The 64,066-nt window shown below is 52.9% G+C and overlaps 4 protein-coding genes and 1 pseudogene across 6 annotated transcripts; 4 read left to right on the top strand and 1 right to left on the bottom strand.

Annotated features, from left to right (window-relative positions):
- Window positions 1–8,556: 8,556 nt before the first annotated feature.
- LOC148051722 (olfactory receptor 14A16-like) lies at window positions 8,557–9,558 on the top strand. The gene has a single exon (XM_087735401.1). The coding sequence runs from the start codon at window positions 8,629–8,631 to the stop codon at window positions 9,556–9,558; it is 930 nt and encodes a 309-aa protein (XP_087591527.1). The 5' UTR covers window positions 8,557–8,628.
- A 9,879-nt stretch (window positions 9,559–19,437) lies between these two features.
- LOC148051721 (olfactory receptor 14J1-like) lies at window positions 19,438–20,372 on the top strand (annotated as a pseudogene).
- A 3,964-nt stretch (window positions 20,373–24,336) lies between these two features.
- Window positions 24,337–34,736, bottom strand: LOC148051720 (olfactory receptor 14A16-like). 3 transcript variants are annotated; one of them, XM_087735392.1, is made up of 2 exons: window positions 33,650–34,736; window positions 24,337–24,381 (listed from the first exon to the last, which is right to left on the bottom strand). In XM_087735392.1, the coding sequence occupies exons 1-2, from the start codon at window positions 34,625–34,627 to the stop codon at window positions 24,337–24,339; spliced, it is 1,023 nt and encodes a 340-aa protein (XP_087591518.1). In that variant the 5' UTR covers window positions 34,628–34,736. The 3 variants fall into 3 exon arrangements, with proteins under 3 accessions (XP_087591518.1, XP_087591520.1, XP_087591519.1); XM_087735394.1 differs by having other exon boundaries at window positions 24,337–24,826; window positions 34,092–34,540; XM_087735393.1 differs by having other exon boundaries at window positions 24,337–24,839; window positions 34,096–34,540.
- Window positions 34,737–48,895: 14,159 nt separating this feature from the next.
- LOC148051719 (olfactory receptor 14C36-like) lies at window positions 48,896–50,047 on the top strand. Its single transcript, XM_087735396.1, has one exon. The coding sequence runs from the start codon at window positions 49,091–49,093 to the stop codon at window positions 50,045–50,047; it is 957 nt and encodes a 318-aa protein (XP_087591522.1). The 5' UTR covers window positions 48,896–49,090.
- Window positions 50,048–58,652: 8,605 nt separating this feature from the next.
- Window positions 58,653–59,441, top strand: LOC148051718 (olfactory receptor 14C36-like). Its single transcript, XM_087735411.1, has one exon. It carries the CDS (start codon window positions 58,653–58,655, stop codon window positions 59,439–59,441), a length of 789 nt encoding a protein of 262 aa, XP_087591537.1.
- Window positions 59,442–64,066: the final 4,625 nt, after the last annotated feature.

Here is a 64,066-nt window from a genome sequence, read left to right as displayed (position 1 = left end):
ACACAACCCCCGCTCACACTGACCCTAGGCAGAGTCCTGAGCAAGGCATGAAGGACCTCCTTTACCAGGTCCTGGGGGGCAGGGCTTGGCCACTCTGATCATAAACAAACACCAAGGGCTTACATGGCATCAGAGCCACCAGCACACGGCCTTTGCCACCTGCAACCAGTGGCTCCCAGTTTCTGCTTGATGAGCCCCCAGGGACCGACACGCTGACTGCTCATTGCCTTCATGGCCTTGTCAGCACTGGCCCTCAGTGGGGCCCCCAACGCCCTCAGAAACTTGGTGCTTGCTTGTGCCTTGCACTTCTTTAGAGGCTTGTTCATTCTTTCAGTCTTTGCAGTTCAGGAACTTGGCACCAGAGAGCTCATTAACATGCAAAACACCCTAACAAGCCATGTCTCTCTGCATCATTTTCCCGAATTCTTCAAGCCTTCTGTGGCTACTTTGAAAACTTTCAGGAGAGTAGCCAAGGAGAGAAGATTTAAATAAGAAGGCACAATAAATCAGTTTTTCTTCTTTTTTCCAGTTTTCTTTATTTTTCTGTTTACAGAACAAGTGAGACCAGCCTTCTCCAATTCAGATTGACCCAGAGCATCTCCTGATGAAGCCTGCAGATGTAGGAAAGTTAAGATCATTTCTGTCAGACACTGTACAGCCCATCTTTGTCCTGTGTCCCATCGTCATCCTTGGTCCCCCTGCCCCCTCCCCCACCGGTCATTTCTCTCAGTGGCCACCTGGGACTTGCATCAGGGTTTCTCACCTCTAAGCTCTTTCCACTAAAGACTGTAGCTCAATGCTTCAGCTCATTTGCAGATATTCTCACCTGCTTTCTTTGGAGAATCAGCTGTACACAGTCACAGAAGAATGTTTCTTACCTCCCAATTTTAAAAAAAAAAAAAAAAGAAAAAAGAAAAAAGAAAAAGAAAAGAATAGCTCAGTAAAAAATAATAGATGTAGTCCAAGATTCCTCCACTGAAGTCCACTTCCCACTGTTGGTAACCTTAGCAGAACACTTTCAGTGAGATACATGGGAAAACAGGTAGAAACACAAGTGAGGAGATGGCTCAAGGGACCATCAGGCAGCCTGCTGAAAGACAAGGCAAGCTTCAAACTGCCTGAAGCTCAGGGCAGCACCTGGGGAGCTGAGAGGTGTGGGAATGGGTAGAGAGCAATGGGAGGAGGAAAGCTGGATGGACACTGGGAAATGCGTACGCCCAGGCAGCCTGCTGAAAAGATGCCTTGAGAAGTGGTCAGTTCAAGCAGGGCGTGTGGAAAGATGTGAAAGAGTGCTGAGAGTCAATACACAGTGCACTGGGCAGAGCGGGGTCAGGGGTGTAACAGGGGAGATGAGTGTTTCTTCTCCCAGGCATAGTTGTGGTTTAACCCCAGCCAGCAACTATGAACCACACAGCCGCTCACTCACTCCCCCCCAGTGGGGTGGGGGAGAGAATTGGAAGGGTGAAAGTCAGACAACTCCTGGTTGAGATAAGAACAGTTTAATAACTGAAGTAAAATAAAATAGAATTATAGTAGTAGTAGTAATAATAATAATAATATAATACAATAATAATGTACAAAGCAAGTGATACACGACACAATTGCTCACCACCCCCTGACTGATGCCCAGCCTGTTCCCGAGCAGCAATCCCTTCCCCCCTGGCCAACTCGCCCCAGTTATATACTGAGCATGACGTCATACGGTGTGGAATAGCCCTGTGGCCAGTCTGGGTCAGCCCCCCTGGCTGTGCCCCCTCCCAGCTTCTTGTGCGCCAGGCAGAGCATGGGAAGCTGAAAAGTCCTTGACTGGTGTAAGCACTACTTAGCAACAACTAAAACATCAGTTTGTTATCAACATTATTCTCATACTAAATGCAAAACACAGCACTATACCAGCTACTAAGAAGAAAATTAACTCTATCCCAGCTGAAACCAGGATAGTGGGCTGGAAACGTCCATGTTGGCATCACGGGAAAGCATTGTCTATGGATGAAAACTGTTCAGTGCATTTCCGCTGTTGGAAAATGTGCTCATAGTTTCTTCAAATGTTGATGATCATTCCATCATCTTTTCAGGCAGTGGTGCTCAGAGGGTGCTCTGCAATACAAATATTGGCACCAAAGGAGCTCCACCTTGAGCCTTGCACAAGCCTATGGACCTCAAGGACAGATGTGCCTCAGGGAGGTCTTCCTCTCAACAAAATGCGCTTTCCCAACTGGTAGGTAGGGGTCCATGAATGTTGGAGGGACATGGTCATTTCTGGAAAGGGAAATGGAAAGCCCTGCTGAGAAACCTGGCTGCTGTGTGGTGCAGGTCCAGAGAATGAGCTGCCAGGGAAGATGTCCGAACCGCGTACCTTACCCCCAGAGCATGGGGTAGCTGTCACCCAGACCCAGCCTTCCTTTTGGCTCTTTCCAGCAAGCTCTTGATTCAAAACTTTGGCTTTCCTCATTGCTCTCCAGTACTGTTTAATTTTCTTCATTGACAGCACCAGCCAGCCCTCCAGCTGCTTCATTTAGGTGGCCTTACTCATCCTGTGTCGTGTGGATCTATGACATCCATAGCAGCATGCAGGTGCCTCAGTCTCCTTATGTTGATTTGAGGGTTTGCACTCCTTAGTTAATAATCTTCATAAGTAAAATTCAGCTCTGCTCCACAGATGTCTGTAGGACAGCTGTTTATGTTGGATGATGCCTTTCTAGACTCTCTGTCCCTTAAGAGAAGCACACGGTATCTGAACACTTTCAAAAAATCCTGCTTGGTAGCAACATTAACCTGAACTAAACCTTTGATAGTAGGACAAAATTCAGCTCTGTGTGTGGACTGCAAACGCAGTGATGAACCCTCTCCTTTCTTCCTTTCTCCCCATCACTTGCTCAGGACTTGGGAGGAGAAGAAATGAATAAAGACTTTCCTGGCTCTCAATGATTGAATTCTGCTCCCATGAGTGCCTGACGTCGAGACCCTCAGCTTCAGCTGAATCTCTTCTCTTTGGGAACACTGCAAGGCAGTGGCTCCGATGTCATGGTATGTCTGCAGATGCCCGACACTCTGACAAGATAACACCGTGAGCAATTGCAGGACACTACAGGTAATATGTAAGGGGTGACCTGTTTCATGGATTTGCTGCCCAAGGTAGAAAGTGGCACAGCAACCATCTCAGAAACACCACAGGAGGATGTAAAAGAAGACAAGCATGGCCAATGTGGAAAGGATTAACAAGTGTGGTGGGTTGACCCCAGCCAGTAACTAATGAGCCACCCAGTCACATGCTCACTCCCCCAACAGCAGCTTGGGGAAGAGAATTGGAAAGGTAAAAGTGAGAAAAGCTCTTGGGTTGGAATTAAGAATGATTCATAAGTGAAGCAAAGCTGCATTCACAAGCAAAGTGAAAACGAATTCTTTCCCTCCATGCCATTGGCAGGGAAATGTTCATCCATTTCCAGGCAAGCTTCCAGGCCTTCATCACGACTAACAGTGACTTGGGAAGGCAATAGTCATAACCACAAATGTCCCCCCTTCCTGTTCCTTTTCCTGGGCATTTATTCCTGAGCGTGATACCCTCTGGAATGGAATATCCCTTTGGTCATTTGGGGTCAGCTGTCCTGGCTGCATCCCCTCCCAACTTCTTGCCCAACACCAGGCCACTCATTGGAAGGGCAGTGTGAGAGACAGAGAAGGCTTTCCTGTTGTTTAAGCACTGTTCAGCAATAGCTAAAAGAGTTTTGTTCACAAATCCGAAACATGGAACCCTACGGGCTGCTATGAAGACAATGCACTCCACCCCAGCCAGCCAGGGCAGGCTGGCCTTTTTGGAAGGTGTGAGAATGAGAACAGTGAAGAATTTGAGAGGGGGAAAAGGGAAGCAGTAACTTAAAGATGAGGCCAGGGATGGCATCGGGACTGTTTGGCGTGCCTGTGCTGCTGCCTTGTACCTGATGTGAATTATTTCCACAGTCAGAGGGAACGTGAGGGCTTTCCCTCATGTTGAGGACATGGAGAGGTGAGGAATGAGAGTGTCATTCAGGCTGGAAGGGACCTGGCTAGATATCTGTAGAAAACATCCTGCTCAAAGCAGGATCACACAAGGTTGCTCATGGTTTTATCCAGATGAGTGTGAGAAACTTCCAGGGATGGAGGCAGCGCACACGCTCTGGTAAATGGCTTCGCATGTCTGGCTGTCCTCACCTTGCAAAAGTTTCTCCCTATCTTGAGCCTGACCCCCTCGTGTTCCAGCTCATTGCCTCCTGTGCTCCTGCCTTGCACCACAGTGTCTTCTTGGGAACCTCACCGTAGGCAATGCAAGTCTCTTCCATCCTCCCCGCAAAGCCCTCCCTTCTCCAGGGTGAACAAGCCCAGCTCCCTCAGCCTCTCCTAACAGGACCAGTGCTCCAACCTTGACCATCTCTGTGGCCCTCCACTGAAATTTGCGGATCCTCCAGCTTGCCAATATCTCTCTGGCATTGCGGGGAACCAAAACCTGGGCAAGTATTCTGGATGTGGTGTCACAAGTGCTGAGCAGAGGGAGAGAATCACTTGCCCTGGCTGTGCTCCTGCTCACACAGCCCAGGCTGTTGTTGGCCATCTTTGCTGGTGGCTCCTCTTTTGCCTAATGGAACCCAAAGACCAGCAGACCCTTTCCTGTGGAGCTGCTACCCGCCTAGGCAGTCCCTGTCCTAGGACATTTCAGAGCCATCATCCACTTTAAGAGCAGGACTTTGGTGGAATCTTTACTGGATATCCTGAGGTTTCTATGTCCTTTGGGATGGCAGCCCTGCCCTCCAGCCCTGCCCTGCTCTCCCCAATGGGATATCTTCTACAAATGTATATGAAAAAGTACTGTCTCCTATCCTCCAGGTCATTGAAAAGATGTGAAACAGGGCAGGTTGCAACCTAGACCCCTGCAGGACCCTACTAGCTAGATGCCTCCAGACAGAGCACCATGCATGTACCACACTCCTCCAAGCCCAGCTGCTTTCCAGCAGGTTTTTTACTCAACGACTTATCCACCCGTGCAGCCCATACTGTCCTAATATGGACACAAGAAATTTCTGGAGGGATGATGCTGAAAGCCTTGATGACTTCCAGGTAAAAGACCATCTCTGCTCTCCCTGCATCCAGCAATCCTGTCCTTTCATCACAGAAAGCAAAGAGGATGGTGAGAGACAAGCTCCCCTGGGTAAACCTAGTTGCCTTCTCTTTCAGACACCCAGAAATGGGATTCAAGTGGACACGCTCTGGGGCACAGCCTTTCATTCCCCTGCTCATCATTGGGGCATTCTGGAAAGGTGTATGCATTGTAGAGGTGCTGCCAGTGATCAGCTAGTCCCCAGAGTCTCCGTGACGTTTGAAAGATGATGGAGAGTGGCCTTGCTGTGCCATTGGCCTGCTCACTCAGCTCCCTGGGATGCTGCCCCTCCTGTCCCATAGACTGGTAAAAGATGGTTTGCTCAAGTGATCCCTGACTTGGTCCCCATCCACCGCTGGCTTTTTACCTCCAGAGTCCTACCTTGAGGCACAAAGGCCTGGGAGACCTTGCTGGGGAAGACTGAGGCAAAGAGGACACACACAATCTCTCATCTATCTACACCTGCTCTTACTTCAGCAGTGGCCACACAGGATCTTTGTTTCTTCTTTAACTGTTCCTGAAGCAGTAAACCCTCCTTATGGTGCCCTTCAACTGCCTTTCAAGTTTAGACTGAGTTTCAGTCAAGTTTCCCCCTTGCGGAGCTTGGAGGATGCTGTCCTTGAAGAGCAGCTGTCCTGAGCTCTGCCACCATGTCACAGCTCTGTCTGCTCAGGAACAGCTCCAGCTCCTCCTGCCTGTGCCCCTGGCTGAGGGCACTGCTGCACATTTGGGCTGAAGCACTGGAGCTGTGCAACCAAGCAAGCTCTGACTTGCTGTAAGGTACCCTGGTACCAAGTGTCCAAGACCCCGTGGGTGCAAAAGCAGAGACATAGTATGGGCAAAAGGGAGCTACATGTCTTCCTAGGCCCAGGTCTAAAGACCCAGCATGAAATGCCTATTTCATTGAACTGAGGATAAGTCCCCATCTTGAAGAAATTAGATCTTTCTTTGTCACCTTCCTGGGTGTCCTGCCTAATGATGGGACCAAAAAAGGGGATTCTCATGCCCAAGTCCTTTCCTGATAGGAGAAATGACATTGCTGGAAGTTAAGTGTCTCTCTCCCCAGGTGAGGGAGGGAACATCAGTGATGCCTTCAGCCTGTTTCCCAGCAGGTTCCCCTGCAGCCCCAGGGACACCTGGAGGGAGCCCAGAGGGGCAGGGAAAACACTGCCTTGGGCTGGGCCTCTGCTGCTGAGCTGGGCTGGGCTCCTGGCATGGAGGGAGCTGCTGGCAAGTGGGCAGCACTGCAGAGAGACAGCTCTGCCCAGGAGCAGCTCCTCTGCAAAACGCAGCAGGGCCGAGGGCACTGCCTGCAAGTGCTGAGAGGGGAGGAGTGAGGCAGAGACACTGTAAAGGCAGTGTGGAGTGGGAGGATGCTGAGAGCTCACTGCATGGGACAGATTTTCACAGCCCTCCACATAGTAAGTCCCTGATTGCAGGACAATGTAACTGCTGTTCCTGGAGGGATATCCAAAAGCTGCTACATCCCACAGCCTATGGGATTTTCGGGAGGACTTTCACAGTTTCTGTAATGTAGAGTAGGAGGATGTGCTGCAGAGGAGGACTTCCCTGCTGCACGTTCAGAAGGAAAAGGCAATACAGCTACCACCTTCTGGGGTTTTGAAGATCGGTGTGCACCTGTGGGTGCCCAGGGCTGTCCTTCAGAGCTGGGTCACTGCACCTCAGTGGGCTGTGCACCAGGGCATGGAGTTTGCCGTCTGCCCGGGTCAGCACTCAGCCTGCCTAGGGAGCACCCTTCAAAGCTGTGGGGAGAACCTGTGGGTGGACGCAGGGCAGGATCCCTCTGCTGTCCAGAGGGTGCAGCAAGGGTCAGGGCTGCTCAGACTTCTACATCACTCAGAGGACATTTGCAGAGGGTCGTTTTAAAGATAGATGTCAAGGTAGGGGATTACCTGAAAACACAGAGATCTGTGCTTTGAGTTTTTCCACTCTTGGTTGGCTGAGTGGGCAGTGGGAGATGGGAATTTATTTCTCTGCTCTGGAGTAGGCAATGAGACCCCAGTTCTCATCAGGACTTGCCTGAGCTGCTCCTTAGCCCCTGCACACCCAGAGATGTCCCTGGGCAGTGCCCTGCTGCCAGGAGGTGCCTGCAGGGCAGAGCTGAGCACGCAGCAGGTGGGATGGGCTCTGTGAGCATGGAGAGGGCAGAGATGTGGGGATCAGGCATCTTCCTGCCATCCCCTGCAGGGCAGATACTTTCCCTGGAGCAACCCCTGGTCTCCTCACTCACACAGCAGAGTCTCAGCCCTTAATGGCATGGAGACTTGGCCATGAGTTGCCTTCCCAAGCACCCTGACCACCAAAGAGAGTTAAAACTCAAGGGTCTCTCACTGTCTCCCTCTCCTGCCTCCCTTGGCAGGGCTCCTTTGGCGTGTTCTCCTCTTCTCCCTACTGCCCTTCTTCTCACTGTTACACTCACTGGTATGGGGGGTGAGGATTTAAGTACAGCTCAGACACCAATGCTGCGTGTGCTGTCATGCACATATGGCCATGGAGGAAAAGCATCCAGCTCGCACCCTGTTCACCTGTGGGGCTCTGGGTACTGCAGTGTGTGCGGCTGGCACTGATCTCACCCTCCCTTCAGGACATAACAAATGCAGGACAGTTGACTCTGTCCTTGGGAGGTCCTGCTGGGCTGCAGGCTGCCATCCCATAGGGCACAGCTCTCCCAGGGCATCTCTGTGTTTTGCAGGAGCCCCATGGAGAAGACACCTCGGTGCTAAGGCCATTGAAATGCTGCTGGGTGGCTGCATGTGGGCAGCTGTCATGAGCCCTCTGTGTCCCTGGTTGGGAGGACAGAGCTGAGACCCTCCTCAGGTACGATGAGATGGGGTGAGGGGTTTGGAGATCTGCACTGGGAAACTGGATTCCTCTGCTCCCAGCACTGGCCTCTTTCTTTTGGGGGGAACACCCGAGTGCGATAGTCCTCCAGCTGGAAGAGCTGCCAGCCCAGGGCAGCTGAGAGCAGGGCTGATGGACAGAGCGGCTGTCCTCACTCTGCACTACGGGACAGTCCCTGTGCCCACTCTCAGCACTCACAAGGTTTCCCTTGCAGTGCAGCAGAAATGCCAGGCATTGCTGCATTCCAACCACTCCTCAGCTGTGCTGGGGCAACTAGAGCAGAAGGCACAACCCAAACTGCCCACAGCTCCGCTCTGCAGTCAGGTGAATTGGGAGTGACAATGCTGAAAAGCTCTTTGATATCAGGACTGGATTTAATCTAAGATCACCCCGAGTTCCTAATTACCTACTGGTGTAGGGCAGGACTGACCCCTGCAGAGCCCCCATCAGAGCCTGCTGCTCCCTGGGGCACCCTCAGCCAGCACCAACCAGAGCTCACCAAAGCTCTTCCCGAAATGTGAAAGGCAGTTTGGAGGGGCTTCATATAAGAATGTGAATAGATTTTTCTCAAAGCAGTCAGCCCTAACTTCTCCCTTCCTTTACCTCCTTGAACAGATCCCTATTCTCAGAGGGACACAATGTCCAACAGCAGCTCCATCACCCACTTCCTCCTCCTGGCCTTTGCAGACACACGGGAGCTGCAGCTCTTGCACTTCTGGCTCTTCCTGGGCATCTACCTGGCTGCCCTCCTGGGCAACGGCCTCATCATTACCGCTGTAGCCTGCGACTACCGCCTCCACACTCCCATGTACTTCTTCCTCCTCAACCTCTCCCTCCTCGACCTGGGATCCGTCTCCACCACTCTCCCCAAATCCATGGACAATTCCCTCCGGGACACCAGGCACATCTCCTATATGGGATGTGCTGTCCAGATCTTTCTGTTTGTCTTTTTCATTTCAGCAGAGTATTGGCTTCTCACCGTCATGGCCTATGACCGCTGCGTTGCCATCTGCAAACCCCTGCACTACGGGACCCTCCTGGGCAGCAGAGCTTGTGTCCACATAGCAGCAGCTGCCTGGGGCACTGGGTTCCTCTATGCTCTCCTGCACACTGCCAATACATTTTCACTCCCCCTCTGCCGAGGCAATGCTGTGGACCAGTTCTTCTGTGAAATCCCCCACATCCTCAAGCTCTCCTGTTCACAGTACTACCTCAGGGAGGTTGGGCTTATTGTGGTTGGTGTCTTTGCGGACTTCGGGTGTTTTGTGTTCATTGTGCTGTCCTATGTGCAGATCTTCAGGGCTGTGCTGAGGATCCCCTCTGAGCAGGGACGCCACAAAGCCTTTTCCACGTGCCTCCCTCACCTGGCCGTGGTTTCCCTTTTTCTCAGCACTGCCATGTTTGCCTACCTAAAGCCCCCCTCCATCTCCTCCCCATCCCTGGACCTGGTGGTGGCAGTGCTGTACTCGGTGGTGCCTCCAGCAGTGAATCCCCTCATCTACAGCATGAGGAACCAGGAAATCAAGGATGCCTTATGGAAACTGATCCAATGGGTGCTGTTTCACTGAGAATAACCCTCCTCCCCTCCTCTGCATGTTTCCCAGAGTTTATCTTATGCCACAATTCTGCTTTTTTCTCTCGTGATAATTCTACTTAGAGATAATTTGCTGGGTTTGTATTCCTGCTGTGGGGGTTTGATCCTGTTGTGTCTGCCCCTTGCACAACACTGTGTTACATGTGTCCCATCACATTTTAGCTCTTCAATAAAAGGGGGGCTCCTGGCTTCAGTGCCTGAAGGCAAGGCTCTTCTTCCAAAGTTGCTTCCAAGAAAATGTCCAAGGAACTGGTCTTCTGAAGTTTCCGGTCTCCTTGTGTTCTGAGTGGTTTTGGGGTTAAGCGCATGGTAACCTTGGGTTCCACTGGACCAAGTGTTCTGGTTTTAAAGGCTCTCTTCTTGGTGTCTAATGGCAGTGGAGATGGTCGATCAGCTCCCCATTCTTTCCCCAGGTTGCTTCTTGTATGATAGGATGCATGGCATGTACCAGACTCTCTAGCAAATACTTTGGAGAATTCAGGAGAGGAGAGGATGGGGACTCCCCACGTGCCCTGGGGTTGGAATAAGCGGAGACTCAGAAGCTGAAACATCCTCAAAGATGAAGTACCCCAGAAGTAAAGCACTGAATTGACATATCCACGAAGAACGACTCTGCAGTGCCATGGGAGTCAGTGGGAACTCAGCAGGCACAGGGAAGGGAGAGTGGAGAGCTGCAGGAGCTGCAGAGCTGCCTGAGGACCCCCAGGGCCAGGACTCTGGTGCTGTCCTGGGGAGTGGGGCTGGTGGCAGCAGAGGAGGGGGAAAATTCAGTCAGGGTTGGGGTTCACCTACAAGATGAATTCAGAAGAGCCAGAGAGTGCCTAGCCTCTGTTTCCTCATGGCCTTGTGGCCAGCACCAGCCGTGGGGCTGATGGGGAGCCTGAACCCCGCTGTCGGCCCCCCAGCAGCTGCTGTGGCCTTCAGAGGGGCTGGGGCTGTGGGGTGAGTGCCCGGAGCTCTGTAGCAGCCTGTGCTGGGCAGTGCCATGGAGCCAGCCCAGGCTGCTCTGCTCTGCTGGGCTGGGCTGGGGAGAGGGCAGGGGAGGTGGGGAGAGGTGGGGAGGGTCTGGGCTGGGCTGGAAAGAGCCCGGGAGAGAAAACCACTAGTGCAGAGCTCAGGTGTGTGAGTGTGCAGGGTAGGGGCAGCCAGCACTCGAAGTGCAGAGCCAGGTGTCATGGTGAAGGAAGCAAGGCATCCAAGGTGCAGAAGAGAGGGGCCTGGTCTGTGCCATGTTTCCAGGACACCCTGGGGAAACTGCCCCAGGAAATATTTCCGAGACCAGTCCCACCCACTGGCCATACACCCCAGGCCTGAGGAGGGACCTTTGCTGCATGGTCACCCCCATCCTCCTCTGGGGCTCAGTCATACTCAACTCCACTGCCATTATTAATCAAAAGGGAACCAGTTTCCTACTGGCAGCCATTACACACCAAATCCCACAGCTCTTGCCACAGCTGGACTCTCAGCCAAGCCTCTTCTCAGACATCTCCAGCTCAGTCAGGTGCTTGTCTCGACAAATTCTGAAAATCTCCATTGACTGAGATCTCCCCTGCCGGCCTGGGTCCTTGCTCTGGTGTTTGGCTCTGAGGGACTTCTTATAAACCCAGCTCTCTCAGCCTCTCCTTGTCCATTATCTGCTCCAGGCCCCAACCATCCTTCTGACCTCTGCAGGACTTGCTTCAGTCTGTCAGGATCTTCCTTGTGCTGCTGAGCCCCAGGCTGGACACAGCAGTCCTGCTGTGGTGGTCCTGTAGTGGGTTCGCCTTGGCCAGCAGCCAGACACCCACCCAGCTGCTCATGTGCACCCCCAGCTCAAAAGGACAAAGGGAGAAAATAAGGTGGACTAGCTCATGCGTCAAGATAAAGACAGGGAGATCACTTACTCATTACTGTTATGGGCAAAGAAGAGTTGACTTGGGGAAGATCAATTGAATTTACTGCCAGTTAAAAGACATTCATATAAAGCATAGCAAAAATATTCAAGAACATTTCCCACCCCACTCCTTCTTCCAAGGCTCAACATTTCCCACCCCAACCCCAAGAGGAGCTGCGGGGATGGTGAATGGGGCTTATGGTCAGCACAGAACATCTCTGCCACTCCTTCCTCCTCACACTTCTCCCCTGCTCCAGCATGGGCCCTCTCCAGAGGATCCCACTGTGTTTGCCATCAAGGCTGTGTGTTGTTCATTTCTTTCTGTCTTACTTTTCTCCTTCACACTCACAGAATGACAGAGATGTTGAGATTGGAAGGGACCTCTGGAGTTCATCAAGTGCAACTCCCCAGCTGAGACACGGTCAGCTAGAGCAGGTTGCTCGGGACCTTGTCTAGGTGGGTCTGGAATACCTCCATGGATGGAGGCTCCTCAGCCTCTCTGGGCAACCTGTTCCAGTGTTTGACCACCCTGACAGGGAAAAAGTGTTTTCTTGGGTTCAGAGGGAATGTCATGTGTTTTTATCTGTGTCCATCACCCTTTGTCTTGACAGTGGGAACTACTGAGAAGACTTTGTTTCCCTTGTCTTCATTCCTTCCCTTCAGGTATTTATGCACATTCATAATATCCCCCAAGCAATTTTTTCTCCTGGGAAATTAGTGAAAAAAGTATACTTTTCCTAACTTTTCTCTGGAGCACTCCATACAGGAAGGACATGGACCTGTTGGAGCTGGTCTAGGGAAGGCCACAAAAGTGATCAGAGGGATGGAACCCCTCTGCTGTGAGTAAAGGCTGAGAGATTTGGGGTTGTTCAGCCTGGGCAAGAGAGGCTCTGGGAAGGCCTTCTTGCTGCCTTTCAGTAATTAAAGGGGGCTTAGAAGCAAGATGGGGACAAACTTTTTAGCAGGGCCTGTAGTGATAGGACAAGGTAATGGTTTCAAACTAAAGGAGGGGAGATTGAGACTAGATATAAGGAAGAACTTTTTTACGATGAGGGCAGTGAAACACCGGCATAGGTTGCCCAGAGAGGTGGAGGATGCCCCATCCCTGGAACCATTCACGGTCAGGTTGGATGGGGCTCTGAGCAACCTGATCTAGTTGAAGATGGCCCTGCTCACTGCAGGGGGGTTGGACTAGATGACCTTTAACGGTCCCTTCCAACCCAAACCATTCTATGCTTCTATGATTCTTTCTATGATTCTATGATAAGTAAGAACAGTGCTGGGATATCTTAGGTGACTGAGGAGCATTAGCTTTGAAAGCAGCTGGATGTGTTGCTTGGGGATTCACAGCTTTGGCAAATCCCCAGAAAACCACAGCTTTGTGTTAGAAGCAAAAGGCAGGGAGGACAAAAAGACATTTGTAAAGCCTAGGTATACAGTGAGGTGGGGAATCTGGGGGGTGGCCAAAGTCTGCAGGAGACCTGCTGCAGACATGGGACAGCATGGGAGAGTCCATGGTGGAGATGACTGAGGGCCTTGGTGGGGCTGGGACTTCCCAAACACAACCAAGATCTCTCTCCTCTCAGCTATCAATATTGTCACTGCCACCAAGAGCCATGAGGGGACACCATTTCCTTACAGCCCCATGGCCTTCTTCCGTCCTCATCCCCCCACAGAGTCCAGGCGTTCCTAGGGTTGTCCTGCACTCGTCATCGCACACCCCCATGTCACACTGCTCCATCAAGAGCCCTGAGCAACGCATGAGGAAAAGGATCTCCCTTCCCAGGTGCCAGGGATCAGAGCTTGCCCATCCTTCTGAATGAAACCCATCAAGGGCTGACGTGGCAGCAGAGCCACCTGCCCATTGCCTTTGTCACCTGGAACCAGTGGTGACCTCTTGCCAGTTTAAGGCAGCCCCCACGGAGGGGTACCTCCACCCCTGCTTCCCTTCATGGCTTCATCTGTGATGGCCCTCAGGGGGCCCACTGACACCCTCAGAGTCCTGGAGATTTTAATCACATTTTAAAGGCTTCTTCAGCAGCTTGTTCAATCTCCTTTCGGTAGCTGCAGTTCAGGAACTTGGCAGCAGAGGGCTCATCGAAATGCAGATACCCTAACATGCCATGGCGCTCTGCAGCTTTCTTTAATGCCTCCCTTTTGTGTGGTTCATTAGGGAGAGTTCAGGAGTAGAGTCTAAAAGAGAAGATGTCAAAAAGAAATAACATTTTAAAAAGATTTGTGCATTTTCATTATTTTTCTGCTTACAGAATAAACAATATAGACAATCTCCAAGTCTTAACTGATCTAAAGGGTCTCATGATAAAGTATAAACATGTGGAAAAAGCCAGACCCTTTCTGTCAGACACTCTAGAGACACTCTTCATCCCACCCACCCCACCCCAACCTGCCATTTCTCTCACCGGTCACCTAAAACTCACATCACTCATGTTAAAATTGAAGATTTCCCACTCAAGCTGGAGCTGAATGTCTCAGCCTCCATTTCCTTCTGCTTTCCTTGGAGAAGTGGCTGCACAGAGACACAGCATTTCTCTTAGTTAACAAGAACAAAAACAAAAGAAGGAAGAGTGGTTCAGTGAAGAATAAAAACCATTCATCAGGTGTCCATGAAGTCCAAGTTGCCTCCACTAAATCCCACTTGTCCTTTGGAGGGGAAAATGTGCAGTGAGATTAGCAGGAAAGGACAGAGAGAAAGGCAATGAAGGAGCTGGCTACAGAGACAGGAGACAGGAGCAGCAAGCTTTCAACTGCCTGAAGCTCCAAGCAGCACCTGGGTACTTGGGAGGGGTCTGAGGGAATGGAGAGTAATGGGAGGAGGAAAACCAGATGGACACTCAAAAAGGCATCTGTGCAGACAGTCTGCTGGAGAAGATGACTTGAGAAAGGGTCAGTTGAATCAGGACATGTGGGAATAGGTAGAAGATTAGTGAGATCCAGTACACTCCATACTGCACAGAGCAGTGGTCAAGCAAGTGCCAGGAAGATCAAAGTTTCTTGTCCCGAGAGCAGTACACATCCTGGAGAGTTTCATGACGGCAGCACAGGAAAACATTCTCTCTCTATGAAAAGTATTCCAACATTTCAGCTGATGAAAATGTTCCCATACTACATAAATGTTGAGAAAGTTGCCTCATCTTTGCAGGCCGAGCTCAGTTCCTGACCAGAAGCCTCCAGTGCCACTTCAGGAGGTCCTGGTGTGCCTGATACACTCACCTGGGACTGGGAGTGACCACAAGGGGCCGTGGGAGACCTGGACCCTCCAATGGAAACTGCAGATGGAGGGTGACACAAGGCATCTGTGCTCCTGTAACTCAACCCACCCTGGTTTCCAAAATTCTTCTTAAAAAAAAAAAAAATAAAAAAGCCATTCCTATTTCTAAATTCCTCCTTCTGAAGTGAGTCTCTGCACCCTCCTCCTCTCTGCTTCCATTACCTGTGGAGCTTCCTCATGAGTTCCCTCTTCACCCAAGCTGGTCTTGTCAGCTAGGTACTCACTGCTGCTCTTTGTGGGTGATTCTCTCGTTAAAGACAAGCTGTACTGAGTTGTGCTGCCCTCCACTGCTGCCCACGGGATCCCCACTAAAAGCCCCCTCAACAGGCCAAAGTCTTCCCCTCTGAGGTCTGACACCTGCCCTCTGCTCCTCTCCCTCCTCAGGCTGCTCAAGAGCTGGGACCCCCCTATTACATGATCACTACAGTGAAGGATGACCCTGGTTTTCAGGTCCCTGACCACTCTTCATGGTATGCAAGGACCTGATCCAGGTGAGCATCATCTCTGTTGGTCCAGCTGGTGGCTTTGCAAAGAAATTGCTCCAACCCCCTCCAGAAACCTATTGGTCTGTTTTCACAGTGCTCTGTTCCCCTCCAATGAATGTCAGGGTCATTAAAGTCCCCAGAAAGAGCCCCATGTCACTGACCTGGAGACCTCCTGGAGCTGCTTAAGTAAGTGCCTGTCCACCTCCTCCCCTTGATCACCAGTTCTTTATCTCCCATCACGATGTTGCCCTAACTGACCTCTCCTCCAATCCTCACCCACAAGGGCTCACCCAACCTGTTGACTTTCCCAGCAAGGAGCTCCATACATCCAAGCAACTCCTTCACACAGAAAGTATTCCTCTTCTGATGCTCCCAGCCTGTGCCTCGTGAAGAACCTTTATCCATCCATTGCAGCACACCAGCTGTGGGAGGTGTCCCACTGTGCCTCAGAAGTCACAGCTTGTGACAGACCTCGGGGCTCCAGCTCCTGCTGGCTGTTCCCAGTCAGAGGAGAGTGTTGCACATCCGGGCCGCAGCCCCCGAGTTGTGGCTCCAAGCCAACCTCAGCCTTGTCATGCTGAACAGGGACACCAAGCACCCAAGAGCCCATGTACGCAAAAGCTTTGCCACATGGCACAGACATGCTGGAGCGGATGGCAGATGGCATTGTAAGAAAGACTTGAGGTGCCCTAAAAGAGAGCAATGCCTGCTGTCCCCAAGGTCCGAGAGAAACAGGGCTGGGCTGGGCAGCCCTGGCAGGAGAGGGCATTGCTGTCTGTGGTGTCTCTGCAGCCCTGCAGGGCCTTTGGTGGAGAGAGGCACTGATCTCCTGGAAGGACAAGGTGCTGCTGAAAGCGTCCTTGGGTGTGGACATCCTGTGATCTATGCCTACTCGAAATTCACTGGGCTCTTTGAAGACTGTATCGTCAAGAGGGTGAGTAAGGGATGGGGCAGAGGAGAAGTAGAAGAAGCTGAGAACATAGGCCCACAAGTGGAGAGCCCAGTGCAATGCGCTTCTTATTATGCGGTGCCTTGCATCTGCTGGACAGAGATGGGACAGGGCTGGCCTCACTGCAGGGGTGGCAATCAGTCACTTGCACACAAGCACCGAAGGAATCTGAGATGGCGCCTGGGGTGTCTGTCACGCACCCGCTCTGAGGGGACACGGCTTTCCTGCAGGTCCTGTGCTGTCCCTGCCAGCCACAGGCAGTTTTGGTGGAGAGCCTTGGCGTCTCACAGAGCCCTACAGGCCTGTGCTTGGCCATTCAATGAGCAGCTGCCCTGAATTAGGTTAGGCTCCGTGGGGCTGTGTGAGACAACTCTTGTTACAGGCAACGGACAGCTAGTCAATACAGCTAAAGGAGGGGAGAAAGAGAAAGACTTCCCTCTCCCTCTGGCACAGAACTCCATTTGGTCAGCTGGACATCTCTCTAAGCGGCCCTGAACAGCGTGAGTAGGGACAGGGGGTGATGTCGTAAATATGGGCATCTGCCGTCATTTCAGCTGGCATCCTCACCAGGCTGCAGGATGATGCCCCCAGATGTTTCCCAATCTCTCAGTACTGCTCCATTATTGTGGACAACATCTGGCACCTCAGACATCACCAGGTGTTTGTGTGTGAACTTCTGGTCTCCATCTCCATCAATGCCCATGGGACCACAGAAAAGGAGTGCAGGTGCCTATTTTTAGGAGACACCATGACTGAAGCAAGAGGAATCTCATGTCCTGTGGGTTTGTGGCAGGCACGGGAGGGAGCTGAGGTCCCTTCCACTGCAAGACTACAACTCCAGGAGGAGATGCCTCCATTGCCTCAGCTGATTGCCTTCTCTCAGCATGGCTAAAGGAGATGCCTCCCTGCCAGTGTCCAGGTGTCCTGTCTCACGATGGGCCAAGGAAGGGGGATTCTCAGACCTAACTGTGTCTCCAAGAGGAGAAAGGGCACTGCTGCAAAGAAATGTCTCTGCAGAGCTGAGACAGGCAACATCGGTGATTCCTTCAGTCTCTTCCCAAGCAGGTTCCTGGAGAGCCCCAGGGACACCTGGAGGGAGCACCGAGTGGGGTGGGGGCAGAGCAAGTGACGTCTTGGGCAGGTCCTCTCCTCCGGAGCTGAGACGGGCTCCTGGGATGGAGGGAGCTCCTGGGAAGCAGGCAGCAGTGCAGAGAGACAGCTCAGCGAGGGAGCAACTCCTCTGCCAAGCACAGCAGGGCTCTGGGAAAAGGAGTAGGGCAGAGAGAGATTAAAGGCAGCCTGGAGTGGGAGGAGAGAGGAGAGCTGCAAGGGAAGAAACCTTTCCAGCCCTTGTCACGGTAAGTCTCTTGGTGCAGGGCAATGCAGCTGCCATTCCTGGAAGGGTCTCCTAAAGCGTTCATAGCCTACAGCCTACGGGCTCTGTCAGGAGGCCTCCCAGCCCAGGGGCTCATGGTAGACAAGGGTGAAGGGGTGAAGGCCGGGTGTGCAGCCAGAGCTGCCCAGGGCATTTCAGAGGGGACTTTTCCAGAGGAAGAGCAAGGCAGGGGATCCCCTGAAGGTAAAGAGCTTTCCTGAGGCTGTGCTTTCCGTTTCCTGCTGTTTCTGGTAAAAGGGGAAAGGCACTGCCACCTTTGGAGAGGGAGACTGAGAGTCCTGAGCTGCCACCCTGAGAGATCAGCAGGTCTGGTGGGAACCAAATCAACTGCTTCCATCCCCTCCTCTCCCTCCAGAGAGCACCAGCATCACCTTTGCTGTCCTCATCAGGGTTTGTCTGCCCTGCTCCTCACTGCCTGCAAACGGGGAGTACCTCTAGAGAGTGCCTGGAACTGGGAGGTTTCTTCAGGTGAGAGCTGAGCAGACAGGAGCTGGTGATGGGGTCTGTGATCCCTGACAGGGAAAACTTGGAGGGAGAATACAGTTCCCACCAGGGATAGCTCCAGGCTGCAAACACATGGGCAGGGTGTTGTAGGAAACTCCAACCAGCAATGTCATGGGAGGGAGACTTTGGAAAGCTTCCTGTCATCCCCTCCAATGCAGACACCTTCCTCTGAGGCTGAGAGCAACTGCCCTGGGCTTTTGCTAACCGGGAGGTGCTGTGCCCTGCTGGGTGAGGAGAAGGCTTTCCTGAGTGCCCGGCCGCCTCTCCTCTCCTTGCTTCCCTTAGGAGGAGAGTCGCAGGTTTTTTCTTTGTTTCTCCACCTGCTTGTGCTGCTCTTCTTCCTGCTTTTGGGCTCCCTGGCAGTAACGGTGGTGGTGTGGGGCAAGGGGTGGGGGTGCTGAGTGCCTGCTCTGGCCCTGACCTGGAGGGCGCTGCCCTGGAGGTGTTTCCATGGGACCAAGGTGCCCAAGCCCTCTCTTAATTTTCCTGGCTTGAGACCCTGCTTCCTTTAGCAGACATCACCTTCAGACACCTGATCAGGCTGGACAGGGAGTCCTGTGGGGCTGTGAGCATCACTCCAGAAGGGCACAGCTCTCCTGTAGGACCTTGGTGATGTCTGAGAGCACCTGATCTGCCCACGCCAATCAGCATCCTTGTCCTGTCCTCTCCATCATACTCTGCAGAGCTGTGCTGGAAAGGAGAGGTGTTTTGAAATCTGCACCTTCAACAGGACCCCTCTGCTCCCAGTTGCTTTTCCAGAGCAACCTCTGCATGCAGTTCTCCTCCAGCTGGGAGCGGTGCAAGCATAGAGCAGCTGGGCACCAGGCTGATGGACAGAGCAGCCCTCCTGGATGGGAGCACTGACGCAGGTTTACACTGAGAGCAATGGGGCAATGCGGGAATTTTACCCTTTCCAGTATATATGTCCCAAGTGGGATGGGGGTGTCTGAATACTAAAACACAGTGTAATGAGATGCATTTGCTGCACCTCATCTCCCACCTTCCTCTGTGGAAGAAAGCGTCCTTTGGAGCTTTCACCCTGCGCTCTAGTGCAGCACAGGGAACTCCTGCCCAGGAACCCTCCCTCCAAACACCCTGGGCTGTTGCTGCCTCCATGGGTCATTGCTGTAAAGCAGGGCTGACCCTCAAGGAGCCCCTGGGGAGAGGGCACGGCTCTGCACAGCACACTCAGCCAGCACAAAGCAGAGCTGAAGCCTCGGAGGTGCATTCCGGTCACCCAGGAAAGAAAAGCTCCCTTAGGTATTTCACAATGAAGGAATCAAATTTTGCTCAGAGAAGCTTCTCTGAATTTTTCTGGTTATTCTCCTTTGGCAGTTTCCGTGCCCAGAAGCAGCAGATGTCCAATGGCAGCTCCATGAACGAGTTCCTTCTCCTGGCATTCACAGACAGGCGGGAGCTGCAGCTCTTGCACTTCTGGCTCTTCCTGGGCATCTACCTGGCTGCCCTCCTGGGCAATGGCCTCATCATCACTGCCATCGCCTGCGACCACCGCCTCCACACCCCCATGTACTTCTTCCTCCTCAACCTCTCTGTTCTTGACCTGGGCTCCATTTCCATCGCTGTCCCCAAATCCATGGCCAATTCCCTCTGGGACACCAGGGCCATCTCCTACGCAGGATGTGCTGCCCAGGTCTTCTTTGTATTCTTCTTGTTAGGTGCAGAGTATTCTCTTCTCACCATCATGGCCTATGACCGCTATGTGGCCATCTGCAAACCCCTGCACTACGGGACCCTCCTGGGCAGCAGAGCTTGTGTCCACATGGCAGCAGCTGCCTGGGGCACTGGGTTTCTCCATGCTCTGCTGCACACTGCCAATACGTTTTCCATACCCCTCTGCCACAGTAATGTTGAGGACCAGTTCTTCTGTGAATCCCCCACATCCTCAAGCTTTCTTGCTCCGATGACTACCTCAGGGAAGTTGGGCTTGTCATATTTAGCACCTTCTTCATTTTCGCTAGTTTTGTTTTCATTGTGCTGTCCTATGTGCAGATCTTCAGGGCTGTACTAAGGATCCCCTCTGAGCAGGGACGCCACAAAGCCTTTTCCACGTGCCTCCCTCACCTGGCCGTGGTCTCTCTGTATGTCACTTCTGGCACGTTTGCCTACCTGAAGCCCCCCTCCATCTCCTCCCCATCCCTGGATCTTGTGGTGGCAGTTCTGTACGCGGTGGTGCCTCCAGCAGTGAACCCCCTCATCTACAGCATGAGGAACACAGACATCAAGGAGGCCCTGCGGAAACTGTTTGAGTACAGACTACTGCAGCATCAGTAAAGTGGCCATCATCCTCAGGAAAAGCTCGCTTGCTCTTTTGATCATTTATTTCTTGTTTTTCTCGTTGTTTATTTTACGTCATATATTTCTTCCACTTAAATAATATTATTACGGCCTTGGCAGTGTTTTCTGGCGTAGAAGATGTCACACAGATATGGAGCCAGGCTCCCTGTTTAGGTAGACACAATAAAGAATCCAGCAGAAAATTCTTTGTCTCTGCTCCCATCTTGTACAACTCCTCTGCAGCTGGGGGTGCAGCCCCAGCATACAGGAGGTGTCAAGGAGCCACCAGCCCAGCTGCCACATGGAGGAGCAGGCATTCGTGGACCTTGGGGATGCCCCTCACTGCCTCAGTGGGCAGATCCTTTCTGCCACCTTCACGTTGGGGCTGCTGCTTCCCTGGAGCCATGGCTGTGGACAACAGCAGGACCTGGTCTCCTCAGAGCAGCTCTGCCAGCTGAGGGCCTGTGGAGAGCACGGGGTGGGAACCAAGACAAGCTGGCCAGGGGAAAGGGATGTCCAGGGAAAAGAGCAAGGGAGCATTTCTGTGCCTGCAGGGAGGAATCCATGAGAAAGAGAAACCTCTTTCTGCAGACATCCACTTGGGGCACGCTGCTCTGTGCCCTGACCAGGACTCTTGTGCTGGCGTGGGGTGGGGGACTGGCAATGATGGGGCATGGTCGGTCTGTGGCATCTCCTGGACCAGAGACCAGGATTCCTGCAGTTTCCCTAACCTCCCTTTCCTCATGCCAGGGTGAGCCTCCAGCCCTGGGGCTGATGGGGAGGCTGACCCTTCTCTGCTCCCTTCAGAGGGGCTGGGGCTGTGGGCTGCGGTGGGCACTGTCGTGGGGCCAGCCCAGGCTGGGCTGCTCTGTGGGGCTGGGCTGGGGAGAGGTCAGGGGAGATGGGAAGAGCCAGGAAAGGTCTGGGCTGGTCTGGAAAGTGCCCAGGAGAGGACAACACCCATGTTAGCTGAGCTGTGTGACCAGTTTGTGGAAAACTGTCTTCCATGGGAGGCACCCCACGCTGGAGCAGGGGAAGAGTGTGAGGAGTCCTCTCCCTGAGGATGAAGGAGCAGCAGAGACAACGTGTGATGAATTGACCACAACCCCCATTCCCTGTCCCCCTGCACCGCTCATTGGGGAGGAGGTAGAGAAAATCGGGAGGGAAACTGAGCCCAGGAAGAAGGAAAGGGTGGGGGGAAGGTGTTTTAAGACTGTTCTTACTTCTCATTATCTTACTCTCACTTTTGATTGGCAATAAATGAAATTAATTTCCTCAAGTTGAGTCTGTTTTGGCCATGACAGGAATTGATGGTGATCTCCCTGTCCTTATCTCGACCCACGAGCCTTTTGTCATATTTTTCTCCCCCTGTCCAGCTGAGGAGGGGGAGTGATAGAGTGGCTTGGTGGGCACCTGGCATCCAACCAGCATCACCCCACCACAGAAGTAGAACATTTCCTTCCCTTTAAATTGTTTCCTTAATTTCTTTGTTGCTTCATTTGATTTTTTGACATTTTCTGAATTGTTCTGTCATAATCAGGCCTGTAACATTAAAAACAGTATGGTTGTGTCTCACATGGAGTTCAGTGCCCTAAAACACTCCCTGCCCAGGACTGGCCTTGCCACTGCTTGCCCTTTCACACAGCCGGTCACACTCTGAGGGGCTGAGCTCTCTCAACCGTTCCAGAGAAGAAGGGTGACCGTCTTCAGGGAAACGCTCTGTTTCTGCATGGCCAACATCTTTGTGTTACCAGCACTTCTGGAAGGAGTCCCTAAATCAGCAAGACACACTCCCTTCACATTCCCTCAGCGGTGCATGAGTTGTCATTCTATTTTAGGTGCAGAAAGGGACAAGATTGTCCTGACCCAGCACCAAACTCCTCAACGCAGCTGTCTACCTCTAATCGAGTTGTCTAGGCTTCCCTTTGCAGTAAATGGAGAGACAGAAGATGTCTCAACCGAGATGCCTGGAGGTTTCCAGGTGACCAACTAATGCTCCAGAAGGGAGCCCTGGGTCACATTTCCAAGCACTTCATGGGTACATCTGTAACTCCAGGGCAGCTCAGACAGCCTCTGCATGTGGGCAAATGAATCCAGACCTGAATGTAGGTCTTTTAGTCTTGAGTTGAAACCTACTTAAAACTTATTCTAGGCAACAACTCAAAACAATCTTCATTTGCAGAATGTCAGGTATTTTGACTGAGTGCTAATACTGTCTTTTTATTTTTGTATTTGGGAGGACCACATGAGCACAGTACATTACTTCCCCTCTGCCAACATATTTATATGCAGCTGTTCATCAAAATACATTTCCTACCAGTGCTCTCAGTGGAGAAATTTTCTTCTGAAAAACTACTCTATCTATAGTGACTTATTTCCCATCTCTTCTTCAGCCTCTCTGCCCTTTCTCCTTCCTCTAACTAGTTTGTCTTTACAGAGAACTCCAGGTAAAGATTGATTGAGTAATTCAATGTGGGAGATATTTCTGGGCACCATCCAGTTCCCCTCCCTGCCCCCGACTCAATGGAGGGCTCCCCCCAGTTATGTGTCGTCCACAAACATGTCGAGGGTGAACTCTGTCCCATTGTCCAGGCCACCACTACAGATGTCAGACAGCATTGGCCCCAGCGCTTCTCCGGGAGGGACGCCTCTAGAAACTGGCCATCAGTTGGACTTTCTAACAAGGATCCTTATGTTCCCCCCAGCTGCCATGACATTTCAAAGCCAAAGGGCAGCAGCCTTGCAATGGCAGCAGCTATTTCCCTCAGCCCCCTTGGGTGCATCCCCTCTGCTCCCAGGCACTTGCCTGTGTCCAGCTGGCACTAGTGCTCCCCAGCTGCAGCTTGCTCTCACATGGCTGAAGCTTTGCTACCCCAGAGGCTGCTGGGGGACTCAAGGACCAGGGAGACTTGGGGGCAGACCTTACCAGGCAAGGGGTAGGGAAACGAGGCAATGAGATCCTCAGCCTCTTCCATGCCTGTGCAAGGCCTTTTTGGACAGCACTGGAGGTCCAAGTAATTGAATCTTGCTGGGATTTATCTGTCCCTCACTGTCAGGAGGGTATCTCGGGCCAAATTAGCCTCAGATCCACACTTGGGACTTCATCTTGGAGGGGTTTCACTTGGGAAGAAGAGCCCAGGAGTGAGGAGCTCAGTCTCATGGTGAAAAATATTTTCCTTATCTCCAGGCCGAATGCCCAGTGGTATTTTCCTCCCAATATGCACCATCACTAAGAGCTTGGCTCTGTATTCTCCATGACCTCCTCGTAGGCACTGGCAGGCTGGGCTGAGGTCCCCCTCAGTCTTCCCTTCTCAAGGCTGGACAAGCCCAGCTCCCTCAGCGTCTCCTACTGGCAAAGTGCTCCAGTCCCTGGCTGTCCTGAGGGGCCTTTGATAAACCCAATCCAGCTTGCCAATATCGTCCCAGAATTAGGTATCTGAAGTCTGGATGGAATATTCCAGAGAATCCCTTCCCTCCATCTCCTGTCCATGCTCCTGGTTGTACAGCCCAGGATGCTGGTGGCCTGCCTTGCTGCCAGGGCACACGGCTGCCTCCTGCCCAGCTCGCTGACCACCAAGACCAGTCCCATTCCCAAACACATTGCCCCATGCCCTCCTCCCCTCAGCCCATGGAGAACACCAGCACAGCAGCACGGCCTTGTGGGAGGAAACATCTTCAGCCTGTTCCTGACCTCAGCTTTGGAAGAAGAGCCCGACCTCCAGACACCGGCACTGGGGAAATCCCCTTTTATTACAGAGATGTGACATGGGAGGCCAGCTGTGCCACCAGGCAAGACACATGTGCAAAGACCTTTGGGTCAGACAGACTGGGTTCATGCCTCTGGAGAAGCGGACTGCATGTAGACATTCCTGGAGAAACACAGTTATCACAGATTAAATGCCCAAAGCACAGGAGATTCCCCAGATACATTGGAAATCACCTGTGAAGAGACATGGGCAGCTTACTGCTGCTGAAAGACTGCTGATTGAATGAGCTTCTTCAGTGCCTCTTTGAGCTCCTGGTTCCTCATGCTGTAGATGAGGGGGTTCACTCCTGGAGGCACCACTGAGTACAGAACTGCTAACACAAAGTCCAACGAAGGGGACGAGATGGAGGGGGGCTTCAAGTAGGCAAACATGGCAGTGCTGATAAACAGGGAAACCACGGCCAAGTGAGGAAAACACGTGGAAAAGGCTTTGTGGCGTCCCTGCTGTGAGGGGATCCTCAGCACGGCCCTCAAGATCTGCACATAGGACACCATAATGAGAACAAAACAACCAAATGCTACTAAGAGACTAACCACAATAAGCCCAACTTCCCTGAGGTAGGAGTGTGAGCAGGAGAGCTTGAGGATGTGGGGGATTTCACAGAAGAACTGGTCCACAGCATTGCCATGGCAGAGGGGGAGTGAAAATGTATTGGCAGTCTGCAGGAGAGCATAGAGGAACCCACTGCCCCCGGCAGCTGCTGCCATGTGGACACAAGCTCTGCTGCCCAGGAGGATCCCGTAGTGCAGGGGTTTGCAGATGGCAACATAGCGGTCGTAGGCCATGACGGTGAGGAGATAAAACTCTGCTGACATCAAAAAGACAAACACAAAGATTTGGAAAGCACATCCCATGTAGGAGATGGCCCTGGTGTCCCAGAGGGAATTGGCCATGGATTTGGGGACAGTGGTGGAGACTGAGCCCAGGTCGAGGAGGGAGAGGTTGAGGAGGAAGAAGTACATGGGGGTGTGGAGGTGGTGGTCGCAGGCGATGGCAGTGATGATGAGGCCATTGCCCAGGAGGGCAGCCAGGTAGATGCCCAGGAAGAGCCAGAAGTGCAAGAGCTGCAGCTCCTGTGTTTCTGCGAATGACCAGAGAAGGAACTGGGTGATGGTGCCGCTGTTGGATGGTTGCTTCCTCTGCCCGTGGGGTCCTGTTCTTAGAGGAAGAGTCAATGAAGGGTTAAGGGAAACTTTGCTGAGAAAAATCAAAGCTTTCTTTTAAATTCTCACTCTGATAACAGTCTGCCTCATCCCCCACCCACCCAATTCTTTTTCCAGACCTTCCTTCGGCTCTGTGGCTGCAACTCTGGCTTGTGCTGGCCGAGCAATCTGTGAGGAGCAGGGCCTCTGCCCGCTGCCTGCCAAGGAGTCAGCCCTGCTCTGCAGCAGTGAGATCATGGGAACGGTGGGAGAAGGGGTCAGTCCTACTGTTCGACTTTGACAGATGAAACTGCTCCTAACTTAGAAGGGCTTGCCAGCACCTGCACTCCCAGTGCTAAGGAACAGGGATTGATGAAGGCAACTTGAGAGGTTTGGGTTTTTTAATACTCCCCCCATTTCACCTGTGGAGTTTTCTTGGATGTCAGAAACCCTCAGCATTTCTGCTGCACTCAGGGAGAACAAAGGGAGTCCTGTGAAGCAAAAGGATTGCCTGGGGCTTAGTGTAGAAGGAGGGGAGCTGGTCTGTTGGGATTAAAACCAGCTTATGCTCCAGCCTCACAGACTGCATTGCCCACAGCCCCACAGGTTACAGGAAAGCTGGGACGCTTGTTCCCATGCACACAGCTGCATGAAAGGACCCACAAGATCAGTGTGCGACTCCACAGCTGAAATTCCCATCCCCAGAGAGCCTGGCAGCAAGAAGGAAATAACAATAACACAGACCAGTGGAGAAACAAGGCAAAACACAGTGAGGGTGTGGCTGAGAGAGGCCAGGGCAGAGGCATTGGGGCACTCAGACAGCGTTCCCCTTCCCCAGTTGTGCACGCCACCTACCAGACACCACCATTGCCGGGCAGCTGCTCTCAGCCCCTATGCTCTGCAGAGGGAACTGGGCCCGTGGCTGCAGAGCTGCACCACGGCTCTGCTGGAGCTCTGGCTGCAGAGGAGGTGGTTCACGCCTTGGAGCCCCCAGCCCTGAGGGCAGAGGCTTTGGTGGGTGGGAGAGGAGGCAAGGGGGCTTGCTCAGAGGAAGGGGTCTGCATTGGAGGGGATCATATAGAGGTTTCTGAATTCTCCCTCCCACAACATTTCTGGGTTTACTTTCCTCTCATTCCCTCATCATCTCCCTGCTGCCTGGAGATTCTCACCATGGGAGGTGTTTCCCTGTCCCATGTTTTTTCCCTCTCAGTGCTCACAGACCCCATCCCAACCTCTGTGCACTCACCTTGGCCCTCCAGAAACCTGCCTGTTTGCAGGGCAGTGGCTGGGTGCATGTTCCTGTTTCCAGGTGGAAAAGGGCAGGTCAGAAGAACCCTGATGGGTCCAGCAGAGGTGATGCTGGTGCTGTGGATAGGCAGAGCAGTGGCTGAAGGGCACATTAGGAGGCTCCTATCAGGAGTTACTGATCACTCAGTCAGGAGTCTCCCTGACTTCTTTAACGTCAATAGATCCTTTTCCATTTATCCCTTTTCCACTACCCCCCAACCCAAAATAGGAAACTGAAAAGACAAATTCAGGAACTCTTCATTGTCTTTATGGCAATCCCTGCCAGGACCTTCTCCTTGAAACATCCCTGAGGAAATATTCTGGGGGGGAACTGGAGCTGTGAGCAGCCCTGACCCACGCACCACGCTCTGGACAGCAGAAGGACCCTGCCCTACCAGGGGTCCCTTCTTCCACCCACAGATTCTCCCCACAGTGCCGTTGGGAGCTCCCTGGGCAGGCTGAGCACTGACCCTGGCACACAGACTGCTGGGGCACAGGGACCCTGCTCTGAAGGACAGCCCTGGGCATCCCTGGCTGTGCACCCGGCTTAACAGCCTTGCAGTCATCCCCGGAGGAAGGCAGCCATCATGCCCTGTCCCTCTGATGGTGCAGCAGGGAAAACCTGCTCTGGAACATGTCTTCCTCCTCTGCACTGGAGAAGCTGTGAGAATCAACCTTAAAGATCCCATAGGTTGTGGGATGTAGCAGCTTTTGGAGATCCCTCCTGCAACTGCAGCTTCACTGCCCTGCTTCCAGGGACTTACCGTGTCAAGGGCTCTGAAGATTTCTCCCACAGTGAGCTCCCAGCATTCTCCCACTCCAGGCTGCCTTTAACCTCTCTCTGCCTCGCTCCTCTCCCCTCGCTGCCTGCAGGCAGTGCCCTCAGCCCTGCTGCCCTTTGCAGAGGAGCTGCTCCTGGGCAGAGCTGTCTCTCTGCAGTGCTGCCCACTTGCCAGCAGCTCCCTCCATGCCAGTAGCCCAGCCCAGCTCGGCAGCAGAGGCCCAGCCCAAGGCAGCACTTTCTCTGCCCCTCTGGGCTCCCTCCAGGTGTCCCTGGGGCTCTAAGGGCTGACAGCGCCTGAGAGACAGCAGGGACTCTCCTCGGGAGCGGGAGTTGACACAGACTGATGTCATCACTGCCTGACCCTTTCTGAATGCTGGAGAGATGGATTTTAAAAGTGGCGTTTTCCCAAAGATGGCGTGGTGGTCTACGAGAGGTGGAAATGTTCCCGTCCCTTTACCCCTCTCCCCATCACATTGCCAGGTGGGACACCTCGGCAGTGACAGGCAGAGATCATTTCCCCCCAGTGTAGGACAGCGATTCACCTCAGCCCATAAGGTGTCTCCTCTCTGGTGAGGAGGCCAGAGACTGCAGTGGGGTTCAGCTCTCCCCCATGCACCCCACAGACCCACAGCTGCTGGGATTCCTCTTGCTTCAGCTCAGGGTGCACAAAACAGGTGCCTGCAGACCAGCCCCTGCCCTGAGCACCCACTGGGATGCGTGGGGATGGGGGGTGGCATTCAGCTGCTGTCACACAAACTCCTGGTGGCATTTGAGGTGCCAGGGGTGGTCCAAGACTTGTGGATGTGTCTGCAACCTGTGATGGAGCATACCTGGGACACTCACACCTGCCCGAGCATCAGCTGTGAGGCTGGTGGGGAGGGTGCCTTGGCCACCTCACATTACACCCAATGTTTAGGGCATCTGAACGTCTGTCAGACTCACATTTCCATGGCAGCTGCTGGACTTTCAGCTGACCAAGAGGAGGAGTGCTTGAGAAGGGGAGTCAGATCTGTCTTGCAGCACCATCCACTGCACTCCCTAGAGCTCAGCTCACTGCAAAGTTCAGGCACGTGCACATCCCTGCAGTGAAGGCACCTACCTTGGTTCAAGGCTCTGTTTTAAATGGCATCAGAAAGGCCTCTAGTGCCATGCCAGGGGAGGCTGGGGTGCCCAGTGAAACTGCCTGTGGCTAGCAAATGTGGCACAGGACCTCCAGGAAAGCCATGTCCCACTGGAGTGGGGGCTGGGCAGACACAGCAGGGCCTCCCAAAGGAGTCCGGTGCCTTTGTGCCAGCACCTGAATGCCAGCACGCCGGCAAGGAGGCAAGGTCCATCTCATCTACACCCACATGTGCTGCAAGATTGGGAGGCACATCACACCAGGGTCTCCACTCATGTCCCTGGACTCTCAACCCCTGACAGTTCTCTTCTCCCCTCTCCTCTACGCACTTACCTGATGATATGAAAAAAAAACCCATGCCACTGATGTCCACAGGCTGGCTGGAGTGCAGGCTTACCTCACCTAGGGACTTTCTCAGGGGTACCTTGTGTTCCTGGAGACTGGCACAAGGTGCTGCCGAGACAGCTCAGGCAGCAAACTTCTCTCTTGCAAGGCCATCATGGCCCAGGCCTGCCTTTCTCTGCCTCGGGGACTGCAGGGTTTGTTGTCCTCATGAGCATCTTTCATCATTACATTGCCACCTGCCATCCTTCCCAGCACATCTTTGCTCTGAAGCAAAGCCTTTGCATACGCGGGGTCCTGGGTGCTTGGTTCCAGTTTTGTCCATGAGAAGCCTTTGCCGAGCTGCTGCAACCGGAGTGTGCACCAATGCCCTCAGCCTGGGACACAGGCAGGAGCATCTGGAGCCCCTTATTCCATCATGGAGCTTCTGAGGGAAACACTGCAGTGATGTGGTGGGACAGGTTGCACAGTGTTGGGTACTGTCATGGCTAGATACAGGCTCTTTAGGGGACACTGAGGGTGATTGGTGAAGGTGAGAGAATGAGACTGGGGCATGCCCTCTATGAAGGATGGGGCAGATGGAATGTATGGTGGGGCAGAAGACACGTTGTGTGAATGCGGGTGAGGAACAGAGGAGAAACCAGTGAAGGTGACATGAAGGTGGGAGTTAGAACCATCAGTCAGGGTGAGGAAGTGGACAAAGTCTTCTGTAGGCAGCCGAGGAATTCCCCAGATCAGCGACCCTTGCACTCACTGGATGGGCAAAGTGCTTGCGTGCAAACAGTCCCATGGGCTCCTGGAGAATCTCAGGGTTAACTTCTTTTCCCAGCTTCCAAGCTGGCCAAGAGGGTGAGTCAGGGCTGGGCAGGGATGTTGAAATGTCAGCCTTGGCTGTGGTGACTGTGGAGACCAGCAGAGCGCAGGTTTGGGATCTCAGAGAAGCAGACATTGTCCTGCTCATAGCCCTGGTAGTAGGAGATCCCATGGAGAGGAAGCTCTGAAAGGGAAAAATCTACGAAAGCTGAGAGGCCTTTAAGGACATCTTCCTCCGGGCACTGGAAGGGTCTGTCCTGATACGCAGGGAAACAACCCTTCACCTCAGGAAACCCACTGAGCTCAACAGGAACCTCATGGCTGAGGTCCGGTGCCACAAGGAGGTGGAAGCAGGGAGAGGCTCCAAAGGAGGAGTTTAGAAACATTGTCTGGAGAAATAAGGATTGTGTTAGGCGAGTCAAAGCTCCCCAAAAGGTCAAGCTTGCAAGGGATGTCAAAGGGCAACGAGGTAAGCTGCTCCATCTTCCTTAACCATGACAAAACCACAGAAAGGTGAAGTGGGCCACTGCTGAATTCCGGAAGAGTAGATGCAGCTCGGTCTGAGGTACACGATGTCTTCTTTTCCTCTGTCTTCACCAGCAAGCTCTCCCAGGTCTTTGTGCCCTCAGGCAGGACTCAAGGAGGAAGAGAACAACCAGCAGTGGATGAGGATCAGGTCAGGGGCTCCTTAAGCAAACTCACCCCTTCGGAGTCTACGGAGGGGATGGGCTGCATCCAAGGGCGCTCTTTCTCTGCAGTCCCTGGATGGGCTGTTAGCAAGCAGAAGGCCAAGGGACATGACACTGGAGAGTGATCCATGGCACCCTAGCTGAAACACCCCGTGTCAGGTTTAGTGCAGCAGCCAAGCGCAGAGGCATATGGAAATGTGTCAGGGTCCTACTGAGCACCTTCCTTGGTCACAGGCCAGCTGGGAAGTGGAAGAGGGAAAGGGGCTGAGCAGCAGTGATCCCTGTCTGGCTGGGTCTGCTTCTCACCCTGACCAGCATGGCCAGTGCAGGGCCACCCCATGGCCGCAGGGCACCACAGACCCCTCGCTCTGCAGAGCAGCACCGCCAGCTCAGGGCCCTGTGGGGAGCGTGGCCAGGGGTGCAGGAACGGCCGGCCAGGCCAGCATGGACACACTCACCTGGGGAAAGGGTCTCTGGGGAGAAGGGGTGTCCAGGGAGAAGAGCAGGGCACCATGGCTGTGGAGGGGAAAATTAAAAGAGCACCCCGTTCCTGTGTGTCCAGCTGGGGCAGGCTGCTGTGCTGCTGGGGCAGCAGGAGCTACCAGAGGAGCGCCAGGGCCAGGACCCTCGTGCTGTCCTGGGGAGCAGGACTGGCACAGGGGGGAAGCAGGCTGCTGGTGGTGGGGATCTCCTGAGCATGACGGCAGGAGGGACACTGTCACAGCCCTCTGTTTCCTGCTGTCATGGCCAGCCTCCAGGCCTGGGGCTGCTGGGGAGGCTGAGACACCTCTCTGCCCTGTAAAAGCTGCTGTGCCCTTCGGAGGGGCTGGGGCTGTGGGGTGAGTGCCCAGAGCTCTGCAGCAGCCTGTGGCTGGCATTGGCATGGGGCCAGCCCAGACTGGGCTGCTCTCCTGGGATGGGAAGGGATGGGGAGAGGGCAGAGGAGGTGGGGAGAGCTGGGGAGGGGCTAGGCTGGAAAGTTCCCAGGAAACGAAAACACCAGCGTACAGCTCAGCTGTGTGAGTGTGGAGGGTGGGAGCACGCAGCAGTGTCCTCACACAGCCAGGCCTGGCAGAGACCTGAAGGGCCAGCAGAGCAGGACCTGGTCTGTGCCATAGTCCCTGCACACCGCGAGCAAGTTGCCCCAGGGTGATCATCACAGACCTCCACGTATTCTCTCTTCAAAAACCTCTCCAAGGGAAAGATTCACTGAGCCATAGAATAAATAGTGTCTGAAGAGAGCCCTGAACATCATCTTGCCTCACTCTCCTGCTCAAGGCAGGGTGAACCAGATGAGGCTGTTCAAGGCCTCCGCCCAGCTTTGCATCATCCAGAACGGAGCTGAAAGTGCGCTCCATCACATCATACAGGGGGATAATAAAGACGTCGCACAGCGTTGGCCCAAGTGCTGGTCAGTGAGGGATGCCATCAGCAGCTGGCTGCCCAGAGGACTTTGTACCACTGGTGACATTTGGGCCTGATCATCCAGCCAACTTCCCACCGAATGTCCACTTCTTCAGCCCAGGTAGAACTAACCTGACTGTAAGGACACCACAGGAGACCAAGGCCTTGCAAAATTCCATGTACACAACACGCCTTTCTTTCCCCTGCCCTTTTTGGTTCAGCAATCCCTTTCTTGTCCTTCAAGGGCCTGGAAATGGCTGCAGGATGACATGTCCCATCCCCTTCCCAGGGACAGAGGCAGGCTGATCAGCCTGTAATTCTCCCAGTTCCCATTCCCGTCCTTCTTGAAGATGGGACTGATGTCTGCCTTTTCCAGGGACCCCAGAACGTCTCTGATTGCTCTGGCACTTTTGAGAGCACAATCCAGAATCACGGGCAAGGGTGACTTGGCAGACAGGAGCCCTTGCAAGGAGCCTGTCCCAGGCAGCTGAGATGAATCTCCCTGGGCCAGGGGGGTTTGTTCCTGGAGTCACACACAGGAATGGCAGGGTTCTGTCAGGCGTCCACATCTGAGCTGGCCTCGTGGACTCCTTATGCACCCAGGGGTGTTCAGAGACCCAGTCCTTCCCTCTTACACACAGAGGCAGGGCACTGCAGGAGTCATAGTGTCTCTCAGGCCTCCTGCTGCCACTTCCAGAGGCTGGGAGGCACCTCAGCCCTGCGGTGTATCACCCTGCTCTGCACTCACCTGAGATGTCCCTTGTCATGGGGAGTGGACATGGGGACCTCGGCTCAAGTAAGAACATCCTACTCCTACATTCAGGCGGTTTCCCATGGGATCTTACTCCCAATGTGAAGTGACCCCGAGGCAGTGTCTGTCCCACAGGCCTTCATGGAACCCCAAGGAATAGCTGATGGCATTTGTGCTCAGTCAGGTTCAGCTCAGCTCATGTATGTGATGTGTGTGCTTACATCTCCTCTGTACAATGCAAACATGGACTTCTGACCTACTCCTTTGGTGACCTTCCATGGAGGGGCAAAGCACCTCTTCAGGCTGGGGTGAGAGGCCAGTGCTGGCAATGGTGGTTGTGAGGGGCTAGTGCAGGATGATTGCCCTGGGGCAGCTTCCCCAGGGTGCACAGCGAACACAGGCACAGACCAGACCCAGCCCTGCTGGTCCTTCAGGTCTCTCATAGGAGGCCTGGCTGTGCAGGGATGCTGCTGCGGGCCCCAACCCTGCACACTCACATTCTTTAGCTGTATACTGGTGTTTTCATCTGCGGTCTGCTTTCCTGGGCATGTTCCTGAGAGAATCTTTGGAAAACACCTAAGCCTTCAGGCACTGCCCTGAGATGATCACCGTTCTTTTTGGAAATGCTCTTATGGGAGCCAGTTCTGTCACAGAAGTGCCCATTGCCTGTCTCCGCCTGTGGTGACAGGACGACCACGCAGCACGACTGTGCCCAAGATGCCAGAGCACTCAGGTATTACACCAACGCAAGGGATCAGGAAGAGAGTGTGGAAGTGGCAAGAGAACAACCCTGGAAGACCAAGCGCTGGTGCTCCCTGGCAGTGCTGCCATGCTGGGACTCTTTTCCCCTCCACCCATGCACCCAGGAACTGTCCCTGCAGCTCCAAAAAGGCCTTGGAAAAAGGATGTCAGGAAAAAAATTATTGCGGCAGGGTCCTTTATTTTGTTTAAAAACACAGGGAACATGGCTCTTCATTTACACTGCTGCTCAGTAAGAAAAGCAAAGCAGACAGTGAATTAGAAAGGAGATGACAACATTATCACAACAAAAAAGCCACCACCAACAACAAAAAATACAGAAGACAGGCTGGGCCTGTAATGAGCTACAATATAACTGCTATGCAGAAGCAATTTATTGCTCCAAAAAAACATCTAGTTACCAGTTTCCATACTGCATCCGTGAGCTCCTGGTTCCTCATGCTGTAGATGAGGGGGTTCACTGCTGGAGGCACCACTGAGTACAGAACTGCTAACACAAAGTCCAGCGAAGGGGAGGAGATGGAGGGGGGCTTCAGGTAGGCAAACATGGCAGTGCTGACAAACAGGGAAACCACGGCCAGGTGAGGGAGGCACGTGGAAAAGGCTTTGTGGCGTCCCTGCTGTGAGGGGATCCTCAGCACAGCCCTGAAGATCTGCACATAGGACACCACAATGAAAACAAAACATCCCAAAAAAAGAAAACCACTACCCACAATAAGCCCAACCTCCCTGAGGTAGGAGTGTGAACAGGAGAGCTTGAGGATCTGGGGGATTTCAGAGAAGAACTGGTCCACAGCATTGCCTTGGCAGAGGGGGAGTGAAAATGTATTCTCAGTGTGCAAGAGACCGTTCAGAAACCCACTGCCCCAGGCAGCTGCTGCCATGTGGACACAAGCTCTGCTGCCCAGGAGGGTCCCGTAGTGCAGGGGTTTGCAGATGGCCACATAGCGGTCATAGGCCATGATGGTGAGAAGATACGATTCTGCTGACATCAAAAAGACAAACAGAAAGAGCTGGGCAGCACATCCTGCGTAGGAGATGGCCCTGGTGTCCCAGAGGGAATTGGCCATGGCTTTGGGGACAGTTGTAGAGATGGATCCCAGGTCAAGAACAGAAAGGTTGAGGAGGAAGAAGTACATGGGGGTGTGGAGGTGGTGGTCGCAGGCTACGGTGGTGATGATGAGGCCGTTGCTGAGGAGGGCAGCCAGGTAGATGCCCAGGAAGAGCCAGAAGTGCAAGAGCTGCAGCTCCCGTGTGTCTGCGAATGCCAGGAGGATGAACTGGGTGATGGAGCTGCTGTTGGACATTTGCTGCCTCTGAGCATGGGACACTGTCAGAGAAGGAAAAGAGAGTGTCAAGTCAGGGGAGACTTCTCTCAGCAAAATCAAAGCCATTTCTCATACAGCCTCCCCCAACTACACACATTCACCCTTTTCCTTTTCTAGGAGACCTTTCTTGAGCTCTGTGGCTGCAGCCGTGGTTGATGCTGGCTGAATGTGCCATGAGGAGCAGGGATTCTTCCCACTGGCTGCCGAGGAGTCAGCCCTGCTCTGCAGTGGCTTCATGGGAAGAGTGGGGGCAGGGGCCAGTCCTGGTGTTCGACCTTGTCTCATGAAACTGCTCCTAGTGCAGAAGGGGCTGTCAGCATCTGCACTGCCAGTGATAAGGAACTGAGGTGGCAGAAGGCAGGTTGAGAGGTTGGGTTTTTTTCACATCTCCTCCTCCCCTCGCACCCAGGGGAGTGTTCTTGGATGTCAGAAAGGCTCAACATTTGTGCTGCCCTCAGGGAGAACAGAGGGAGTCCTGCGAGGCAAGAGGGTTGCCTGTGGCTCAGTGCAGAGGGAGGGGAGCTGGTCTGTCCCTCCGTCTGGCTCCCAGCTGCCCTGGGCTTGCCCCTTTCTGAGCTGGAGGGTGATCACATTGTCATATAACCCTGAAAAGCCACCAAGCACTGCTGTGAGCAGAGGGATCCACCTCAGACCACTAAACGTCTCACCCTTTCTCAAGGTCTCAACACTCAACTTTTAGTCCCAGACACACAAGGCTCATTTCATAAACCCGTCACCATTTTCCCTGTCATAGCATCTCTGTGCTTCTCCATGGGGCTGAAGATAACACAAAGTAGTTAAGGGCAGGTTTGCATCCTGGAGGGAAGCTCACAACTTGGAAGGAATCTTCAAGGAGATAGCCAAGTGTGCTAACGATGGCATTTGAGTAAGGGAGATTCAGCTCATTCCCCAGCCCCACAGGCTTCAATGTCCACAGCATCAAAGCTGGGACATGTGTGCCCATGGGCACAAATGCATGAAAGGACCCACAAGATCAGTGTGTGACTGTGCAGCTGAAATTCCACCTCCCCAGAGGGTCTGGCAGCAAGAACAAGATAACAATAGCAATAACACAGACCAGTGGAGGAACAAGGCAAAACACAGTGAGGGTGTGGCTGAGAGAGGCCAGGGCAGAGGCATTGGGGCACTCAGACAGCGTTCCCCTTCCCCAGCTGTGCACGCCACCTCCCAGACACCACCATTGCCGGGCAGCTGCTCTCAGCCCCTGTGCTCTGCAGAGGGAACTGGGCCCGTGGCTGCAGAGCTGCACCACGGCTCTGCTGGAGCTCTGGCTGCAGAGGAGGTGGTTCACGCCTTGGAGCCCCCAGCCCTGAGGGCAGAGGCTTTGGTGGGTGGGAGAGGAGGCAAGGGGGCTTGCTCAGAGGAAGGGGTCTGCATTGGAGGGGATCATACGGAGGTTTCTGAATTCTCCCTCCCACAACATTTCTGGTTTTAGTTTCCTCTCATTCCCAGATCATATCCCTGCTGCCTGGAGATTTTCCTGCTGGGAGGTGTTTCCCTGTCCCATGTCTTTTCCCTGTCAGCAATCACAGACCCCATCCCAACCTCTGTGCACTCACCTTGGCCCGACAGAAACCTGCCTGTTTGCAGGGCACTTGCTGGGCGTATGTTGCTGTTTGCAGGCGGAAAAAAGGACAGGTCCCTAACCCCAATCTGTCCAGCAGAGGTGATGCTGGTGCTGCCCATAGGCAGAGGAGTGACTGAAAACACATCAGGGGACTCCTGGAAGACCTACTGGTCACTCAAAGTTACAGTTCAGCAGTCTCAGTGACTTGTCAAAATTAAGAACTCCTTTATCATTTGTCTCTTCCCGTTCCCCAAGAGCAGGAAATTAAAACACAGACTCAGGAAAGTTCCTTATCTTTGGAATTCTTGTCTTGCTCGTCTCCTTGAAACCTCCTCTTGGAAATATTCTGGAAGTGAGATGAAGCTCTGAGCAGCCTTGACCCACACAGCACCCTCTCAACAGCAGAAGCACCCTGCCCTGCCAGGGCTCACTCCTTCTGCCACAGCTTCTCCCCATAGCGCCGTTTGGAGCTCCCCAGGCAGGCTGAGTGCTGACCCCGGCAGGCGGCAGAGTCCCTGCCCCAGCACACAGCCCCTGGGGTGCAGGGACCCGGCTCAGAAGGGCAGCCCTGGGCACCCCTGGCTGCACACCCACCTTCACACCCCTGCAGCCATCCCTGGGAGAAGGCAGCCGTCCTGTTCTGTCCCTCTGATGGTGCAGGAGGGAGTCCCTGCCCTGGAGCACGCCCTCCTCCTCTGCCTTAGATAAACTCTGAGAGTTGTATTTACAGATACCATAAGGTGCGGGGTTTTGCCAGCTTTAGGAAAGCACCCAGCAAAAGGCAGCTGCATTGTCTTGTAGCCAGAGACTTACCATGTAGAGGGCTGTGAAGATCTCTCCCCCAGTGAGCTCTCAGCATCCTCCCACTCCACACTGCCTTTAACCTCTCTCTGCCTCGCTCCTCTCCCCTTGTTGCCTGCAGGCAGTGCCCTCGGCCCTGCTGCCATTTGCAGAGGAGCTGCTCCTGGGCAGAGCTGTCTCTCTGCAGCGCTGCCCACTTGCCAGCAGCTCCCTCCATGCCAGGAGCCCAGCCCAGCTCAGCAGCAGAGGCCCAGCCCAAGGCAGCACTTTCTCTGCCCCTCTGGGCTCCCTCCAGGTGTCCCTGGGGCTGCAGGGGAACCTGCTGGGAAACAGGCTGAAGGCATCACTCATGTTCCCTCCCTCAGCTTCTCCCCTGCAGTGTCATTACTCCTATTAGAAAAATAGTTGGGCATGAGAATTACTTTTTTTGTCCCATCCTTAGACAGGACACATGGAAGGTGACAGGGAAGGATCTAATTTCTCCAAGCTGGGAGGACGTGTTCTGTTGAGTGAATTTAGGCATTTCATCCTGGGTCCTTAGATCTGGGGATAGAAAGACATGCAGCTCTCTCTTGCCCATGCCATATCTCTGCTTTTGCACACACGGGGTCTTGGACACTTGGTACCAGGGTTTCTTATGGCAAATATGAGCTTGCCTGGTTCCACAGCTGTGTTGCTTCAGTCCAAATGTGTGCCAGTGCTGTCAGCCAGGAGCACAGACAGGATGAGTGGGAGCCGTTAATGTCAGAGACAGAGCTGTGATACTGATGGAATAAACTGCCAAGGCATGGTGGCAGAGCTCAGGACAGCTGCTCTTCAAGGACAGCATCCTCCAAGCTCCGCAAGGGTCCAGATCAAAACTCAGTCTAAACTTGAAAGGCAATTGAGGGGCACCATAAGGAGTGTTTACTGCTTCAGGAACAGTTAAAGAAGAAACAAAGATCCTGTGTGGCCACTGCTGAATTTAGGAAGAGCAGGTGGAGATAGATGTGAGATTCCCTGTGTCCTCTTTGCCTCAGACTTCCCCAGCAAGGTCTCCCAGGCCTTTGTGCCTTGAGGTAGAACTCTGGAGGAGACCAGGCAGCAGTGGATGGGGACCAAGTCAGGGGTCCCTTGAACAAACCATCTTTTACCAGTCTATGGGACAGTAGGGGCACCATCCCAGGGAGCTGAGTGAGCAGGCCAATGGCACAGCGAGGCCACTCTCCAGCATCTTTGATGGGTCACAGACACTCTGGGAACTCCCTGATCACTGGCAGCACCTCTACAATGCATACACCTTTCCAGAATGCCCAAATGATGAGCAGGGGAATGAATGAGCAGGGCTGTGGCCCAGTGCATGTCCACTCGGATCCCATTTCTGGGTGTCTGAAAGAGAAGGAGACTGGATTTACCCAGGGGAGCTTGTTCCTGGCCATCCTCTTTGCTTTCAGTTTCCAATTTCAGTGGAGGGCCACAGAGATGGTCAAGGTTGGAGCACTGGTCCTGTTAGGAGAGGCTGAGGGAGCTGGGCTTGTTAACCCTGGAGAATGGAGGGCTTTGCGGGGAGGATGGAAGAGACTTGCATTGCCTACGGTGAGGTTCCCAAGAAGACACTGTGGTGCAAGGCAGGAGCACAGGAGGCAACGAGCTGGAACACGAGAGGGTCAGGCTCAAGATAGGGAGAAACTTTTGCAACATGAGGACAGCCAGACATGGGAAGCCATTTCCCAGAGCGTGTGCGCTGCCTCCATCCCTGGAAGTTTCTCAGGCCCATCTGGATAAAACCATGAGCAACCTGGTGTGACCCTGCTTTGAGCAGGATGTTTTCTACAGATATCTAGCCAGGTCCCTTCCAGCCTGAATGACACACTCCTTCCTCACAGCTCTGTGTCCTCAACATGAGGGAAAGCCCTCAGGTTCCCTCTGACTGTGGAAATACTTCACATCAGGTACAAGGCAGCAGCACAGCCACCCCAAACAGTCCCAGTGCCATCCCTGGCCTCATCTTTAAGTTACTGCTTCCCTTCTTCCCCCTCTCAAATTCTTCACTGTTCTCATTCTCACACCTTCCAAAAAGGCCAGCCTGCCCTGGCTGGCTGGGGTGGAGTGCATTGTCTTCATAGCAGCCCGTAGGGCTCCATGTTTCAGATTTGTGACCAAAACTCTTTTAGCTATTGCTGAAGAGTGCTTAAACAACAGGAAGACCTTCTCTGTTTCTCACGCTGTCCTTCCAATGAGTGGGCTGGGGTTGGGCAAGAAGTTGGGAGTGGATGCAGCAAGAACAGCTGACCCCAAATGACCAAAGGGCTATTCCATTCCAGAGGGTATCACGCTCAGCAATAAAAGCCCAGAGAAAGGAACAGGAAGGGGGGACATTTGTGGTTATGACATTTGCTTTCCCAAGTCACTGTTAGACATGATGAAGGCCTTTTTTAATTCCAACCCATGAGCTTGTCTCACTTTTACCTTTCCCTGGGCTGCTGTTGGGGGAGTGAGCAAGTGACTGTGTGACTGATTAGTTACTGGCTGGGGTCAACCCACCACACTTGTTAATCCTTTCCACATTGGCCGTGCTTGTCTTCTTTTACATTCTCCTGTGGTGTTTCTGAGGTGATTGCTGTGCTACTTTCTACCTTGGGCAGCAAATCCATGAAACAGGTCACCCCTTACATTACCTGTAGTGTCCTGCAATTGCTCACGGTGTTATCTTGTCAGAGTGTCGGGCATCTGCACACATACCATGACATCGGAGCCACTGCCTTGCAGTGTTCCCAAAGAGAAGAGATTCAGCTGAAGCTGAGGGTCTCGACATCAGGCACTCATGGGAGCAGAATTCCATCACTGGCAGCCAGGAATGTCACCTTTCTTAATTTCTTCTCCTCCCAAGACCTGAGCAAGTGATGGGGAGAAAGGAAGAAAGGAGAGGGTTCCTCACTGCTTTTGCAGTCTGCACACAGCTGAATTTTATCCTACTAGCAATCAAAAGTTTAGTTCAGGTTAATGTTGCTACCAAGCAGGATTCTTTGAAAGTGTTCAGATACTGTGTGCTTCTCTTAAGGGACAGAGAGTCTAGAAAGGCATCATCCAACATAAACAACTGTCCTACAGATATGTGTGGAGAAGAGGTGAATTTTACTCATGAGGATTATTAACTAAGGAGTGTCAACCCTCAAATCATCATAAGGGGACTGAGGCACCTACATGCTGTAATGGATGTCATAGATCCACATGACACAGGATGAGTAAGACCACCTAAAGGAGGCATCTGGAGGGCTGGCTGGTGCTGTCAATGAAGAAAATTAAACAATATTGGAGAGTAATGAGGAAAGCCAAAGTTCTCAATCAAGAGCTTGCTGGAAAGAGCCAAAAGGAAGGCTGGGTCTGGGTGACAGCTACCCCATGCTCTGGGGGTAAGGTACGCGGTTCAGACATCTTCCCTGGTGGCTGGTTCTCTGGACCTGAACCACGCAGCAGCCAGGTTTCTCAGCAGGGCTTTCCATTTCCCCTTCCAGAAATGACCATGTCTCTCCATTCAGCAATTCATGGACCCCTATCTACCAGTTGGGCAAGGACATTCTGTTGAGAGGAAGACCTCCCTGAGGCACATCTGTCCTTGAGGTCCATGGGCTTGTGCAAGGCTCAAGGTGGAGCTCCTTTGGTGCCGATATTTCTATTGCAGAGCACCCTCTGAGCACCACTGCCTGAAAAGATGATGGAATGATCATCAACATTTAAAGAAACCCTGAGCACATTTTCCATCAGCTGAAATGCCTTGAACAGTTTTCATCCATAGACAATGCTTTCCCGTGATGCCAACATGGACATTTCCAGCCCACGTACTACACTCAGGAGAAGAAATACTCATCTCCCCTGTTACACCCCTGACCCTGCTCTGCCCAGCACACTGTGTATTGACTCTCAGCACGCTTTCACATCTTTCCACATGTCCTGCTTGAACTGACCACTTCTGAAGGCATCTTTTCAGCAGGCTGCCTGGGCGTACGCATTTCCCAGTGTCCATCCAGCTTTCCTCCTCCCATTGCTCTCTACCCATTCCCACACCTCTCAGCTCCTCAGGTGCTGCCCTGAGCTTCAGGCAGTTTGAAGCTTGCCTTGTCTTTCAGCAGGCTGCCTGATGGCCTCTTGAGCCATCTCCTCACTTGTGTTTCTACCTGTTTTCCCATGTATCTCACTGAAAGTGTTCTGCTAAGTTTACCGACAGTGGGAAGTGGACTTCAGTGGAGGAAACTTGGACTACATCTATTATTTTTTACTGAGCTATTCTTTTCTTTTTCTTTTTTCTTTTTTCTTTTTCTTTTTTAAAAATTGGGAGGTAAGAAACATTATTCTGTGACTGTGTGCAGCTGATTCTCCAAAGAAAGCAGGTGAGAATGTGTGCAAATGAGCTGAAGCATTGAGCTACAGTCTTTAGTGGAAAGAGCTTAGAGGTGAGAAATCCTGATGCAAGTCCCAGGCGGCCACTGAGAGAAATGACTGGTGGGGGAGGGGGCAGGGGGACCAAGGATGACGATGGGACACAGGACAAAGATGGGCTGTACAGTGTCTGACAGAAATGATCTTAACTTTCCTACATCTGCAGGCTTCATCAAGAGATGCTCTGGGTCAATCTGAATTGGAGAAGGCTGGTCTTACTTGTTCTGTAAACAGAAAAATAAAGAAAACAGGAAAAAAGAAGAAAAACTGATTTATTGTGCCTTCTTATTTAAATCTTCTCTCCTTGGCTACTCTCCTGAAAGTTTTCAAAGTAGCCACAGAAGGCTTGAAGAATTCGGGAAAATGATGCAGAGAGACATGGCTTGTTAGGGTGTTTTGCATGTTAATGAGCTCTCTGGTGCCAAGTTCCTGAACTGCAAAGACTGAAAGAATGAACAAGCCTCTAGAAAAGTGGAAGGCAGAAGCAAACACCAAGTTTCTGAGGGCACTGGGGGCCCCACTGAGGGCCAACGCTGACAAGGCCATGAAGGCAATGAGCAGTCAACGTGTCGGTCCCTGGGGGCTCATCAAGCAGAAACTGGGAGCCACTGGTTGCAGCTGGAAAAGGCCATGTGCTGGTGGCTCTGATGCCATGTAAGCCCTTGGTGTTTGTTTATGATCAGAGTGGCCAAGCCCTGCCCCCCAGGACCTGGTAAAGGAGGTCCTTCATGCCTTGCTCAGGACTCTGCCTAGGGTCAGTGTGAGCGGGGGGGTTGTGTCCGGGGCAGGAGGCAGGAGGCAGGTTGGTGTTAGATTGGTGTTAGATTCTGTTCCTTTAATGACAAAGGTGTGGTTTTCTGGGGATGTGCCAACGCATGTGAATTCCACAAAAACCATCTGGCTTCATAGGCCTGCTAATGGCCCTCAATCACCTAAGCTGTCCCTGTCCCAGACTTGCTTGCCTCCTCAATCCCAGCACTGTACTGCACAACCTCCTTATTCTCCTAGCCTCAAATCAAACACTGAATGATTCCACTTTAGCATGACTTCCCCTTGCTCTTTCAGCTCTTCTTCTGGCCCATAACACACTTTCTATAACGCACACACCACTCTCTCCCTCCAGTCCCATTTCTCTCACAAAGGCTTCCCACCTCCCCTGCAGTAATGGGACCTCACTCCAGGAGCTTCATGCATTCTCCAGGCTCATGGATGTTTCCTGAATTCCAGGCAAGTTTGGGTAGTGAAGGAGAGGAAGACAGAAAAGTCGGCTCGTGGGGCATGATGAACAGTGTTCATCCACCCCCAGCAACGAGCACTCCCCATCTGCCAGGTTGAGGCATGCTCCCATGATGGAAAGTCCTCATATAAGCCCTGCTTTGTGCAGGGACCTTCAGTCACACTTCCGGGGCACATCCACTCCTCTTCCACCCACAGACATCAATGGCTTTCCATTTCTGGGCTCAGACATGGTTGGAAGGATTTGCTAAAGCCCTGAACCATCACCTTGCTTCTCACTGACATCCCTCCACCCTCCCTCCCATCCCTACACACTGCCAGTCACTGCCTAATTGCCAACTGGAAAGTTAAGAAGCTCTCAAGGCTTTCCATCTCGTTCTCTGGGGATGGCCATGTTTCTCCAGTCACCGTTCATGGATCCTTCAGACATCCGTTGAGGAAGCACACCAAGATGTGTGAGAGGAGGGCCTCCCTGAGGCCTCCCTGTACTCTCTGAGGTCTAAATGCTTGTGCAAGGCCTCGGGAGGAGTGTATCTGGTGCCCACATTTGTATTGCAGATGGCTGGTCTGCAACGGACCAGGAATGGAACAGAACTGGTGTCAGGACTGCCGTGGGAGGGGACACTTGGTGTCCTGGGTGGGGCTGGAGTGGAGTTAACTTTCTCCATTAATTAATTTTAGTTAATTAATTTTAGTTAATTTTCTCCATAGCAGCCCCTACGGTGCTATGTTTTGGGGTTGTGACCAAACCAGTGTTGATAAAACACTGATGTTTTAGCTGTTGCTGAACAGCAGCTGCACAGTGCAAAGGCTTTTGCTGTTTCTCCTGCTGCCCAACCAACGAGCAGGCTGAGTGTGGGCAAGAAGCTGGGAGGGGAATCAGCCGGGACATCTGACCCCAACTGACCAAAGGGATATCTCATACAACATCATGCTCAGCAATAAAAGCTGGGGGAGGAAGGAGGAAGACATTTGGGACTATGGCCTTCCTCTTCCCAAGTAATCCTTACTCATGATGGAGCCCTGCTTGGCTGGAAAGGACTAAACACCTGCCTGCCAATGGGAAGCAGCGAACGTATTCCTGATTTTGCTTTGGTTTTACCTATTCAGGTGTCCTCTTCTTGACCCATGAGTTCCTCACTTTGCCATTCTGATTCTCTCCCCACCCCTCAGGAGAGGAGAGTGAGCGAGCGCCTGGGTGGGGTCTTAGCAGCCATGTTATGGACTTATTTCTCTTTAAATTAAAAGCAGTGACAGTACCTTGCTCTAAAATTTCTTCTTCTTCTTGATTATATATTTAATTTCTTTAAATTTATTCCTCTCATTCCTTCTTAATTGACAAGACAGTTGTAACATAAGAGTATTTAGATTTTGGCATGAAGTTTTTAGAACTGTGCTTTTTCTCTCACTGCTAACCATTTCTTACCATTTCACAGTACCATCTCTCAGACAATGTTGCCCCTAATTCATCTCTGCTACCTATCTTTCATTCTTATTTCAAGTGTGTGTGTGTGTGAGTTCATTGTTTTACCAAAAAACGTCAAGGGGCAGATCCCAAACTGGGCAAAAGCACAAAGCAGGCCACATTTTTATGTGATGGACACTGACACAACACCATTATCTCCATTTTGCATCTCTGAAGACCTAACCCTTCCACAGAGTGCCTGGAAGGTCTGACGTCCCTCCATCTTCCCTGTACATCAGCATCAAAGGTGAAATTACTCCAGTCAGAGGTGCTGTTTGGATTCTACTCACTGCCTAAACCACCACATGGGTCAGGAGATATTCCACGACAGCTCAATGGGCATCATACACTTCTGGGGCTAAAAGGGGAATGTCATGGGTCATGGCATGCTAATACTTGTGTTCAGGGATCTGGTCAAATGACCCCTCTCCATTTCTGTAACAGTGCTTGAGTTTGCTCAAGGAACCCTTGAGTCGATCCCCATGCACTGCTGGTTGTCGTCCTCCACAGGAGGAGAACACAGGGGGCAGCCACTCAACACAGGGGGCCTCCCCCAGACTCATCCTCTCTGCCAGTCTCTCCAGCAGAGCCTGTTTTCCTCCATTGCAGAACCCCATGTGAGCAAGCTGTCCCACCACATCTCATTTCATCCCAAACCATCACCGTTGTGTGACAAACCACAGGGGTCCAGCTGCTCCTGCCTGCGATTTACCTCCTCCTGGCTGTGCACGGTTTGGCCGCAGCAGCTCAGCTGTGGCACCAGGGTGGAGCGCAGACTTCTCCCAGGGAAACCTGAGCAGTGATCCTGACCAGAAGACCACGGTACAGTCAGTGGTGCTGCGCTGCAGGTACAGCCTGGCCTTCACGCCTGTGCTGTGCTGCACAGATCCCTTGGCCGCAGGACAACCTCAGCAGCTCATTGTCCCAAGGGGCCTGCAGGCAGCTCCCACTCAGTACCAGCCCTTACGCCTCCTGCGTGGCCTTGCCTGTACCTAACAGTGCAGCAAGGAGTTCTCATGAGAACATCCTTGCTCTTTGACTGTAGAGATGAAGAAAAGAGGTGGTTTCTTGTAAGCAAAGCTAAGAGCAGCTTGAATGACCAAACCAGGAGACTCTCTTCTATGGGTGGGGTCTGCATGGCATGCTGTGTGGGGGTCAGAGGCCTCTTCAATGCTACACCACTTGGGGTTCCCACCATCTAAAGGCACCTAAGATGATCTGCATGATTCTCTCCTTACAGGGTTAGTGCTAATGCGCAGCATTTTAAAAGATCCCTCACAGCCTCTGAGTGCCTTTCTTACTGGAATTAGAATGAACCAGTGCCTCCTGGTGAAAAACACTCTCTCAGCACCCCTGGGTGCAGCCCCTCCGGTCCCATGGACTGGTAAGGGTGTAGTTTGCTCAAGTAACCCCTGCCTTGATCCTCATCCACTGCTGGTTGCTCTCCTCCAGAGTTCTGCCTCAAAGCACAAAGGTCTGCGAGACCTTGCTGGTGGTAACTGAGGCAAAGAGTGCGTAGAGTGTCTCAGCCTACCTACACCTACTCTTGCTACATTTGGCAGTGGTCCCACAGTATTTCTGATTCTTCTGTAGCTGTTCCTGAAGTAGAAACAGCTCATCTGGGTGCCCTTGCATGCCCTTTTCAGTTTCAGTTGCGTTTTGTTAGGACCCATTGCTGTGCTTGGGGGATACTTTCTTTGAAGACAAGATGTCTCCAGGCACACAGTGAAAATGGTTCATCTGTTCCTTGGCTGTGTCATCAAGGGAGTGAGTAAAGACCCCAGTGTGATGTGCTTTGTGTTCCGGCAATGCCTGCAGCCCTTGGGAAGAGAAGGGACAGACCTTGCCTCTGACTGATGGCATCAGTCAAAGGCACATAAGCACCAAATCACATTGCTTGCAATGCCTTCTGGGGTGTCTGTCACACACCCACCCTGAATGGGAATTGCTTTCCTGTTGGTCATAGAATCATCACAGAATCATAGAATGGTTTGGGTTGGAAAGGACCTTAAAGATGATCTGGTTCTAACCCCCCTGCCATGGGCAGGGACCCCTTCCACTAGACCAGGTTGCTCAAAGCCCCATCCAAGCTGTCCTTGAACACTGCCAGGGAGGGGGCATCCACAACTTCTCTGGGTGCAAACTTGCTGAGGGTGCACTCAGTCCCACTGTCCATGTTGCCAACAAAAATGTTAAACAAAATGACGGGACAAAAAGGTGATTCTCATGCCCAACTATTTTTCTTATAGGAGTAATGAATCTGCTGGAGATTAACTATCTCTGCCCACAGCTGAGGGAGGGAACATGAGTGATGCCTTCAGCCTGTTTCCCAGCAGGTTCCCCTGCAGCCCCAGGGACACCTGGAGGGAGCCCAGAGGGGCAGAGAAAGTGCTGCCTTGGGCTGGGCCTCTGCTGCTGAGCTGGGCTGGGCTCCTGGCATGGAGGGAGCTGCTGGCAAGTGGGCAGCGCTGCAGAGAGACAGCTCTGCCCAGGAGCAGCTCCTCTGCAAAGGGCAGCAGGGCTGAGGGCACTGCCTGCAGGCAGCGAGGGGAGAGGAGTGAGGCAGAGAGAGGTTAAAGGCAGTGTGGAGTGGGAGGATGCTGAGAGCTCATTGTGGGAGAAATCTTCACAGCCCTTGACACGGTAAGTCCCTGGAAGCAGGGCAGTGAAGCTGCAGTTGCGGGAGGGATCTCCAAAAGCTGCTACATCCCAGAGTCTGTGGGATCTTTAAGTATTATTCTCACAGCTTCTCAAGTGTAGAGGAGAAGGCATGTTCCAGAGCAAGGCCTCCCTGCTGCACCATCAGAGGGACAGGGCATGATGGCTGCCTTACTCCAGGGATGACTGCAAGGCTGTTAAGCCGGGTGCACAGCCAGGGATGCCCAGGGCTGTGCTTCAGGGCAGGGTCCCTGTGCCCCAGCGGTCTGTGTGCCAGGGTCAGTGCTCAGCCTGCCCGGGGAGCTCCCAACGGCGCTGTGGGGAGAATCTGTGGGTGGAAGAAGGGACCCCTGGTAGGGCAGGGTCCTTCTGCTGTTGAGAGGGTGCTGTGTGCGTCAGGGCTGCTGGCAGCTCCAGTTCTGCCCCGGAATATTTCCTAAGGGTTGTTTCAAGGAGAAGGTCCTGGCAGGGATTAATGAAGATTTCCTGAATTTGTGTTTTCAGTTTCCTACATGAAGTGGGGGGTAGTGGAAAAAGGGATGAAAGGAAAAGGATCTGACAACTTTGAAGAAGTCATGGAGACTGCTGAGTAAGTGATAAGTAAGTCAGATGGGAGCCTCCTAAAGTGCCCTCAGCCACTCCTCTGCCTATGCACAGCACCAGCATCAGGGTTCTTCTGACCTGCCCTTTTCCACCTGCAAACAGGAACATGCACCCAGCCACTGCCCTGCAAACAGGCAGGTTTCTGGAGGGCCAAGGTGAGTGCACAGAGGTTGGGATGGGGTCTGTGATTGCTGACAGGGAAAAGACATGGGACAGGGAAACACCTCCCAGCAGGAAAATCTCCAGGCAGCAGGGATGTGATCTGGGAATGAGGGGAAAGTAAAACCAGAAATGCTGTGGGAGGGAGAATTCAGAAACCTCCGTATGATCCCCTCCAATGCAGACCCCTTCCTCTGAGCAAGCCCCCTTGCCTCCTCTCCCACCCTCCAAAGCCTCTGCCCTCAGGGCTGGGGGCTCCAAGGCATGAACCACCTCCTCTGCAGCCAGAGCTCCAGCAGAGCCGTGGTGCAGCTCTCCAGCCATGGGCCCAGTTCCCTCTGCAGAGCACAGGGGCTGAGAGCAGCTGCCCGGCAATGGTGGTGTCTGGGAGGTGGCGTGCACAGCTGGGGAAGGGGAACGCTGTCTGAGTGCCCCAATGCCTCTGCCCTGGCCTCTCTCAGCCACACCCTCACTGTGTTTTGCCTTGCTCCTCCACTGGTCTGTGTTATTGCTATTGTTATCTTGTTCTTGCTTCCAGGCCCTCTGGGGAGGTGGAGTTTCAGCTGCACAGTCACACACTGATTTTTTGAGTCCTTTCATGCATTTGTGTCCATGGGAACACATGTCCCAGCTTTAATCTCACCTGTGGGGCTGTGGACAGTGCAGTCTGTGGGTCTGGGGTATGAGCTGAATCTCCCTTACTCAAATACCATCATTAGGACACTTGGCTATTGCCTTAAGGATTCCTTCCAAGCTGTGAGCTTCCCTCCGGGATGAAAACCTGCCGTATAGCACCTTTGTGTTATCTGAAGGCCGCATGGAGAAGCACAGAGACGCTATGACAGAGAACGTTCTTTTGGGTTTGTGAAATGAGCCATGTGTGTCCTGGGCTAGAAGTGGGGTGCTGAGACCTTAGGAGAGGGTGAGACATGTAGTGGTCTAAGGTGGATCCCTCTGCTCACAGCAGTGCATGGTGGCTTTTCAGGGTTATATGAAAATGTGATCACCCTCCAGCTCAGAAAGGGGTAAGCCCAGGGCAGCTGGGAACAAGATGGATAAAAAGTCTGGCTCTCCTCACTCTGCACTAAGCCACAGGCACTCCTCTTGCCTCGCAGGACTCCCTCTGTTCTCCCTGAGTGCAGCACAAATGCAACACATCCAAGAAAACTCCCCTGGGTGCGAGGGGAGCAGGAGCTATCAAAAACCCAAACCTCTCAACCTGCCTTCTGCCATCTCACTTCCTTATCACTGGGAGTGCAGATGCTGACAGCCCCTTCTGCACTAGGAGCAGTTTCATGAGACAAGGTCGAACACCAGGACTGGCCCCTGCCCCCATTGTTCCCATGAACCCAGTGCTGCAGAGCAGGGCTGACTCCTCGGCAGCCAGGGGGAAGAGGTCCTGCTCCTCATGGCACATTCAGCCAGCACCAACCAGGGCAGCAGCCACAGAGCTGAAGGAAGGTCTCCTAGAACTCGAAAAGGAAGTCTGTGTGTAGCAGGGTGACGGTGTATGAGAAATGGCTTTGATTTTGCTCAGAGAATTCTTCACTAACTTGTCACTGTCTTTTCCTCCTATTACAGTGCCCGTGCCCAGAGGCAGCAAATGTCCAACAGCAGCTCCATCACTGAGTTCCTCCTCCTCACGTTCACACAGACATGGAAGCTGCAGCTCTTGCACTTCTGGCTCTTCCTGGGCATCTACCTGCTTGCCCTCCTGGGCAATGGCCTCATCATCACCGCTATAGCCTGTGACCACCGCCTCCACACCCCCATGTACTTCTTCCTCCTCAACCTTTCTTTTCTTGACCTGGGATCCATCTCTACAACTGTCCCCAAAGCCATGGCCAATTCCCTCTGGGACACCAGGGACATCTCCTACGCAGGATGTGCTGCCCAGCTCTTTCTCTTTGCCTTCTTGGTAGTAGCAGAGTACTGTCTTCTCACCATCATGGCCTATGACCGCTACGTTGCCATCTGCAAACCCCTGCACTACGGGACCCTCCTGGGCAGCAGAGCTTGTGTCCACATGGCAGCAGCTGCCTGGGGCAGTGGGTTTCTCAATGCTCTCTTGCACACGGCCAATACATTTTCGCTCCCCCTCTGCCACGGCAATGCTGTGGACCAGTTCTTCTGTGAAATCCCTCAGATCCTCAAGCTCTCCTGCTCACACTCCTACCTCAGGGAGGCTGGACTTCTTGTGGGTAGTGGTTTTCTTTTTTTGGGATGTTTTGTTTTCATTGTGGTGTCCTATGTGCAGATCTTCAGGGCTGTGCTGAGGATCCCCTCACAGCAGGGACGCCACAAAGCCTTTTCCACGTGCCTCCCTCACCTGGCCGTGGTCTCCCTGTTTGTCAGCACTGGCATGTTTTCCTACCTAAAGCCCCCCTCCATCTCCTCCCCATCCCTGGACTTTGTGGTGGCAGTGCTGTATTCGGTGTTGCCTCCAGCAGTGAACCCCCTCATCTACAGTATGAGGAACCAGCAGCTCAAGGGTGCAGTGTGGAAACTGATAACTGGATGCTTTTCTGGAGCAATAAACTTCCTGTCATCTTCTGCCTAGCAGCTGGTCATGGTTTAATCGTGATAATGTTGTCATCTCCTTTCTAATTCACTGGTTGCTTTTCTTTTCTGATTGAGTGGCTGTGTAAATGAGGAGCTGTTCTCTCTGTGTGTTCGAACAAAATAAAGGGCCATTGAGTGACTTTTTTTTTTCCTGATATCTTTCCTCCAAGGCCTTTTTGGAGCTGCAGGGACAGTTCCTGTATGCATGGGTGGAGCAGAAAAGAGTCCCGGCATGGCAGCACTGCCAGGGAGCACCAGCACTTGGTCTTCCAGGGCTGTTCTCTTTCCCCTTCCACACTCTCTTTCTGATCCCTTGCGTTGGTGTAATACCTGAGTGCTCTGGCATCTTGGGCACAGTCGTGCTGTGTGGTTGTCCTGTGACCACAGGGAGGGACAGGCAATGGGCACTTCTGTGACGGAGCTGGCCTCCATAACAGCATTTCCATAAAGAAGGGTGATGTCCTCAGGGCAGTTCCTGGAGGCTTAGGTCTTCTTCCAAAGCTGCTGTCAAGAACCAGATCAAGAAAGTGCCCTGGTGAGGAAAACACCAGTATACAGCTAAAGAATGTGAGTGTGCAGGGCTGGGGCACGCAGCAGTGTCCCTCGCACAGCCAGGCCTCCAGGGACAGACTGGAAGGACCAGCACAGCAGGGTCTGGTCTGTGCCCATGTTGGCCTGACACCCTGGGCAAGGTGCCCCAGGGCAATGGCCACAGACCAGCCCCTTGCAACCACCATTCCCAGCACTGGCCTCTCGCTCCAGCTCAGAGAGGTTCTTTGTCCCTCCATGGAAGGACAGCAAAGGAGTAGGTCAGAAGTCCATGTCTGCATTGTACAGAGGCGATGTAAGCATGCACACCGTGTTTGTGTGGGGAGATGAACCCGAGGGAGCCCAAATGCCATCAGCTGTTCCTAGAGGTGCCATGAAGGCCAGTGGGACAGACAGAGCCTCCAGGTCACTTCACTTTGAGCGTAACGTCCCACGGGAAACCTCCTGAATGCAGCAGTGGGATGTGCTTCTGTGAACCGAGGTCCCTGTGTCCATTCCTTATGCCGAGGGCATCTCAAACAGGCACAGAGCAGGGCGATACACCGCAGGGCTGAGGTGCCTCCCAGCCTCTGGCAGTGGCAACAGGAGGCCAGAGAGCCATTGTGCCTGCTGCAGTGCCCTGCCTCTGTGTGTAAGAGGGAAAGACTGTGTCTCTGAACACCCCTGCGTGCATAAGGAGTCCACGAGGCCAGCTCAGATGTGGATGCCTGACAGAACCCTGCCCTTTCTGTCTGTGACTCCAGGAACAAAACCCACTGGCCAAGTGGGATTCAGCTCAACCACCTCGGACAGGCTCATCGCAAATGCTCCTGTCTGCTCATGTTACCCTTTCTGGATTGTGCCCTCAGAGGTGTCAGAGCTATCAGAGAGGTTCTCGGTCCTTGGAAAAGGCAGACATCAAACCTTTCTTCCAGAAGTGCAAGAAGGAGTATTGGGAGAATTACAGACTGGTCAATGTCACCTCAGTCCCTGGGAAGGGGATGGGCCAAATACTGCTGCAGCCGTTGCCAGGTACTTGTAGGACAAGAGAGGCATTGCCGAACCTGTGTGGGTAGGGGAAAGAAGGGGATGTTTTGTACCTGGACCTTAGCAAGGGTTTTTACATGGTTTCCCATAGTCTCTTTATAGCCAGATTGGTGATACCTGGACTGAAGCAGTGGGTGATGTAGTGGGTGGGAAGGTGGCTGGTGGATCCAGCCCGAATGTCAGCAGTGGTAGAGTCCTCCTGGTGGCCACTTCCTAGTGGCATCCCTCAGTGCAATTACTGGGGCCAACACTCTGGAGTGTCTTCATTAACTGCCTGGATAATGTGCCGGAGTGCCTTTTCAGCTCCTTTGTGGATGATGCCAAACTGGGCAGAGCCCTTGAGCAACCTCATCTTGTTCACCCTGCCTTGAGCAGGATAGGCACACAAGGTGATGTTCAGGGGTCTCTTCCAGCCTGAGTTATTCCAGCATTCAATGAATATTTTCCTTGGAGAGCTTTTTGAAGACAGAAGAGACAGAAGAAGAAGGAAAAAAAGAGAGGCAGAAGTAGAGGCATATAATGCACCAATATAAATACAACGTTCCTCTGAGGAACGTTTCTCAGCTCAAATGGTTGGTAGGAAATCTATTAGATAAATATGATGAAACAAGCTTACTTTTATCTGCTCACATACTGGGCCACAAAGAGGGTAATGGCTGGGTACAGTATCATGTGATCAATTGCGTCCCAGGAACTCATAATCCATTAGGAAGCCAATGGCTGTGAAGTGGGCTGTGAGGTCACTTCTGCCTCTGGAGGTGAGAGGCCAACAGCAGGAATGTGTCTGGGAAAGGCACTGTGAGGTCACTTCTTCCCGAAACAGCCGATAGGTCAGCCCTTGACTCATGGCTGGGGTATGTGCTGCTAAACTCCCCTCTGCCAGTGTCTCTGACAGGCCAGCAGAAGGCACCTGGTTGGTGCATTGGCTGGGAGACCCCCTCTGCCGAAGGACCCAGGCTCACTCCAGGAAGGGGGCTTGTATTGTGGCTGTCATGTCTCTTCTGCCTGACTACAGGATGGGACAGCAGCAGCTACGCAGCTTGGTCATGTCTATCCAAGAAGCTGAAAGGCTCGCAGCCTTGGAAGATCACGGTGAGGCTACTTCTGCCTGGTCAAGAGAAAGCTCACAAGAAGGCTTATGGTTTTTCATGCCTGCTTGAAGGGTTGCTTCCTGGACGGTTGTAAAAAACAACAGGAGAGAGAAACAGTGCCACACAGTGCAGCTTGAATGGTGGAGACTGGACATACGGAGGAAGAAATGTCACTCAGAGGGTAGTGCTGTGGGACATGAAGTCCTCCAGAAGGAGTATGAGATCAGTCCATGTCCTTGTGTTTCAAGGAACAGAGTGTGAGGGTGGAGAGACGTCGGTGAATGTATGGAAATGGCAGGGTGAGAGCAAAGTGAGGAAGCGAGATGGGTGTCTGCAGCCTGCAGGGCAAAAGAAGTAGCTGTGGGACAGCGTAGGACAAGCTGTGGTGGAGATGACAAAGAGCGCTGGCAAGGCTGGAAGTGGCCAAGAGAGCCCAAGGCTTTGTCCCCCTGGCTACAGCAATCATCTCTGCCACCAAGGCCTATGAGGAGACATGTTGTCCTAAGGCAGCTGGGGGGCCTCATTGCCTCCTTGCACACCCCCAGTAAGGCTGGGAGCTGTCATAGCCTTGTCCTGCACTCAGCATCACCCCCCCACATCCCACTGCCCCAGGAAGAGCCCTGAGCAATGCGTGAGGGACAGGACCTGCCTTCCCCGGGGCTGGCGGTCAGAGCTTGGCCTTGCTGCTTCATGAAACAAAGCCAGGGTTTCCTCAGCATCTGAGCTGCCTGCACATTCCCTTTGCCTGCCTGCAATCAGGGCCTCCAATTCTCTGCTGTAACGGGTCCCTGGGGAGGCTTTGCCAGTAATGGCCCTCAGTGGGGCTTATTAATACTTCAAGGTACTTTGGGTTTTGCTATTGAGGTTGACTCTTGGAGAGGTTTGTGCAATCTCCTCTCAGTGCCTGAGGTTCAAGGACTTGGCACCAAATACACCAGAGGGCTTTTGAAAATAAAGCAAGCCCTAACGAGCCATGTCTCTTCCTGTAATTTTCTTCTAGGCTTATACAGTTTATTAGAGAGGTTTTCCTTGCGTAGTTATGGAGAAAGATTTCAAAGAACTTCTAATACGAATGAGGTTTTTATTTTAAGAGTGTAGTTTATTACATTTCAGTTTAGAGAAGAGGCGATAACAGCATTCTCTGACTGATATTGCTGCAGGGTGTCTCCTCAGGAGGTCTGGACTGGCAGGAAAAGCTGTCCCTTGAGGTCTGACACAGCATGGACAACTTGCTCCTCACCTCCCCAGGCCCCTCATGTCTCTCATCAGCCACCTGGGACTTAGATCCTTACATCAGACTTCTCCTCTGCAGTCTGCAGCTGGATGTTACAGCTCCTTTGCAGCAGCCCCCGCCTGCTTTCCTTAGAGACCTGGCTGCACAAAGGCAAAGAGGGACTTTTCTGATTTTTGAACAAACAAAACAAAACTGATAAGATTCACCACTAAAATAAAACACACTCCTCAACTGTATGCCAAGTACAAGCTGCCACCAATGAGGTTCACCTTCCACAAGGGATAACCGTGCAAGAAATGTTCTAGACAGAAAGAATATTATAAAATAAACAGAATTAAAGTGTTGGCTAAAGGCAGAATTAGACAGACTGCTGAAAGATAGGCAAGGTTTTAACTCCCTGGTGCTCAAAGCAGCTACTGGATTGTTGAGAGGTATCTGACTGATCCAAGAGTAAAGCGAAGGGAAATCTAGAGAGCAATTGCAAGTGGTTATGTGCGGATAGGCTGCTGGAAAGGTGACTTCAGACATGGTCAGTTTAGTTAGGACAGGTGGAAATAGGTGAAAGATGAGGGCATCTCGTGCACAGCCTAACAGAGAGAGTATTGACAATGCAAATATAGTGGAAAGTCAATAGTTCTCCTCTTGCGATTAATGTACATCCTGAAAACCCCGCAGTTTGATCTCATGGGAAAACACTGACATTTTATTAAAAGTATTCAAGTGTTTCAGCTGATGAGGTCGTGCTTATACTTTTAAGCGCATGTAAAAATTTCTCAGGTTGTCAGGCAGCGCTCCGCTGCCTGACTATAAGTATCCAGTGCTACCTCTGGAGGACCCAGACTTAAGAAAGGGCGGGAGGGAGCCCATGGTGGAGCAGGGGAAGAGTGTGAGGAGGAAGGAGCAGGAGAGACAAAGCGTTATCAGCTGATTGCAGCCCGCATTCACCATCCCCCTGTGCTGCTTGCGGGAAGGAGGGAAAGAAGTCAGGAGTGAGGCTGAGCCTGGGAAGAAGGGAGGGGTGGGGGTAAGGGGTTTTGAGATTTGTTCTTAGTTCTCATTATTCTGTTCTGTTTAACTGGCAATCAATTCATTTCAGTTCTCCATGTTGAGTCTATTTTGCCCATGACAGTAACTAGTGAGTGATCTCCCTGTCCTCATCTCGACTCATGAGCATTTTGTCATATTTTCTGCCTTGTCCTGGTGAGGAGGGGGAGTGATAGAGCGGCTTGGTGGGCACCTGGCGGACAGCCAAGGTCAGCCCACCACACACCCTTGCTGGCTCTTCTAATCCTCAGTGACAAAGCTAATCCTACCCATTGTCTTGCTTCCTTCCCTGGGTCACCTGGCTCTGCACTGTGAGCGCTGGATGCCCCAGGGCACATGGGGAGTCCCCATCCTCTCCTCTCCTGACTTCTCCAAAGTATTTGCTAGAGAGTCTGGTACATGCCATGCATCCTGTCATACAAGAAGCAAACTGGGGAAAGAATGGGGAGCTGATCGACCATCTCCACTGCCATTAGACACCAAGAAGAGAGCCTTTACAACCAGAACACTTGATCCAGTGGAACCCAAGGTTACCATGCGCTTAACCCCAAAACAACAAAAGCAGAACAGAAACTTCAAAAGACCAATTCCTTGGACATTTTCTTGGAAGGAACTTTGGAAGAAGAGCCCAGCCTTCAGGCACTGCAGCGAGGAGGACCCCTTTTATTGAACAGCTACAATTTGATGGGCCACATGTGACACAGTGTTGTGCGAGGGTCAGACACAACAGGATCAAACCCCCACAGAAGGAGTAAAAACCCAGCAAACTATCTCTAAGTAGAATTATCATGAGAGAAAAAAGCAGAACTGTGGCATAAGATAAACATGCAGAGGAGGGGAAGAGGGTTATTCTCAGTGAAACAGCACCCATTGGATCACTTTCCACAAGGCATCCTTGATTTCCTGGTTCCTCATGCTGTAGATGAGGGGATTCACTGCTGGAGGCACCACCGAGTACAGCACTGCCACCACCAGATCCAGGGATGGGGAGGAGATGGAGGGGGGCTTCAGGTGGGCAAACACTGCACTGCTGAGAAAGAGGGAGACCACGGACAGGTGAGGGAGGCACATGGATCCCTGCTCAGAGGGGATCCTCAGCACGGCCCTGAAGATCTGCATATAGGACACCACAATGAAAACAAAACACCCGAAGTCCACCAAGACACCAACCACAATAAGCCCAAACTCCTTGAGGTAGGAGTGTGAGCAGGAAAGCTTGAGGATCTTGGGGATTTCACAGAAGAACTGGTCCACAGCATTGCCTTGGCAGAGTGGCATTGAAAATGTATTGGCAGTGTGCAGGAGAGCATAGAGAAACCCAGTGCCCCAGGCAGCTGCTGCCATGTGGACACAAGCTCTGCTGCCCAGGAGGGTCCCATAGTGCAGGGGTTTGCAGATGGCCATGTAGCGGTCGTAGGCCATGACGGTGAGAAAATACAATTCTGCTGACATCAAAAATACAAACAGAAAGACTTGGGCAGCACATCCTGCGTAGGAGATGTCCCTGGTGTCCCAAAGGGAACTGGCCATGGCTTTGGGGAGAGTGGTGGAGATGGAGCCCGGGTCAAGAACAGAGAGGTTGAGGAGGAAGAAGTACATGGGAGTGTAGAGGCAGCGGTCGCAGGCTACGGCGGTGATGAAGAGGCCGTTGCCCAGGAGGGCAGCCAGGTAGATGCCCAGGAAGAGCCAGAAGTGCAAGAGCTGCAGCTCCTGTGTTTCTGCGAATGACCAGAGAAGGAACTGGGTGATGGTGATGCTGTTGGACATTTTGTCCCTCTGGGCATGTGGATCTGTTCAAGGAGGTAAAGAAAGAGAGAAGTTAGGGCAGACTGCTTTCAAAAAAATCTTGTCTGTTTCTCACAGAAACCCCCAAACTGCCTTTCACTTTTCAGGAAGAGCTTTGGTGAGCTCTGGTTGGCACTGGCTGAGGCTGCCCCAAGGAGCAGCAGGCTCTGCTGGGGGCTCTGCAGGACTCAGTCCTGCCCTACAGCAATAGCTAAATAAGAACTCAGGGTGATCTCAGATATCTCAGATATCAAAGAGCTTTTCAGCATTGTCACTCCCAATTCACCTGACTGCAGAGCAGAGCTGTGGGCAGTTTGGGTTGTGCCTTCTGCTCTAGTTGCCCCAGCACAGCTGAGGAGTGGTTGGAATGCAGCAATGCCTGGCATTTCTGCTGCACTGCAAGGGAAACCTTGTGGGTGCTGAGCTTGGGCACAGGGACTGTCCCTTAGTGCAGAGCGAGGACAGCCGCTCTGTCCATCAGCCCTGCTCTCAGCTGCCCTGGGCTGGCAGCTCTTCCAGCTGGAGGACTATCGCACTCGGGTGTTCCCCCCAAAAGAAAGAGGCCAGTGCTGGGAGCAGAGGAATCCCTTTTCCAAGTGGAGATCTCCAAACCCCTCACCCCATCTCATCATACCTAAGGAGGATCTCAGCTCTGCCCTCCCAACCAGGGACACAGAGGGCTCATGACAGCTGCCCACATGCAGCCACCCAGCAGCATTTCAACTGCCTTAGCACCGAGGTGTCTTCTCCATGGGGCTCCTGCAAAACACAGAGATGCCCTGGGAGAGCTGTGCCCTACGGGACGGCAGCCTGCAGCCCAGCAGGACCTCCCAAGGACAGAGTCAACTGTCCTGAATTTGTTACGTCCTGAAGGGAGGGTGAGATCAGTGCCAGCCGCACACACTGCAGTACCCAGAGCCCCACAGGTGAACAGGGTGCGAGCTGGGTGCTTTTCCTCCATGGCCATATGCGCATGACAGCAAAAGCAGCGTTGGTGTCTGAGCTGCACATGAATCCTCACCCCCCACACCAGTGAGTGTAACGGTGAGAAGAAGGGTGTCAGGGAGAAGAGGAGAACATGCCAAAGGAGCCCTGCCAAGGGAGGCAGGAGAGGGAGACAGAGAGAGACCCTTGAGTTTTAACTCTCTCTGGTGGTCAGGCTGCTTGGGAAGGCAACTCATGGCCAAGTCTGTATGACATTAAGGGCAGAGGCTCTGCTGTGTAGAGTGAGGAGACCAGGGGGTTGCTCCAGGGAAAATATCTGCACTGTAGGGGATGGCAGGAAGGTGCCTGATCCCCACATCTCCTCCCTCTCCATGCTCACAGAGCCCATCCCACCTGCTGTGTGCTCAGCTCTGCCCTGCAGGCACCTCCTGGCAGCAGGGCACTGCCCAGGGGCATCTCTGGGTCTGCGGGGGCTAAGGAGCAGCTCAGACAAGTCCTAGTGAGAACTGGGGTCTCATTGCCTTCTGCAGAGCAGAGAAATAAATTCCCATCTCCCACTGCCCACCCAGCCAACCAAGAGGAGAAAACTTCAAAGCACAGATTTCTATGTTTTCAGGTAATCCCCTACAATGACATCCGACTTTAAACTGACCCTCTGCAAATGTCCTCCAGGTGATGTAGAATTCTGAGCAGCCCTGACCCTTGCTGCACCCTCTGGACAGCAGAGGGATCCTGCCCTGCGTCCACCCACAGGTTCTCCCCACAGCTTTGAACGGTGCTCCATGGGCAGGCTGAGTGCTGACCCGGGCAGATGGCAGAGTCCCTGCCCTGGTGCACAGCCCGTGGGGTGCAGTGACCCTGCTCTGAAGGACAGCCCTGCGCCTGCCATAGCCTGCGCCATAGCCTGCGACCACCGCCTCCACACCCCCATGTACTTCTTCCTCCTCAACCTCTCTGTTCTTGACCTGGGCTCCATCTCTACAACTGTCCCCAAAGCCATGGCCAATTCCCTCTGGGACACCAGGGACATCTCCTACACAGGATGGGATGCCCAGCTCTTTTTGTTTGTCTTTTTGATGTCAGCAGAGTATTGTCTCCTCACCATCATGGCCTATGACCGCTACATTGCCATCTGCAAACCCCTGCACTACAGGACCCTCCTGGGCAGCAGAGCTTGTGTCCACATGGCAGCAGCTGCCTGGGGCACTGGGTTCCTCTATGCTCTCTTGCACACTGTGAATACATTTTCCATACCCCTCTGCCAAGGCAATGCTGTGGACCAGTTCTTCTGTGAAATCCCCCACATCCTCAAGCTGTCCTGCTCAGACGCCTACCTCAGGGAAGCGGGGCTTCTTGTGGTTTGCGTCTTTGTAGGCTTTGGGTGCTTTGTTTTCATTGTGGTGTCCTATGTGCAGATCTTCAGGGCCGTGCTGAGGATCCCCTCACAGCAGGGACGCCACAAAGCCTTTTCCACGTGCCTCCCTCACCTGTCCGTGGTCTCCCTCTTTCTCAGCAGTGCAGTGTTTGCCCACCTGAAGCCCCCCTCCATCTCCTCCCCATCACTTGATCTGGTGGTGGCAGTGCTGTACTCAGTGGTGCCTCCAGCAGTGAACCCCCTCATCTACAGCATGAGGAACCAGCAGCTCAAGTATGCAGTGTGGAAGCTGATAACTGGCTGTTTTTCTGAAGCAATAAACTGCCCATCATCTTCTGCGTAGTAGTTATAATGTAACTCATTGCAGGACCAGCATGTCTTCTGTATTTTTTGTTGTTGGTGGTGGTTTTTTACTTGGGATAATGTTGTCATCTCCTTTCTAATTCTCTGTCTGCTTTTTTTTTCCGACCGAGTGGCTGTGTAAATGAGGAGCCGTGCTCCCTGTGTGTTTAAACAAAATAAATGGCCTTTCAGTGACATTCTGTTTTTCTGTGATCCTTCCTCCAAGGCCTTTTTGGAGCTGCAGGGACAGTTCCTGGGTGCATGGGTGGAGAGGAAAAGAGTCCTGGCATGGCAGCACTGCCAGGGAGCACCAGCGCTTGGTCTTCCAGGGCTGTTCTCTTTCCCCTTCCACACTCTCTTCCTGATCCCTTGTGTTGGTGTCAGCCCTGAGTGCTCTGGCAGCTTGGGCACAGTCGTGCTGTGTGGCTGTCCTGTGACCACAGGCAGGGACAGGCAATGGGCACTTCTGTGACGGAGCTGGCCTCCATAACAGCGTTTCCATAAAGAAGGGTGATGTCCTCAGGGCAGTGCCTGAAGGCTTAGGAGTTTTTCCAAAGTTTCTCTCAAGAACATGCCCAAGAAAGTGGCCCACAGATGAAAACACCAATACGCAGTTAAAGAACGTGAATGTGCAGGGTTGGGGCACGCAGAAGCATCCTCGCACAGCCAGGCCTCCTATGAGAGACCTGAAGGACCAGCAGAGCTGGGTCTGGCCTGTGCCTGTGTTGGCGGGACACCCCAGAGCAATCATCCTGGACTAGACCCTCACAGCCACCATTGCCAGCACTGGCCTCTCACCCCGGCCTGAAGAGGTTCTTTGTCCCTCCATGGAAGGACACCGAATGACTAGGTCAGAAGTCCATGTTTGCATTGTACAGAGGAGATGTAAGCATGCACATCATGCACGTTAACTGAGATGAACCTGAGTGAGCACAAATGCCATCAGCTCTTCCTTGGGGTTCCATGAAGGCCTGTGGGACAGACAGTGCCTCGAGGTCACTTCACGTTGGGAGTAGCATCCCATGGGAAACCACCTGAATGCAGCACTGGGATGTGCTTCCTTGAGCCGAGGTCCCTGTGTCCATTCCTCATGACAAGGGTCATCTCAGGTGAGTGCAGAGCAGGGTGATACACCGCAGGGCTGAGGTGCCTCCCAGCCTCTGGCAGTGGCAGCAGGAGGCCAGAGAGTCCCTATGACTCCTGCCGTGCCCTGCCTCTGTGTGTAAGAGGGAAAGACTCTGTCTCCGAACACCCCTGGGTGCCTAAGGAGTCCACGAGGCCAGCTCAGATGTGGACACCCGACAGAACCCTGCCATTCCTGTGTGTGACTCCAGGAACAAACCCCCGTGGCACAGGGAGATTCATCTCAGCTGCCCGGGACAGGCTCCTTGCAAGGGCTCCTGTCTGCTAAGTCACCCTTGCCCGTGATTCTGGATTGTGCTCTCAAAAGTGCCAGAGCAATCAGAGACGTTCTGGGGTCCCTGGAAAGCCAAACATCAATCCCATCTTGAAGAAGGACGGGAATGGGAACTGGGAGAATTACAGGCTGGTCAGCCTGCCTCTGTCCCTGGGAAGGGGATGGGACATGTCGTCCTGCAGCCATTTCCAGGCCCTTGAAGGACAAGAAAGGGATTGCTGAACCAAAAAGGGCAGGGGAAAGAAAGGCGTGTTGTGTACATGGAATTTTGCAAGGCCTTGGTCTCCCGTGGTGTCCTTACAGTCAGGTTAGTGCTACCTGGGCTGAAGAAGTGGACATTCGGTGGGAAGTTGGCTGGATGATCAGGCCCAAATGTCACCAGTGGTACAAAGTCCTCTGGGCAGCCAGCTGCTGATGGCATCCCTCACTGACCAGCACTTGGGCCAACGCTGTGCGACGTCTTTATTATCCCCCTGTATGATGTGATGGAGCGCACTTTCAGCTCCGTTCTGGATGATGCAAAGCTGGGCGGAGGCCTTGAACAGCCTCATCTGGTTCACCCTGCCTTGAGCGGGAGAGTGAGGCAAGATGATGTTCAGGGCTCTCTTCAGACACTATTTATTCTATGGCTCAGTGAATCTTTCCCTTGGAGAGGTTTTTGAAGAGAGAATACGTGGAGGTCTGTGATGATCGCCCTGGGGCAGCTTGCTCGCGGTGTGCAGGGACTATGGCACAGACCAGGTCCTGCTCTGCTGGCCCTTCAGGTCTCTGCCAGGCCTGGCTGTGTGAGGACACTGCTGCGTGCCCCCACCCTCCACACTCACACAGCTGAGCTGTACGCTGGTGTTTTCGTTTCCTGGGAACTTTCCAGCCCAGCCCCTTCCCAGCTCTCCCCACCTCCTCTGCCCTCTCCCTATCCCATCCCAGCAGAGCAGCCCAGTCTGGGCTGGCCCCATGGCAATGCCAGCCACAGGCTGCTGCAGAGCTCTGGGCACTCACCCCACAGCCCCAGCCCCTCCGAAGGGCACAGCAGCTTTTACAGGGCAGAGAGGTGTCTCAGCCTCCCCAGCAGCCCCAGGCCTGGAGGCTGGCCATGACAGCAGGAAACAGAGGGCTGTGACAGTGTCCCTCCTGCCGTCATGCTCAGGAGATCCCCACCACCAGCAGCCTGCTTCCCCCCTGTGCCAGTCCTGCTCCCCAGGACAGCGCGAGGGTCCTGGCCCTGGCGCTCCTCTGGTAGCTCCTGCTGCCCCAGCAGCACAGCAGCCTGCCCCAGCTGGACACACAGGAACGGGGTGCTCTTTTAATTTTCCCCTCCACAGCCATGGTGCCCTGCTCTTCTCCCTGGACACCCCTTCTCCCCAGAGACCCTTTCCCCAGGTGAGTGTGTCCATGCTGGCCTGGCCGGCCGTTCCTGCACCCCTGGCCACGCTCCCCACAGGGCCCTGAGCTGGCGGTGTTGCTCTGCAGAGCGAGGGGTCTGTGGTGCCCTGCGGCCATGGGGTGGCCCTGCACTGGCCATGCTGGTCAGGGTGAGAAGCAGACCCAGCCAGGCAGGGATCACTGCTGCTCAGCCCCTTTCCCTCTTCCACTTCCCAGCTGGCCTGTGACCAAGGAAGGTGCTCAGTAGGACCCGACACATTTCCATATGCCTCTGCATTTGGCTGCTGCACTAAACCTGACACGGGGTGTTTCAGCTAGGGTGCCATGGATCACTCTCCAGTGTCATGTCCCTTGGCCTTCTGCTTGCTAACAGCCCATCCGGGGACTGCAGAGAAAGAGTGCCCTTGGATGCAGCCCATCCACTCCGTAGACTCCGAAGGGGTGAGTTTGCTTAAGGAGCCCCTGACCTGATCCTCATCCACTGCTGGTTGTTCTCTTCCTCCTTGAGTCCTGCCTGAGGGCACAAAGACCTGGGAGAGCTTGCTGGTGAAGACAGAGGAAAAGAAGACATCGTGTACTTCAGACCGAGCTGCATCTACTCTTCCGAAATTCAGCAGTGGCCCACTTCACCTTTCTGTGGTTTTGTCATGGTTAAGGAAGATGGAGCAGCTTACCTCATTGCCCTTTGACATCCCTTGCAAGCTTGACCTTTTGGGGAGCTTTGACTCACCTAACACAGTCCTTATTTCTCCAGACAACGTTTCTGAACTCCTCCTTTGGAGCCTCTCCCTGCTTCCACCTCCTTGTGGCACCGGACCTCAGCCATGAGGTTCCTGTTGAGCTCAGTGGGTTTCCTGAGGTGAAGGGTTGTTTCCCTGCGTATCAGGACAGACCCTTCCTGTGCCCGGAGGAAGATGTCCTTAAAGGCCTCTCAGCTTTCGTAGGTTTTTACCTTTCAGAGCTTCCTCTCCATGGGATCTCGTACTATGAGAGCCCACACTCTGCTCAGACATTGATCTCAGAGAAGCAGCAAGCTCTTGATTCAGAACATTGGCTTTCCTCATTGTTCTCCAATACTGTTTAATTTTCTTCATTGACAGCACCAGCCAGCCCTCCAGATGCTTCATTTAGGTGGCCTTACTCATCCTGTGTCATGTGGATCTATGACATCCATATCAGCATGTAGGTGCCTCAGTCTCCTTATGTTGATTTGAAGGTTTGCACTCCTTAGTTAATAATCTTCATAAATAAAATTCACCTCTTCTCCACACATATCTGTAGGACAGCTGTTTATGTTGGATGATGCCTTTCTAGACTCTCTGTCCCTTCAGAGAAGCACACAGTATCTGAACACTTTCAAAAAATCCTGCTTGGTAGCAACATTAACCTGGATTAAACCTTTGATAGTAGGACAAAATTCAGCTGTGTGTGTGGACTGCAAAAGCAGTGAGGAACCCTCTCCTTTCTTCCTTTCTCCCCATCACTTGCTCAGGTCTTGGGAGGAGAAGAAATTAAGAAAGGTGACATTCCTGGCTGCCAGTTACTGAATTCTGCTCCCATGAGTGCCTGACGTCGAGACCCTCAGCTTCAGCTGAATCTCTTCTCTTTGGGAACACTGCAAGGCAGTGGCTCCGATGTCATGGTATGTCTGCAGATGCCCGACACTCTGACAAGATAACACCGTGAGCAATTGCAGGACACTACAGGTAATATGTAAGGGGTGACCTGTTTCATGGATTTGCTGCCCAAGGTAGAAAGTAGCACAGCAACCATCTCAGAAACACCACAGGAGGATGTAAAAGAAGACAAGCATGGCCAATGTGGAA

The sequence above is a fragment of the Nipponia nippon genome, unplaced genomic scaffold (assembly GCF_047370975.1).
Source record: "Nipponia nippon isolate SJK-2023a ecotype South Korea unplaced genomic scaffold, ASM4737097v1 scaffold_56, whole genome shotgun sequence".
NCBI lineage: Eukaryota > Metazoa > Chordata > Aves > Pelecaniformes > Threskiornithidae > Nipponia > Nipponia nippon.
The sequence above is the reverse complement of the archived record's forward strand: the minus strand, read 5'-3'. Positions and strand labels throughout refer to the sequence as shown.

Bases quoted from the DNA above. Each gene is read 5' to 3' on its own strand.
- LOC148051722 (XM_087735401.1), top strand. From the start codon at position 8,629: ATGTCCAACAGCAGCTCCATCACCCACTTCCTCCTCCTGGCCTTTGCA.
- LOC148051718 (XM_087735411.1), top strand. From the start codon at position 58,653: ATGTACTTCTTCCTCCTCAACCTCTCTGTTCTTGACCTGGGCTCCATC.
- LOC148051720 (XM_087735392.1), bottom strand. From the start codon at position 34,627: ATGGCTTTGATTTTGCTGAGAGAAGTCTCCCCTGACTTGACACTCTCT. The intron at 24,382-33,649 runs GCAGTATGGAAA...GAGCTCAAAGAG, and splicing joins GGAACCAGGAGCTCACGGAT to GCACTGAAGAAGCTCATTCA.
- LOC148051719 (XM_087735396.1), top strand. From the start codon at position 49,091: ATGTCCAACAGCAGCTCCATCACTGAGTTCCTCCTCCTCACGTTCACA.